Source organism: Nesoenas mayeri (genome assembly GCF_963082525.1).
Source record: "Nesoenas mayeri genome assembly, chromosome: 1".
Taxonomy (NCBI): domain Eukaryota; kingdom Metazoa; phylum Chordata; class Aves; order Columbiformes; family Columbidae; genus Nesoenas; species Nesoenas mayeri.
The window spans coordinates 132,122,761-132,194,849 of NC_137541.1; positions in this window are offsets into that span (position 1 = coordinate 132,122,761).

Consider the following 72,089-nt stretch of genomic DNA (forward strand, 5'->3'; position numbering starts at 1 on the left):
TCTAACAGAAACAGATTAAGTGCTGTGGAGACAGAACATAGGTCTGTTCCTCAAGGTCTCTGCAAAATGAAGGCATAAATTTTTGAGATAAAAGCGTGAACAGTATTTCTTCCTTGAGGTCTACCAAGGCCTCAGTCCTTGTTCCTGATTAATTGGGCTGGAACCAAGGCAGGGTCATTCAGTGCTCACTGAGAAAAAATTAATAACCAGCTACCCCTAGAGGACAAAACTACTCCATTCTAGGCACTTTTGAGACCACTGACCTATTTTCCAAGACCACCAACCCATTTCTGGAACAATCTTCTTAATTAGCATGATGAACAAGCAGAGGGAGGAGACGAGCCATCCTTTCCTGTCTCACATGCAAATGGACTGAAGTATAAACATTCTCACTCAGAACACTTGTCTGTGCACATCATTATCAGAGTTTCTTCGCACCCACCAACAAGAGAAATTCAGGGATTGTTGCTGGACCAACAGAGTGGTGAAATCTTACCTTTCTTCTATCTTAATCTCTTTCTCTTTCTCTCCTTCTAACTTTATTCTGGGCACTTAAAGGTAATATTGTTTTGAGGCTTTGTTGTTGAAGTCTTGTTAGCTTTAATGGTATAGTTATGAACTTTTTATGAAGCCACTATTCACTATAATTGCACTGAGTTTTTAGTAAATTTGTAATTTAATTGTACCTCTTAATTGTCATTACTCCAGATTACTACACATTTGTATACAAACTTATTAATGCTTGTATAGCCACTGAATTGTGTATGTCAGCAAACATTTTGAAGATAGAGATGAAAATAAAGACATATTGTAAAGTTCTCAGCACTTGTTGTTATCATGACAATAAACATGTACACCATGACCAATAGTCATATAGCAATTTGCAAATAGGAATTACTGAAATTATTTAATGGTTAAGAGTTGTACACTAAGGAATGCAAACAGGAGGAGCAAATGAGTTGGATGTGAAGCCAGTCATATTTAAGAACTAAGGACAATTAAAAATGTCTTAAACTGTCTAATAACAATACAGAAATGAAGAGCAAAACTCACAAAACAAGAAAAATTATAGCGCTGAGAACTTTCATGGCTATGAATGGAAAGAAACAGAAGTTTGCAATGTAATCTTATTAAACATTCTTTTTCAGATCACTGCAATAATGTTTCTGGTTTTGGAATCAAGTTTAATACCTGGGTGAAATGGACAGCAGTTGGACAAAACCTTCAATTTTGTGTGATTGCCATGTGTTTGATATCTTCTCTACAATAATTGTCAGCAGATTAAGATACAAGATTATTACTTAAATCACTGTGATGACTTGTTTTAAATTGAACTGCATCCAGAGCAAAAAGAATGCTAAGGAATGGCTAATCAGTCTCAGGTACTCTTTAAACAGAGTGCTATAGCATCCTATAACCCAGTGAGAGAGCTCCTCTGGTCTGCCATAGGAGCTTTGAATCATAGAACCATAGAATCATTTCCATTGGAAGAAACCCTGAGGATCACTGAGTCCAATGAGAAGATAACCTAACTTTAGCACTAAACCATGTCCATAAGAACCTCATCTAAATGTGTTTTAACACCTACAGGGTGTTTAAAACACCTTCCAATGCCTGACAACCCTTTCTATAAAGAATTTTTTCCTAATATCCAATCTAAACCTCCCTTGGCGCAACTTGAGGCCATTTCCTGTTGTCATATCACTTGCTACTTGGGAAAAGAGACCAACATCCCCATGCTACAACCTCCTTTCAGGTAGCTGTAGATAGTGATAAGGTCTCCCCTCAGCCTCCTTTTCTCCAGGCTAAACAACCCCAGTTCCCCCAACTGCTTCTCGTCAGACTTGTGCTCCAGGCCCCTCACCAGCTTCGTCTCCCTCCTCTGCACTTTCTCTAGTACCTCAATGTCCTTCCTATGATGAGGGGCCCAAAACTGAACACAGGATTCAAGGTGCAGCCTCACCAGTGCCAAGTACAGTGGCACAATAGCTTGTCTAGTCCTGCTGGCCACACTATTCCTGATACAAGCCAGGATGCTGTTGGCCCTTTTTGGTCACCTGGGCACACTGCTGGCTGATATTCAGATGGCTGTCAATCAATACCTCTACACCCCTTTCTGCCAGGCAGTTTTCCAGCTACTCTTCCACAAGCCTGTAGCATTGTGTTACTCCTTATGTTACTCAAAGTTAACAGTTCAGGACCCGTACATCACACTACATTGAAAGTTCTTCCAGCTACTCATGTCCCCTTTTAAGGTATTTTGACCCTTGAGTAGGAATGTGGCTGGTTATGGTTCCTCTCTAACCTGTTTGTTAACCTTTCTTCCATATGATTGCCATAAGAATAAATATAATGCAATAAATAATGCAATCAAATATTTGTATGCATACAAATACTGTTTTCAATTTCAGAGCAGAATTTTTTTTATACGTATATGAAGGTAATCTGTATAAAAAGAGAGTGCTAAAAATATCTTTTTCATTTACATCATTTATCATTGTGGTAATAACCTGCTTTGTTTTGTATTGTTTGTTTGTTTTTTAATAGAAACCCTTCTTGTGATATTGCAGTATTGTCTGCAGTCAACATATTAAACAAATTGTGCTAATGATGTCTCATGGTTGGATTCTCTTCTGCCTGGAAAAATGAGAATTCCAACTCGTATTGTGTGTGTGTATGTGTGTGTGTGTGTGTGTGTGTGTGTGTGTGAGCAAAGGTATTCTTAATGTTTCACTCAGATGTTGGTTCTTTATACCAAGTCAGAAAAAAGTATATTCTCCCTCCTTATCAGGAGGCATAAGTTAAATATTTTTCCTTCACTATTTTAGTGAAAACAGCATATTTGGGAGATCTGTCCTGATGTCTCAAATTTGGTTAAAATTAACCAATAAGTGAGGGATCAAAGGACAAACAGACCCTTGTATATTCCAGAGGTGAAAGAAACAAATACAAACATCTTTATCAAACAAATCTTGTTTTCTTGGGAAATCAAACTAAGAAAATTGTTCATTCAATGGTGTAAGTTACTGTTAATCTCTGTAGAGATTTCCTCAATGTGAAGTAAATCACACCCAACAGTCCTTCAGTTTTATGAAGTGAGGGCAATTAACCATTGGGGAAATTGGTGTATCTTCTCGTTACCATGACTGGTGAGCCGCTGGTGGTAGATATCTGGGATTAGGGGAGAAATGAATAAACAATACCTTTAATTCAAAGAGACACTCCTTCCAGAAAATCAGGCAACCTCAGTTATACAAGAAACAGCTTCATGATCACAGTACTCTGTGCTGGCCATTATAGGGAAGAGCTGGCTGTAATCCATGTTGCTTATCATTTGGGTCTTTTCTTTGTCTTTTAAGGGTATGATCTGACACAAATAATGCACTAAATGCCATTTTTTTTCAGAATCCTTCAGTCAAAGTATATTCTGCCACATGTGTGAGTGATGTGGTAGAAAACAACAAGGGAAATTTTAGTCATTACAAAAGTGTTGAGTCTTAGAATATCAAATTGATGTATCCTGAATACATTTAATGGGAGAATTTTTCATTTTCTGTTTCCCATATTAACTTTGTATTCACTGCAGTGACGCAAGTGAGTGTGAAGATACATGGTCCACTTTATATGACCTTGGAGTGATATGGTCCATGGCTGTCTTCTGCCTTATATTATTAAGATTGTTCATATTAGCTACTAACTGGAATTTCAGGTGGATGCAACTGCTGCTCCCAGAAAACTACACAAGAAAAAGAGTTGTAATGAACGGGCATTTTGATAACTTTGGTGCAGTGTGAAGAGCTACTGAAAGTGCTTGATGGAAATGCAGAGATTTCTGGCAGAGTCCATAAAGTAAGAGAGTTAGAGAAATTGTTAGGTCAGGATTACTTTGTGCTCAAACAGGGTGGAGAGAAAGAACAGTCAGTCAAGATTATATGATTTATATGACTTGTATACTGCTTTTAAAGGTGAGCAGTGCAAATGTTTCAAACTAATGTCTAAAAATAGGTCTATGCAGTAAGCAGTAATGAGCTAGTTAGTACTGTGCTGAGAGAAGTAGAGAGCAATTGAAGTATTTAGGAGGGATAGGTTGATTTTCAACAAAGAAAAAAACCCCAGCTGTTGTGTCATATTTAAAATTCTGTTCACAACATGTTACTTTTGAATATACGTAAAATGTTGGTCAAAATTCTTCACAAGGTTAATGGGGAAAGTAGAAAATTTACTCATTTGTAAATTCATGTCGTATAAACCATTTTTGGTTGTTGTCTGGCCCATTGGTTTCTGTTGGTTTCTATTATTTCTCACAGGGTGCAAGTCTGCACATTTTAGGACACCCTCCATCACAGTTCTTCTTCAAATATATAGAAAAGCTGAAAACATGCAAAAGCAAATAAACTCACTAAAAATTAACTGTTTTGGAGCATGTAAAATCAGACATTGATACAGACATTTATAGAAGTGGATCTTTCTTTAGTGTCATATTTTTAAGCCACCTTTTGAAGACCGTTAGTGCACTGAAAACATTTTCAATTAATCATTTAGGATATTCATACATAGAAAACACTGCTAGAACTAGTGAGATTTTTTTTTTTTTTTTTATGAAGTGTTTGATGGTTTGCAAAACCATTAAATTAGAGCTGTTTTTTTCTGATTTTTTTTTTTTTAGCATATTACTTCTAGAACATCTTGAAATTAGTAATTGTACACAGCTTTTCTTCCTATACAATATGAAAGGCAAATGAGAATAAAGGAAATAGGATGTGAGCTGAATTTAAGGTAGCAAGTTTGTTTAAAAACCAAACCAAACCAAAACAAGACAACAAAAAAATGTCCTGATGTCTTTTCAAACTTTCCAAGGGCCTTTGCCCTTTTTCTGTTTTAGCAGATATGGAAACACCAAAATCTTGGAAATACATCTTCTATTGCTGAAAAAGATGCACTGGTTTGAGCTTTTGCATCTTCCGATGTCTTTTCTCTTTCAAAGTGTTTCAGAGTATCTCTTTGCTTTTCAGACTTTGAAATTGCAGAACCCAACGAACTGGGGGTGGCATTGCTGGAGCTAGCAAGGATGTGAATAGTGGTGTCTGACTCTTTTGCAGTCCCTTTTGGAGGAATAATTCAATAATGAGAGCTTTCGTGTAGATCTGCCTACCTTTCTCCTTACAGCAAGAATCCCTAGAAAACCATGAAGGGCTTGAATCTGTAACACTTTTAGTAGAAAATAAACTGTGACATGGTAATGTTTTACACAGAGAGAATTCGGAGTGAGACATAACTAGCTGGAAGCCATTTTATTGTTATCTGTGTCTGCCCACTGTGTCCCTGTAGGACTGAGGCATATTACTCTCAGAACAGCAGTAATTTTTAGTAGCTTGCAGCTATGGCATCCCTCTTCAGACCCTTCAGAGGAGCTTTTTTCCTTCTCTCATCTCTGAGGTATGGCTCACAGGTCTATTCCCAGCTCCTCTCTGTAGACTCCCTGATCTTCATCTCTGCCACTATCTCTCTGCTTTGCAAACTTTCTTGGGCCCACCAGAGGCTTTTTCCCAGTCTTGCATGATTAGTTGCTCCCAGATAAGGGGAGAAAAATATTTCTTCCTCCAAGGGTTTTTTACTTTCATGCAACAATTTACCTCCTTACTTTCAGCCTCTCATTTTTGTCCAAACAACAAAGCAGTGCAGTATGCTGGGAGGAAGCAAAACTCTAGGGCTCACTTGTTGTGGGAACAAATAGCGATCAGCCCCTTAGCTCAGGAGAATGGCTGCTGCCTGGCCTCGCTGCTGGCCAACAAAGGTAAAGGGCTGTTTCTTCCTGTGTGAAGCCATGTAATGCTCAGACACTAGCCAGCTCCAAGCTAAAAGACTTTTCCTTTAAATGCCAAGCTCCAAAATAAGGAAAATAGGGAAACCTTGTAGTGCTAGAAACAATAAAAATACTGAGAGGTAATTGCTATAAGAAATCACTTTGCTTTATGCCTTGAACAATAACATTCAAGTTTAGTTTATATGTATGTAAGGAAAAAAAAAAGTTGAGCTCTTGACAACTGATTGGTATAAAATCACTTGTTATTTCCTTTCTCAAACTTTATTAAAACTTTATTAAAAATACATTTTCCTTGCCAAAGAATAGGACACAATCAAGGTATTGGCAACTGATTGCTGCGAACTGTTGCCATCTCAAAAATTAAAAACAATCACATGACTTTGTATCTTGTTTGCAGTTGTTTTAGATCATGTAAATGAATTAGAATAATTTCCTTTTAAAGGTAGAGCTTTACAGTGTCTTAGGAATTGTGGACCAGAATTGGAAGTTAATTTCACCAATCAAGAAGCCTCACTCCTTGCCTAGCAAATTAGTGTCAGACTAAATTAGTTTATACATAAGATTGGAACTGTATTAGATGAAATACCTTGCCTATGGAATTTTGTTTGTGTTTTTTGTTTTCCTTTTTTTTTTTTTTAATAAACATGTGTACAGTTGGAAGTAATACTAGAGAAGGGTGAGACTGAAAATATTCATAACAGAAATGTCGAGTTTGTCTAGGTTCTATTTTCAAAAACAACTTCCAAGTAATATTCATGCAACTTTATACATCTTAGTTATAGATACTGAGAAAAGCAGTTAAAATTTTTCCATCTTGGTGATCATCTCTAATTCAGCTGTGCTCTCCTCCTGTATTTTTGGGTTTTTTGGGTTTTTTTTTTTTACAATTTCTCATTCCAGTTGACAGGTTTTGGAACGGATTGATTAAAATGAAGTCCTTTTGCTTTTATGGATTACTTAGTATCTCAGTTCTGTCTGTTTTACATAATTATATAAAAATGATTTACAACTCCAGAAATATCACTAAATCACAGTAAGTAAACAATGCTGTATAAGAAACTGGAAAAATTTTAGGAATTTTCAACAGCTGTTTTCACAGAGAGAAAATGGGGAAAAAAAAGTTATGACATGATTCTTTACTGCAATGGCAAGGAATTGACATTGGGCATAAAAATGCTCTAGTACGAACACTTTCTTTTAAAGATTTTGGTCTGGAACACCTGGTCTTAAATGCTTAGTAAAACTAGAATTAAACAGGTGCCAAGGAATCAGGGAACATCATTACATCTAGATCAAAACAATTTCTAGATCAAAATATGAACTGAATCTTCAAAATCCTTCGAAATGAAATGTTGTCATCTATTCAGAGTTCTTTGCAACCCTTTAAAAGGCTGTAGTCTTTCAAAGAACTTGTATCCTTGGATACTTTCTACTTCCTTTTTATTTGCTATATGCTGTTCTTCAGAGCACCTCAAAGTACCTTATAAATAATGAATTAAGCTTTACAAAAAATTCAATCTTGTATAGTCAGTATTGCAACCAATTTGCTAGGGAGTGAAGTGAAACATAAAGAGAGCAAACACTGTAGCTACTTTTCAAAGAGGCAGAAAAATCAAAAGGAAAAATTAGGAATAGAAGCATGACCACATGACACTAGCTAACATTCTTTAGATATCTTTCAACAATCAAATAAGCAACATTAACTCTCACTCCCCTCCCCTCTGAAAAAAACCGTTGTGTTGGCTATGTACACATTCATATCCCAAACCATATTTTGATCTGTAAATTTACCTGCAAGAGTCAATTACTATTAGAACATGGATTTAAATTCTTAAATGCTTTGCTTGTCTATCATGCTCATGTTGCTTATTAGTTTCTGAAACCTGTATGTGAATGGATTGATCAGTGTGCAACAGGTATGTGTTCGGGAGCAAAGAAAGATTTTATAATTTTTATGTTTGTAATCTTACTTTTCTGAAGAGAGAGCTGAAGTTATTGCATATCATCTGAGTACAAATAGTTGATCTAATTGATTTTGAAATAATTAAATCTCAGCACTTTTCTTTCAAGTGTTTTATGGACTGGAATAAAACTTAGGTTTGCATGCTAAAGAGTTTTAAAATAACGATGATTTCTGTCCTTTTTTTTTCCAATAATACTGTGGGGCATCACTGACTGCTGTTTAATTATGAAAATATTTGAAATGCTTATAGATAGTTCTGTGATTTTAGTAAGCATATAATAATTGTTCATAGATAATGACAAATTTCTGTGGTTCTCATTTTTTTAGTGAATGACACTTCTTAGTGAGCTTTTAGCATTTATTTCCAAGCACCTGATATAAAACAGTTGGATTTTTTTTCACTGAATTTATGGCAAGAGTCCTCGAAAGAGGACTCTTGAAAACAAACCAGTAGGATGAACTCCACTTATTCAATGATTAATACATTAGGTCCTGGATTTTTCTGAAACTGAGGATTGTGTTAATTCAGGTACCATCTTTGTCACTTTGCTCTAAGACTTCTGTATTGCAAAAGCAGTGCTAAGCAGCCTTCTTGAAATGTTTTATTTGCATTTTAATCAAAACCTCTGGTTTTTATCGTGCATGTTAACTTTTGCTTCTAATGGAAAGTGGGAACAAGATAACACTGTTATTGTACTGTATGGCTCCTGGTCAAAGACTCAAGGTGTGAAGCTAGATGCAAACACAGGTCCACACCATGGATTACCTAATGTTCTGTGTTTCCAAGCTCTGCTTTTTCTCCTTTGCATGCATGCTTAGAAGTTAAGTTTTTCTGTACTATGTTCCACTTGGGATTTAGCTTTGTATTTGTCCACTTAGACACTAAGCAAAGAGCTAAATCCTCAGAGTGCTCAGCTAGAAGGGACTTATATGTGTCCTTACAAGTATGAGCCAACAAACCCTTTCCCATATCTTACTGTGTCACATTTATGAAAGGCAAACAAGTAAATCAGTCCACAGTTGCTGCAGAAGCACTGTAGGGTCTGATTCAGCACAGTGAGTGGAGTTTTTGCCATTAAGTTTAAAAAGTGCAGGCCTGGGTCCCAAGAATCTTTTAAGATATTCCAGGTTTTATATTTTAATCGCTTTGGGGTTTTTTTGTAGGCATGTTCTGAATTGTGACATACAAGCCATGGAGAAGTTTACTAATAGTATCCCAAAATACTTTAAAATTGCAAAATCCTGTATTCATACTATTATAGTACCATTAAACTACTGTATTGAACAGATAAAACTTAGTCTATTTCTATTAGAAAGCTTGTGATTTTCCTTTTCTGTCCTACATCCCAATCCTGACAGGTCAAAAGATATCAGTCTTAGACTTGTCAGAGATACTGGATTGCATATTGCCATTTCTGGGCTTCAGGCCAGTGTAAATTTCAAAGTAGAGGGAAAAGTGAATGTTTTTCAGGCAGCTTGGACTTTATGGTTCTTCTTTGTTTGTTCTCTAATTTTATTAATTCTTGGTTGTTTGAGTTAATGGCATGCCTGTGGTTTGTGGAGAAAATGGAAAACTTAAGGTAAAGTAAGAAAGTCTACATAACAAAATTCAGTTTATCACTTGGCAGTGGTTTATAAATCATTGATCCCAGGAACATACAGTTCAAGAATTAGTATCTGTATGTGCTGAAAGGATTAAAATTTAAGAAATATTTTGTTGTTCAGTTTAATTTATTTTCTACATTGTCTGGCCGCTTCCAATAATCCTTAAAATTCTGAGTTACCCAAATGAAGACAGAGGATACTAATGTTTTACCTTCTTCTTCTTTCACTCGTATTACTCAAATGCACTCCGTCTTCCATTTGTATTTAGCTTTTTACTAGGCAATGATATTTTTTTTTGCCAAATTTGACATCTTCAAATCAATTAAATTATTAAATCCAGATTTGCAAGAAATAATTTTTCATTTTGTGTGTGCATCAGAGTATGTGAGCTTTTGTTGTGTTTTACTACATAGATGAGGGACATCCAGGTCAGTTTATCACTCTCATCCTCTTGTTGTGCATAATGTTTGAAACATAGTTAGGTGACATTTTATTTTGTTTCTGTCTTGATTACTTATATAAAATTATCTGACTTTCAACCTTAATGTCTTACAACTGAAAAAAAAAAAAATCAAACCATACTTTGCACACATATTTACAGAGATTTCAAGGCTGAAGCAGAGGGTTGTGCCAATTAGTAGAAGAGTAGACATTTGAAAGCTGGAATCCCTCATCAGCATAGCCCCCATAGCTCTTGCTTTGGAGGAAGCTTGTGTTGACTAGACAATTAACACTGTTTAAAAATTATATCTATATAATGAAATGAGTACAATTTTTCTGTAAAATACTCACTGATTTATCTGAATATCTTATCTTTAGGTTCCATTTGTGTTTAGATAGCTACAATCTATAACCGATTTTCCGTCTTTCTCTTATATGAGATTAATGAGTTACTGAACCAAGGGCAATGTAGTAAAAGCTGTTGTCTGCTTTGCACTTTGGATCAATCCCATAGCAAACTCTACAACTAATTTTTTGCAAATGTGCCAAGATTACTCTTGTCGTGTTTTAGTAAATAGATCACTGTTTTCAGGACCTTACATTCATGTTGAAATAACATAGTAGGAGAAGGAAAATTTGCCTACTCTGCCCCCCTCCCCCCAAAAAAAACCCCAAAATAAACTAAAATTACTTAAAACATAGAGTTGCATTTGTGTTGTCTCCCTGTATTTCCATTATTTGGCCATGTAGCCTGAATTTAGCTTGCTTAATATTTTTATCACCATTTACATTTAATTCTGTGTACATGTTGCCAAAGTATAAAGGAGATACCTCTCTGATTCACCTGTGAGCTGAAAATTTAGTCAAATCTTTAAAACTAACATCTTCTAGTTACATTAGAGAATTCCACTTTCTCCCTTGGGGTCATCTAAAGGAAAAACTCAGTCAGTGCAGAGGATGCTCAGCATTCAACTTGGATTTCTAACTTACATTTCCAATAATAACCTGAGGCTTTAGCCACTCCTATGAAGGCTCCTTCTCTTAGAATATTTTATTTTAGAGACATGGCTGGTATTCTTCTGAACACCTTAGATACTGGGGCTTGGGTCTTCTGCTGCTTCAAAGGCAGCCAAAATACTTATCCTAACTCTCCAGCTGAGATATCCACTGATGTGAGGGAAACCCCTGAGTGACATGAAAACCACTGAAGCTTTTCTCAGCTTATTTAAGATAGGTGAAAAAGTGTGTGACAGGAGCACCGTGGCTTGCTGGTGGCTCCTAATTAGCACACTTGCACTGAGATTGTAGTGCGTTAACTAGACAGGTTTGGTGAGTGGCTAAAAGCTCACTGTAGCTTAATTTTTCCTCCTTACCCTCCCAGAACTGCACACTCACTTCTGAGTTTCCCCTTTTTTTGCTTGGACTTATTAATGAAAGACCTGTTTAAAGTTTTGAAGTCCTAGAACCCTGAGACATAATTTCTCTTGATGTCGCTGGCTGTTAGAGCCTGTCATTGGACATTTTACCTGGACTATATACCAGGATTAACTGTCTGGGAAAGAGCACGTCTCAAACAGTAGGATCAATGCTTGTTTTGTCTCTTATCCATCTGAAAGCTTTAAAGACAGAAATAAAAGAAAAGCAATCAGACAGAAATAGCATGGTTGATGTGTAATTTTGATTTTATATAATTCCACATTCTATTTTTTATGTGTGTTTGCACATGTGTGTGCACAGGTGTGCACAAGCATGCATTGGTATTTTTGTGTCCTCATGCAAAAGGAAACATACTAGCTTAGGCTCACAAACCCATTCAGCCATTATCCTCAGTTTTAATGGGAGAACCTGATGACCCATTGCGCCTCTGAGCACACGCTTGCACATCTGTCTGTGCGTTTGTAGTGCTGGCTGGGGTCCGGCAAGGAGAAGGTGTGCTGCCAGCAACAACTTGCTGTGAGGGGCAATTCCCTGGCTGACCACCTGTTTCCACCTCCTGGCAGCTGTCATTCAGCAGTATATTTGACTTCCTTGTTGAGAAGGGTGCATTGTCTTACCATTCATACTTCTTTGGCTAGGATGGTCATCTTGTACAAAATCCGTTTCTCAGAGACTAGTCATTCCACGCTGAGTCATTCTTTACCTCAGTAAACTATGTTTCACCATTAATATTTTTTCCTTTTTCTTTTTGAAACAAGAAACGGTTCTAGAGAGAACACCTAAACTAGAGGCATCGTAGTAAATGCTTATCAACTGCAAACCTCCTGGCTATGTCAAGGATTCGCCTCTTAGTCCTTGTCTCAGAAGGAACCTCGAATTCTTTTATGCCTCAAATTACCTCCTTAAATTACCATAATTGTGTGTCATGCTAATGTTTCATGTAATGCTGTAATTTTCTCTTTTCTTTTTTTTTGGTTGGTTTGCTGAATTTATTTCAAGGCCCTTTGAAGTGTCTGCTGTTAAATATGTTGGGATTTTTTGTTTGTTGGTTGATTGTGGGGTTTTTTGTTCTGTTGGTTTGGTTTGATTTGGGTTGGTTTTTTTTTTGTGTGTGTGTTTTGTTTCACTTTATTTTGGTTTTCTCCAGGTGCTAGGTTCAGGTGACAGCTGAACTAGTTTTTGTGATAAATCTTTGTAATGGTGTCACACCCAATGGGATATTCATGGAAACCTGGTGTTTGAATGACCATTAAGTGATAATAATCTAAAGGAAAGACTTTCTAGTTTAGGAAATTTGAGATAAGCCTGTTTCTCCTTAAAAACCACAATTAACGCCAGTGTACTTTTCAACCTTATTAACTTTTTTGAGACCTGAGTGAATTTATTTAGAGGATTTGATTGAAAACTAATAAGATTTAGCCTCTTGCATGAATACTTGCCTAGTAAAAAGTAGGTAAAATAATGACCTTGAACTAATCCGTGTGGAAAAATACTGTGATGTGTTCAGACTTGGCTGAGGTACAGCAGAAATATTTTCATTTAGTGTCCAACTGCTTACAGGGATTATTTAACTCAAATTCGGCAGTGCTGAAATCTCTCATAGAGTAACAGGATTACTTTAAAAGAGAGCTAGATGGCACAGTCATTCAATACACTAGGATACATTTTCAGAGGTCTAGGCTTAAATCTGACCCTGGGACACAAACGCATGGTGTTTGCTGGTCTAAATATAAGACCAAGTAGATGTTTGTTTATATCTCATACAATCTGGCAATGCTTCATGCATCTGGCAGCCTGTTTAGTAAAGACTCAAGACTCAACTAGCAGTTTTGGAGAGAAGAACACTGTCACAGCTGTTTGGAGAACCTGATTTAACACGTTTGAACTGTTCTTGGCGTTAGCCAATGGGGGTAGTTTTTCACTTCCCTGACTGCTAAAATTTATCAAATTCACACAATAAATCAGTAAAAAAACAAAGAAGAATAGTGACACTGGAATTCATCTGAGCTACTGTGTCTAGTTGTTATTCTTAACTATAATTGGGATAGAAAAACTGGCTTAAATAGAATTTAGTAATAAAACCCTGCATTGCAATATTCAGGTAGCTTAGATATCTCTCAAAATTAGGATATATGAAAGAAGAAAGTCCTAGTAACATCATTAACCTTGCAATGCATTTTATCTTGTGTCTGCAGCTCTGCAGAGTAGTGGGAAATGCTCTGAATGAAGATGGCAGCATTTTATACAGGGGTAAAGAAATGGGTAAGATGTAAGAAAATCACACTTTTGCTACTCTGTATTATGTGAGAACTGCAATATACTAACTTAAGCATTTAATGAACAGAAGGAGAAAGGCTTCTCTTTGTCTGGATAGCAGAATAAAGGACAGACTTTTGTTAGGTAGCATGTTACTCAGGGTGGCAGAAAGCCTGTTGTCATCTGGTACTGTTCATACCATTGTGTCTTCCTGCTTCACGCTATCTGAGCTGGCTTCTCTTTCTGGAGTGTAATTGATGTTGTATAGCTATGTGGACTTGCGTCTTTTTATTATTTATTTGTAGCATTTACAAAATTTGTGTTGTTTTAGAGTCCCATTTGAACACAAGGAATGGCTGTGTGCATTGATTTCAGTAGAATCAGTTCTGAGTTTTTAGGACATAATCTATAGTTATGGTAACCAGTTGGGAAAATCTGTGTAATTTCATGCTAGATAGAGTCTAATAATATTTTACTTACCAGTTACTTCATTTAATAATTTTTAGTGAATTAAGTCATGAGTATATTAACATAACATACATCATATAGAATAAAACAGCCATATAAGTACAGAGAATAGTTGTGAGAAATAATAATAATATCAGTGCTTTTTTTTTCTGCTGAAAGGCAATATGTTTTCACTTTTCCCTGTTGCCATACAAATGAAAATTTCTGTGTGGCAACAGAATTCATATAACCAAATTTCAATGCTTTGTTATGACATTGTGCTACAACTTCTATTGTCTGGTGTGGGAGCACTGTTTTTAGTAGATGCAGATTTAATATCAAACTGACCAAAAAAATTTGTTTCTTTGTGTTATATGAATTAAAATTTCTTAGTCTTAATTTCTAAAGCCATTTGCATTATCATTTTCTACAAAAAGAGATTTTAGTTTGTATGTCCTTCCCAAAAGCAGAGCCAACATACAAAAGCAAAGAAAACTCAGGCTACAGAGAAAGCTCAAATTCTCAGTGCTTTAGGAAGTAAATTACTAGAACAGTTTGCCTCCTAACACATCAGAACTGTCATCACTTGGCAGTTTTCAAAATAAACAGGTAAAGGGAATGGAGAAGAGAAAATGACCAAAATATCATATCTGGGTTCTGAGTATCTAAATGCAAAAAAAAAAAAAAAAGAAGCTTGAAGCCTCTCTTAGCCTGGAATAATAAATAAATATTATGCTAGAGGAATAGCAACTGATTGTTAACCTATGGTAAGAACATTTATCCAAGAGTGTGAGAAACAGTCCTCCATGCTCTCATATCAGAAGGTGGAACTCTTCTGTGGCCTGGACAGCCTTCAGCCCTGCTTCGACTTCAGAAATGGCTCACACTCTCCATGACCTATGGAAGGAACCATGAATCCTGGCTGATACTTCCCAGTCACCAAGAAAGGAAAAGCACCCAAGTTCTTTTGACCTGGTTGCAGTACTTTCTACGGTCTGGTTGAGGAGGTTTTCTTTTTATCTGCTGACTTATGTGACCCCTCTTCTTCACACATTTTTAAGTCTGTGGATATGTAACTTATGTACTGTGAATAAGTCATTAATCCATATAAAAGTAAACATTAAGTGCTTTTAATATTTCCACCATAAATATCTTTCTAAAATATTTGTGTGATTTCAGGCAGGAGGTCTGTGTTTTCATGAAGTTTTCTACATAAGATTATCCGGCCTGTAATTTATGGGTGAAATGATAGAGCCTTCTATCCTAAAAAAAATATATATAAATCTACAAATGCATAATGATGGGTATGCCACATATATGGCATATGTATTGGAAAAATCTAAGATAGCCGCCTTATAAAAATTTGAAAATGTAAGTAATAAGCTCTAGAGTATCATTAACTTTCACATATTCCACAGCTTCAGCTACCGTTAAATAGAAAACTTGGTGCATTGCACAAATCAGATACTACTAGATATAAAATGTGGGACCGAGTCTCTGTTGTTGAGGAAGCCTTGGGTATTAATATTTCAGGTTGGTTTATGTACAAAATTTGGGCTACATCTGACAGCTCTTGTAGTGTTACTTCTGATGTTTGCTATAAAGAAAGTGAAAAAAATGTGTGTCTATATTTGTATGTATGTTTACGTATAAATAAAAATCCAGAATGTCATATATTATATCTGATCTTACCTTTACTCTATAACCTAATGCAGTACATCCTATAGTAACCTTAGCTGCTATGAATACACAACTCATTAGCCATTCCTAGGTGTCATTCAAACTTATTGATGCTCCAGGAAATCTTTAAGTTCTCTGAGATCTGTGAGAGTAAATTTGAAAACCCTACATGTAGTCTAAGAAGGACAAAGACCAAATAATTCAAAAGTTATCAACAGTAAGAAAGGAAACAATCCAAAACTGAGCAGATTGAATTGTTTCTTATTCAAAGTGAACTGAATTTTCTAATGATTTCCGAACCTGATTTGAATGGAGTCAGGCATATTCGTGCCGTTAGGTTTTCAGAACTAGACCAAATAACAGTTTTTAGAATGAGACCAAGTAGAAGTTTTCAAAGTGGACCAAATATTTCAGGAAATATTTTTTACCTGACAATGCTGTCCTCTTTACCAGCTTATAAGAGAAAAAAATCCTGTAGATAAATGGGACATTCACTATTATGACTACAAAAGAGCACACATTACAAATCTCTGTGTAAAATTAAATTCCCATTACCAGTTAAAGATTTACTAGTTAATTTATCAGAAGTTAAAGTATACTTTGAAAGTTCCCTTAAATCTAGATGACAAGAAATACAAATTAAAAATGAAAATGTTCCTGAAACATCATAAATAAAAGGTATTATACAAGTGGTATTAGTTCAGGTAATAGAAAAGCACTATTCCTCGATAATATTTCCTGTAATATATTAGATGTCTTTCTTATTAGGGCTTGGTTGTACCATTTAAGAAAAACATGGGTGGACATAATCACCCATTCAGAGCTATTTTTAGTCTAAAACAGGCTGCAAACATGCACCTGTATAATTTTCTGTTAACATTGTCCCTACATTCAGTAGAGACATGGATGTTTCTGATTTTGTTTTTTACTGACTCTTTGAGAGCTTTTTCTTCTTCTTTATCTCTTTACAGAATCGGTTGTATGGGAATTCCTGGCCTGATGGATGCTCCTGACCACTGATGAATCAAAAACACAAAAGAGAAATCTCTAGGGTGGATGTCCTGGAAAATGCTACATGAGAGGTACAAAGCTTCAAATCATAAAAGCACTATTGATGTTCTAAATTTAAATCAACATGAATCTCAAAACATGAAAAGGTGTGCAAAATAACTTGCTTGTTACTCTAGGTTGTACCACAAAGTAATGAAGCATAACCAGATTTGTATTCTGATTTCTTTACCAGAATGCCTCATGTTATAGGCAATAGCACAGCTTTTGGTAGCCACAGAAATCCTATGATCTTCTGCAATGTGGAAATTTTCCTAGAGTGCCTGGAAAACTAGAAACACATGCAAAAAAAGTAATCCTCAAAACTTCATGCATTTTATTTCAGATGAAAGCTATAGAAATAGAAAAAAATGCAACTTCTCCCCCCACACACACTTTGTATTACTGTATGAAAATCTGTGTACATATGGGGTTTGATTTATAGGCATCATACTTTTCTATACTGCTATCTTTGAGCTTTTGCTGGAATACATATTTATTTATTATTTCCCACATGTTTGTCTTTCACGTGTATCAATGAACCACGTACCACCCTATATGGAACACAGGAAAAGTGACTATGAATTATATGTTAGAAAATCAGAGGATTTAGTAAGCCATTGGGGCTGTGCTTTTTTTTTTTAATATTTTTTATTTTTTATTTTTTTTAATAATTCACTAAAGAAATAACAAAATAACATTTAATGATTTAGCTGGCATATGATTTCATCTAGGAGATCCAGCCATGAATCAAGTTATCACTATGTCCTATTGACCCTATACAATTCATAATGTATAAGCATTGTAAAACAGCCATGATTAAAAATAGTTTAAATATGAGGCAGCTTTCAGTAACAGCAGTTGTGCAGATTTTTAGAAAATGTAGTCCTTAATTATTGCAAATTTACTTTTACTCATTCTGAATTTTCTGAATTTTGAAGACTTGTGGGTTTTTTGTTTTGTTTTTGTTTTTATTTATGTTTTTGATTCTGTTTGGTGGTTTTGTTTGTTTGGTTTTTTGTTTTTTCAAAATAACCCATAAATATTAACTGATCAGTGCCTTACATAGAAAGTGGTTCTTTTGAGAACATGGGTAAATAAGGATATGGCGTTGATCAGAGCCTGCATATCCGTGAGGCCTCTTTGTGTGTCAGAGAGCATGTATTGCATTAGAAAATGCTAATAGACAGACTGACATTCCCCCATCCCATTAAGCCTGAAGGAGTGTCAGGATTTGCCATCTGGCTCTCCATGTGCACCACTTTTGTCAAATTCACTCTTTTCCCCTCAGTTTTTCGTCCTCCTTTTTTTTTTTTTTTCTTGATTTTGTTGCTACCACCACCATTCCTTTCATCCTTCCTCCCTTTGGAATAGAAACCTTCATTTTAGCTGGAGATGCTTTTCTCCCTCTGCTTCTGACTGCCCACAGATGCTAATAAGAGCTCCTTCTTAGGCTGATGTCTAGTCTCTATAGCAATCAGGCAGCAGAAGCACTCAGCCCTAAAAAACAAGTAGATCCTGGTAGCAGCCTCCCATTTTTGTCTCTTCCCTTTCTCTGCAGCAGTTACCACCTGCCTTCACCTCTGCAGAAATCTGTAAATGTACTGATATTTGTTTCATGAAATGGTCTGAGTAGAAGGAAGCAGCAGCAGCATATGGATTAGTTTCCTACAGTACTAAACTGAATTTAAAGTTTGTTGATGTTACTACATTTTGGAAAACTAATGAAATGTCTGAAATGTAGATAAATATTCTGATGCTGTTCAGTGTAGCTAAAATGCCTAATGAAAGTGGTACACATAAGAAGATTGACTGCTGTCATGTTAAACAGAATACTGGAATAGTGAATAAAATTCAACACTATATATTTTGGGTGAAAATGCAATAAAATGTTCTAATTCATAAGGGAACATATTCTCAGACTGAGTGAAGGTGAAATTCTTTAATTTTTTATGCAAGAAAGTCTATGTAATATTACAGAGAAAAGGTGAATAAGTAGAGTTTGTTTTTATTGCAAAGGCAAGATTTAGATACTGTATGCTGTGCAGGAAAATCAAATAAGATGTTCTGTCATGAAGATAAAAAATAAATAGCATTAGCTCTCTTGGCTGATTTTGAGCTATCAAAAATATGTCCAGTCTAACATAGATGGCATTTAGTTATAGAACAGATGAATATTTAGTAATATTCTACAGAGACTGAAAGGATAACTCCTGTCTTACTAGACACTTGAAGACGTGATACTCAAAATGATTCCTTTGTTTGGTGTCAAAATGTATTATGATCATTTTGCCAAATAGTGTACGAACAAAACTATCAGGGGATGTACTATACTGACAGGCTTTGAGTTATAAGATTAGTTTTGAATGAATAAAACTTCAAGTAATTTGCTAGGTCTTCCAGTCAAATGTAGGACAGATGTTTTATAAATAGTGTAATACATAACATAACAAGTGGCTTTAAAGATTTTCAGTAAGGTCAGAGCAAAACCTATTTTGGGAACAATTGGCATGTGGCAACAAGTGAAGTATAAATTAAATCCCAAAGCTGTTTTTCGAGACAAAAATAAAGTGTGATTTAGATTTGGTAATGAATGGACAGTCTCAATGATGCAGTTGAATGAAAAAGTAGCCACAAGTATGCCTTCTCATAAGCAAGAGAGAGTGCAATTTTGATTGTTCCTTCACAGTGCCTTTGTCAGACTTGCCATGGGATGCCAGAATAGGAAATATTTTCCATTGAGTCGATACTCATTATAGTGGCATGACCCACTTGTAGGAACATGGGGGAACCTCTGTATGAAGAAATCAGAATAATTTACTCCTCATCTTTTGTAGGAATAAATTTGTCCATATAAAGATTATTCTGTTTGCATCTACACTGAGAGAGTTATTTGCTGTACAGAAGCTCATGTTTTTTATGCTGGTCTCCAGGTAAAACAGAGATACTGAGTGAAGCAGACTTCTAGCAGACTCCTAGGTATGAGAGATTAACAAACAATGCAGGTTATGCTATATTGACTGTACCAACCTAGTTCAAGTGAGGTGACTTTCCAGCACAGACAAGACCTCCAAGTACACTGACTTTGCTGTTGATAGTGCAATGGTATCTCCCTTCTGACTACTTTGTCGCACTGTGTGTTCTGAGCACTGACTCTGGGTCAGCAAAGAATCTGAGCACACGATAAACAGACTATCTGTATTCTCCATTTTAAAAGTATATGGTTGCTGTCTCTGTTGAATCAGGGCTTAAATGACAGAACTGATACCAGTATGGAAAATTACCTGGCTTTGCAAACAAATGCAGAACAGTAGTGTTATATAAGCAATATTAAAAATAACCTTGACAGAACAGTGGAAGAAAGGGTTCTTGAAAAGTGCTAACAGGGTATGAACGGGAAGGAGTATGCAGTAGGAAGCAAAGAATTTTTTCTTTATGTCAGGCAATTTGTGCACCGGAATCTCAGCATTCATTTAATTGGAAAGTAACCTTTCAGTTGATAAGAATGCAGGGAATATCTTGCAAGCATGAACTGGATGGTGAATGATATACTTCGTTAGGCTTCAGCAGTAAAGCCTGAAAACCTCAACCTTTGTTTAATAACCCATTCATTTCCATGCAGCATTCATCTAGCTACCAAACGATGACACCTAAAAATGTACACGACTGGCTCTAACTCGGCAACAGCTAGAAGCAAAAAGATGTCTAATTATTACACAATACAAAAGGAGTATATCTGCAGGGATTTAGTTCTTTGTTTTCATACAGGAAATGGCAGAAAATTTGCAATTAGAAAAGAAAGACCACTGATTTTCTCCTCTATTTAAGGAGAAACAAGGCCCAAGATTCTCAGGAGGATGAAGATGGCCATTCTGTTCCAATAAATGCATGGAAACCTGCAAGCAAAAAAAAGATAATATCCCAGTATATTAAGTCAAGTCTGTCAGAACATACTAATGATATTACTTCCAATGGACATACATGTTAAGGTCTAGTGATTAGAGCTACAGTTTGACATTCAAAGTCAACAGAGTTGGAAGAGCATCCTTGGTGCTTTCTTCATTCTGAGCCTCATGACTAATATTCAGTAGTATTTCTTAGAGAAACTACATTCCTCTTGTCCCCCTTTATAAAATCTGTTGTTTACAAGCTATTAAAAGAGCTATTGAGAGCTACTCTTGTGTGTCCATGATCCAAAGCTACAGCTGTCTGTGTGTATAGATTGTTTGTCTAGCTGTGCACTTGCAGAGCCCATACAAACTATGGAGACAGCTAGGTTGTTGAATGATTAACCTCTTAACTTATTGCAAAGTCATACTTGTTTATACCTTCATCTATCTGGTATATGAATCTGTCTCTGGATGTAACTATCTCTAGAAGCTTCAGAGAATAACCAGGAAGTTTATAATATGGAGCACTTATTTTCCCATGATCATCTTTATCTAACTTGAATTATTATTGAATTGAATAATGTTTGCTTTAGACTGTGGCTTCCAAGCCTGGTTGTTGTGGTCCTTCTATTGTATTTCTACTTGGAACTAGAAATATGAATCAGCAAATAAGTAGCAAAATTTGAGTTCTAATATTTTAAGCTCTGTATTTGAATTTGTAAGACTTCTAGAATGATTTGTGGTCATTAATTGTTGCTGTTCAACATACAGTGTTTCCGAATGTGCAAAATTCTCCTTTTTTTTCAATAATATCCTTCAGTGACCCAGGCTATCTGGGGAAAAAAAGAAAAAAAAGGCAGCTCAGATTACAACTTTTAAATCAGTGTTCATTTTATCAGTAAACATTCCTGAATTGTGAGAACAGAAACTTCCAGTCTTATCACTTTTTTCTAGTTGATATTAGTTTGTTTTTATGATGCATTTTTGTGTTTTTCTTTTCTTGAAAGGAGTGTAGTGCATCTCAGCATATTTTAAGGAAATGTTCTCATGTGTTTTGGTATTCCTCTCACCTCTCTTTGACCTCTTTGTGCTTCAAGTTTTCTTCTCACCTCCTTGTTCGTTCTCTTACAGCTTTTGACTGCTGAGTTGTGAAACTTGATACTTCTGTCTTAGGAACTAACACATGGGTTTACATTAGGGGTATAATAACTTTTCTCCGTTCAGAAGCCCACCTGAAGACAAATTTATTTAGGTCAGTCTGAGGCCAATACTTTTCCAGATTTTTGAAGAAATCTACATATTTATTCTGGGCATTTTAATAGATTTAGATTAATAAGGGGAGGTAGATGACTCTCACAAAGTCCACCAGTTCTAAGACTGATTGTTGTCATTGACCATATAATTACATGGTTACATACCTGTGCCTTCCAGTTTTTACTCTAGTATATTTTTAAGCATTTTTTACAGAAGTGAATTTCTTCAGGGGAAGACCTACTATCTCAAAAGTTTACAGTCTTCAGACAAATAAAAGATTATCTTCTATACCATGATTATAAATAAGCTCAAAGAAGAGCAAGACAAGAACTCATGTGAGTGTCCTACCCACAGGACTCATGAAAAGTGAGAAGTAGAAAAGGGAACAGGAAGGACTTGCAAGTTAGAAAAGGCTGTTAGCTGAATATTGTCTCAGTACTTGCTAAAATAAATGATTATTTTTTTTAAATTAAATCAATTATTATAACCCTTCCCATAGTGTGTTTTTGGCTGAAAATTGTGTTTTGGCATAATTGTGAACTGATTTTTCAGTAAAAGTTATTAATCGAAGCATATTTTATCAGTTGATTCTATATGTAAAGTGCTTAATTTTTATATATGTGTGTATTCCTACATAAATATGCTTAAAAACAGGCTGGTAACTTATGTGAAGTTTAACACAACTTGCATATTTAATCATTATTTTATGAAAAATAAGTCAAATGTCCATGGGGGAGATAACTATATATTCTCTTGCTATGTCACACTCATACAGCAAACATTGTATGCCATAAAAATTGTTCAGTTATGTTTGCAGTGTTTTCTTTATAACAAGAAAACAAATGAATGGTTTTGAGTACAGTCCAAAGAACAGGTGTGGTGTTGTGTTGCTTTATGATCTGTGCTCTATGTAATACACTCTTGACCTTTTAGGGAACAGCTTTCTTCTTTCAAGTGTAGTTTCTTTCTTTATGAATCTAGATACCTATGGATCAAGGAAGAGAGCAATGGAGTATTGTAGTAAATTGACCTGCATACAACAATGCCACTGTCCCACTGTCCCATCAGAGTTGTGCAACATATATCTTTTACTAAAATAGCTGGACTGTGTTTTGTTTCAGGTGGTAGGAAGTTGAATTTCCACAGGCAGAAGGTTAAGTTCTAACTGTTCTTTTTCCAAGTGTACATCGTTATAACAGTGAATATTAAAACATGCAAATGACAATTTTATTACATAACTTTTCCTGTTGTTTGTTAAGCAGACTCCCAATAAAAACAGTTTCTATATGGATGAAAAAAAAAATCAAAATACATGATCATTTTGGTAAAGTTTGTGAGAGTTTTCTTCACTTGTTTTTCTAGAAAATTGAAATAGTTTTGCATATAGAAATAGACAATGATGGAGATGATGATAATGGCTATTAATGAAATAACTGACAGTCTTCAGAGAGAAGGAGGAGAGTGTCACTACTTTTGTATCTACTACTGCTGCTTTGGCATCTATTGGCTTATTAGCATGTGGGAATTAATGGTCAACTGGAAAAAAAAATTCAAATTAGCTTTTCCTTGCATGTATGAATAAAGACTTTGAGGGACCTTCTGAATAAAAACTGGAGGAAATAGTTATTCTAGTCAGGAAAATACAACACTTGAAGTTGCAAACTTCCTTTTCTTTTTCCTCATTCAGCAGGACTGGAAGATAGTTCTTGTTTCTGATGTTGAACTACTCTAACTGACAGAGGTGAGTTTCCTTTAGGTAAACATTAGAAAAGTTGGTCAAAAAGCACTTTTAGCACTTTTTTTTTTTTTCCTTCAGTGCTAAGTATGATTTATACAGAGAAGGTATTAAAAAAAAAAAAAAAAAAAAAAGTGATGCCTTGTTCCCCTTAAGTACCCATAAAGTTACAAATAAGAATATTGATTGTGATATCGATCAGATCAGTGATGGTGCTGAGATAACACTATACTAATTAGAAGGTATTAAAGTTAGTTAATATCTCATTCCTCTCTCTCTCCTTTTACTACTTTCTCATAACTATGTGATACACATGACTAAAAGTGTGTTGTATTTAGTGGTGTTCTTGTCCAGGTTTAAGCATAGCAATAAGGACAAGAGAAAGAATGTGAATCCTCACCCAGCAGGCATTTCAGTGAGGAATTGTTTTGGTTTTCCCTTCCCCCCTAGTTCCCATCAATTTCAATGCAATTTACTTCATAGTTGATGCAAGGCAAGGAAACAGGGAGCAAGAACAAGAGAAAGTCATGCTACCCTGATTCCCTTTAATTTTTTCAAATAAATGTTTTTATATGTATTACGTTAAAAATAATTAGTCCTTAATATGTCTGTAGTGCCTAGGCTGCATTAGGAAAAACAGCTACTATTTAGCTGGTAAGTCTAATAACAAGAGGGAAGAAAAAAAAAAAAAAAAGAAGAAAAAAAGGGAAAAGTTACATCAATATTACTTGCACCAATCCAGAAAACAACTTTCTCTTGTTAATATAGTCATTTAATATAGTTGTTACTGCTATAGCATCCGGTAAAATGAAACTATTATCAGTACAGAAACATCACCCTAACAGGCAGTTGTGCTACCAAAAATGTTTTTCGTGGCCCTAATCTAAGGCTTTCTCAACCCACAAACATTACCACTTTACCCATAACTGGGATAATTTGAGGAGTCTGCACATCTATGTCCTGCCAAATTGGGATATACGTACACAGTAATTTAACAAATTAACACTGCTATGTCCCACAGAGGAAGATGTATAAGCTGTATTGTTACAGGCTACCTTTGCAAAGCTTAACTAAAGTCACATTAGCAGTTGTGCTAGCATATAATCATAGAATGGTTTGGGTTGGAAGTTCCAAGCTCCCTGTCTTGGGCAGGGACACCTTCTTCTAGGCAAGGCTGCTCAAGGCCCCATCCAACTTGGCCTTGAACCCTTCCAGGGATGGGGCATTCACAACTTCTCTGGGAAACCTGTTCCAGTGCCTCACCACCCTCACAGTGAAGAAACGTAGTTATTTTAAAGAATAGTTACGTTCTGTGTACCATATTAAATGGCAAAAATTACATAGGATTGTACAGGTCAGTGCAGTTATTGGAATACAGCAATATTTTCCTGCTGTAAGCTGAGTTCTGGGTCTTCCTCTCTATCTTCCTGAGAAGTTTTGCCCCACTCAGCGAGCCAGCCCACATCCCCCCACATGCCATGGATTAGTTTAATAGCCTGACATACAGAAGAAAGAGGAACAAATCTTCCATCATATCTCATGAAAATGGACTAAGTGACTGAATTAAAAATAGGAGCTGTCAGAAGGGAAGGAAGATATCTTCTGAAACATTTAAAAATCACACCTAGAAATACACTACGCTGTGGTTCTTTCATTTTGCCTATTTCAATGACTCCTATATGTGGAAAAAAAAAATCAGAATTCCTGTCATGGCAGAAGACTGATTTTTGCTGTTTTCTTGTAGGTTCACTTGTCCCAGTGTGTCCAGCTGAATCATTCAAATTTGTGTTGAAGCTTATCTGACAGCTGACAGGAAGTTTATGAGCCTAGGGGAGATTTGTACTAGCAATTCATAGGCAGTATGAGCAGCTCACTGTACCTGCAGGTCACATTATTTATTGATTTTATTTAAAATGTTGTTCCATAGAAATAACCTTACAAAGTGCACAACAGATTTTCTTAGGGCTTGAATAGACCTCAGTATGATACAAGTAAAAATGATACAACAGCAGTGTGTCACCACATTGCAAACTTATCAATATCAGCAAACTTTTTTAGAGAAACTTAGGTGTTGTATTCCTTGAAAACCAAACAGTAGATGAATTACTGCTTTTATTCCTATGTCGGAAAAAGACAGAGTACCACTGAACAGACTGCAAAGCAGATGAGGTGAAGGAAAGCTGAAGTGAGTTTAGTTTGTTACTGTTAGAACAAGTGCTGTCCCTTTTATAAACTTTTCTCACTTTTTTCAGTTGTAAGTGCTCTGTAAAAAATACGGAGATACAGAACATAAACATTAACTTCCAGAGGCACTGAGGTCTCTGATGGATAGATGTTGGTGAATCTTGTTCCAGACTCCTAGGAGATGCAATTTCCAACCTTTCATCCTTCGTCCTTTATGAAAGTTAACTTCTGTATAGAAAAGCTGACAGAAGTGGGCGTTTGGCTCTACTTTTGCTGCTCTTTCATGTAGCTTAGTGAAGATATTAGGCTTTGAATTGGAATGGCTGAGGCACAGAAACAGACGTTCAAACAAAGGACTGAGAATTAAGATGGAGAAATGCTAGTTTTTGAATCCTCAGGGTTACGTGTGCCAGGGACAAAAGTCAATGCCTCTGAGTTTCATAAACTAAAAAATTAATAAATTCTGTTTTAGAGTTAGCATCTTCACTGGGTCATCTCTTGACATGATGTGAAGTAGGCTAGAGGGTTTTGGCATGTTGCCCAGTCATGGCTTCAGGTTGATGGGAAAATAATAACTACTGGCAGAAAACCAGTAACTAAAACTAAGCTTCTTGAGCTGCATTCTTGATATTCAGCGCGAGGAATACATATAGTGGAGTTGTACCATCTTATATTTGGAATGGTGATGGATTAATGTAGAGATTAAATTCCTCCTTATGCCAGAAGTAATCTGAATCAGGTCTTTTGACTTTCACACACAGATTTTCTGCACCAACTCACAAATGAGTACCATAACAGTAGGTATAAATGTTGATATAACACTGGTATAAATCTTACTATAAATTATTTAGTTTTGTGTGGCTATCCAGTTTTCTCTCACTATGAATTTTGTAATAACTAGTTTTGGGCCTGGTGAGAAATGGGATTTACTTGGTTTGGTTTGTTGTTTTTTTAAATTTTATTGTATTGGGAAAGGAAAAAAAAAATGAACACCAAATAAATACTTCCTTTTAACCAGCCCCAAAAAGCATGGAACATAGATGCACCATATTGTGGTCCAAACTGTGATCAGGCATTGACAATTCTAGTGGTAGTATTAGAACTGAGGAAAATTTTCACTTGAATCTGTTCTTAGTAAGCTGAATATATTATGCATTAAAATATATGTATATACATGAACATATAATTGATATGGATGTACAGGTGGTATACTTCCAGAAAGAGTCAGAAAAAGAGATTAAAGTTAAATGTGTATTTAAAAGTGGGGTTTTAGAAATGCTTGCTTTTATCACATTCAAATTCAAATGTTTTGAGAAGTTAAATAGGATTCAGTTGTTTGAGGATTACTTTGTGTACGACTTGGATTTAAATCACAGGACATTTCAGATCAGCCACTATGTTCAAAGCGGCTGCTGTTAAAGGATTTATACATGATATTGCTTCCAGGGTATTAGTATAGCAAACCTTCTTCTAGCTGAATTTGAAGTGGAATGTAGATTTTATATTGTCTTTGTCTATTGCATGTGTGTTTTTAAGCAACTTTAACCTGCTGTTTAAAGGTATTAACTGGTTAAAAATTAGTGGCATTGTTTAGAGAATTTTAAATAGAAGAGCATAGAGTTAAACTATGTGAAACTACTATTTTCATTTAGTTGTAAAAGAGGAAAACTAAAGTCTCTGGAGAGGAAGAAGTACTTAGAATCATCCATTCAGTGCTTCAGATCCTAAAGAGACCCACAGATAATTCACTGAGGGTAACATCAGTGACTTGGAATATCATTATGTAGCATTTTTCCAACAGGATGAAAAGAACATAAAGTATTTATAAGAAAAAGAAAAAAAAAAAAAAAGAGAGAGAGAGAGAAGATTTTGGTAAGCATTTTAAGCAAAGTCAAAATAAAATGAAATATGCCTACAGTATTTCACCCACAAACAGATGGTCAAACATAACAAATCAGTAGTATGTAAATAACAATGTTAAGAAGATCTGTTGCAATGCATGAAAAATGACTGGTTTCTTGGCTGCTACCTTCATACAGGCTAAACCTTCACAGAAAAGAGTAGAATATATGTGGTGTGTTTGTTTTTATTTTTTTTTTTTTTTCACAGAGACAGATGTAGCGGTTTAAAGTTACCATCTTCATTTTTTTTTTTTTTAAGTCCGATGCAGAATCAACAGATGCCCTTTAGAACTTATAAAGGTAGTACCTAAGAAATATATGCAGTCCTGGAAGGCCGGAAAGACAACGGCAGCAGAAGAAAATGCTGTTCTGTTTCATGATGGCTGTGAGTTCCCTGCACCTACGTAAGTCTATGGCAGAACTTGTTCTGTGAAGTTTTGAAAATTCAAGCAGAATTGTTACAGAAGGCAGACTGTGAAACAGCGAACTGCTTGTTCTGTAGCATATAATCATTAGAACATTGTTATAAATGTGTCTCTTACTATTTAAATCCACAAGAAAAGTATTGGTCCAGATTGTATCTAAGTGTGACAATCCTGGAAGCACAATTTATTCAGGGCTTTCAAGACCTACAGTCATTTTTCAAGTGTGTTGGAAATAATGTTTCTAGTATTTTAAGACATATTTTTCCCCGAAAGTATAAGCATGTTTGCTCATTCAAATGACAATAATGGGGGGTTTGGTTGTATTTTTTAAAAAGAATTGTGCAAGTGCTTTATGACCTCATACTATTGATTTTAAATCTCTTTCTGGCAGTCTCTTCCCTCCTGTGGAATGTGAATGATGACGTTTTACTTCCCTACTTTAGTAACACATTCTGAGTTCCTTGGATTAGTAACTTTCGTCTGGCCTCCGTTCTGCACAGCATTGTACAAAGTAGAAGTCAAATATTACAAAATATGAAGTGGGCATAGAAACTCCAATTTTAAATTGAGATTCTGTGGCTTTTATTTTAGAGGAATCAGAAAAACATATCATAGTCTTCTGAAAATAATAAGATATGATAGAGTACTGATAATTTATAAGCTTACTGATTAGTCAGGAATTAAAACCAGTGAAATTATTATTTGAGAAATATACTAGTTTAAAAATAATATTTTTTTTTTTGTGCAACTGAGCTGAAAAAGTTCTTCAATATTCTGTAAAGTCAAACTTACTAAAATAGTATGCATTTCTGATGTAAAGAATGTTTTGGTTTTTTTTCCTTATTGTTCTTTGGTACTAATACAATGGGATTTTCTGAAGTTCTTGATTATTATTCCTGCTTTTTTATCAGGATCAGATAAAGACTTCTCTGATTTGAGATTTGCATAAAGTACTTGTAATTTGTCCTTTCAAAAGCAAAGTTTAAAATAGCCCAATCATGCATCTCACCATTTTTTTAGTATATTTTCCTGATATTAAACATCTTCAAATCATGAGAAATAATGTGTGGCAATATGCTTTTGGGAATTTTTTGTTGAATCTTCTCTTGTCTTTTTAAAGGTCAATTTTCTTTCTTTGCACTTACAAGTTTATGTCGATGATGTAAATCATTTCAGGAATATTGGAACCAAGCCAAACCCAAACACTTCTGTACTTGAATATTCAGAAAACACATCTGAAAGTGATCTTTTCAGATGTTTAAACATTTAAACATGTTTAAACTTACTCTGTAGTTATGTGGTGTGTGTTAGGAAAGATGGAAAAAAAATTAAATTGTTTTAGAAACAAACCAAGAGAAAATAATCATTTTCATATATTTCCATGTCTGTTATACAAACTTCTTATTGTATAGATGTTGTCTAAGGGAAAGTTAAGGTTGATTTGGAGTTATAATTTTTTTTAGGCAGGAACAGTATTTAAAGAAGTCACTGGGAAGGAGAACAGGTACTTCTGGACAGATCACAGAAAGAAGGTTTATCTCTAAGCTTGCAAAAGTGGCCATTTTCCAAGGAGAATGGTGGTTCCTGAAACAGCAACAAAATGTTTTTCCTGTTTCCCTCCTCCTCCTCTCCCTTTAGAATCACATTTTCTTTTAGAGGATGTAATCCCTCCTGAAATTGCTATTCTGTCAGTGTTCCCTCTCTTAATCCTAAAAGATTTCATCTAGTGTGCAAGTACGGGGGTCAGTAGCCATTTAAAGATGTAATGGAGTTTCAGATGTAAACACAACACTAATACAATGAATGAGAATATTGTCACACTGAAGTACTCTCAAATTTGTCAGCATTAGTATTTCAGAGTAGAGCATGCAGCCATAACAAACACATTTATACTCCTGTCTCAGTTTGGTACCACATAGCTTTCATCACTAAATTTCATTTCTTTCTCTAGTTCCTTCAGCTCTGTTCCTGGCTTTGGGTGAGGCTTTCCCTTGTCTCCATTCTTGTTTCATACTTTGCTAGCCTTCCTTGTAGAGAGTCAAAAATGTGTTACAGATCATTACTATGACTAACTCAAGGTACTTGTACAACAAACTGCTAGCTCTAGCAAGATAGACCATTTTCCCCTCTATGTTCTGAAATTGTAGTAGTAAACTCTGAATTTTGTTTGCAATCTAATGCTCTTCTATTGGCTCTCCCTCTGATTTTCCTGTGTGAAACTTGTACTAACTTATATTAGCTCCAACATGTCCACAGTTTGCTAGCAGAAATTGTTTTGACCAGTAGAGTGTAATCATCTGGGTTCATGAAGAGAGTGTTGTATGAAAAAGAACAAAGCTAATGGTAGGAAAATTGAATTAGCAACATAAAAATCAGTACAATAATTTCATAATGAAAATAACTGATAATATTTACATTTAAAGTGCAAAGTATAGCAATACAATGCCAATCTGGATACATTAATTTTTATATGAAGAGAAACAGAGAAACATTATTATAATAGTAATTTATTACTTGAGCAATTTAATAAGGAGCATTTTCTGGTGACAAGCTGGTTAATAAGAGCAGGCAGTCAGAACTGAATATGCTTGGAGAGCAAATTGCAGTTTTTACTCCCATGGGTTCAGTTTCAAATTCTTTTTCTCTGCAAATGGGAAAATGAGAAAATATCCAGTGGAAATTGTGGAACATTTCCCCCTCCTGCCTTTTTTAACCACTTGATCAATATCATATTGCAGGATCAATTTACACCTTCCTCAGTTTTGAATTAGATGAGCAATTATTTAGATTTTCTTAACAGATTTGGGCTTCTGGATTACCTTCTTGCAGTGCTGACTTTTTGTATTCGTATTTTTTCTTTTATTTTTTTCTCTTTTCTTCCTTTTTTTTTTTTTTTAACTTTGTGAAGGTCGAAATCTATCCTTGTTACATTGTATCTGCTGCTAATAAAGTTCCCCTTGTTGTACTTCTGGTACACCTGCTTCCCTTTTTGGTGGCCCAATGCATGGTTCATCATGAGTATCTTCTGTCATATTAAATATTATCTTATTTATGGAAATATTATACTTACACTAAGAGATAGCCAAACTCAGAAACCATGGCTTAATATCGAGCTCTACATGTTAATGAAAAAGGATATATGCTGTTCTATTACCAATTAAGATGGTTACGGAGTGAAAAAATGTCATAGGAAAATCTCAGTGCTGAACTTGCTAGAAATTATTGTTGTAATAGTCTATAAGATGTGTGTTTTTCCTGATGACTCTTCTTTACTTAGAAGCTGGTTTCATGTTTTCCTGGAAAGACTCAGTTTTCATCTATTAGCAGTATTTATCCAGCTGAATTACAATAACCCCCACAACGTGAGTAGCGCATTCCAAGCATAAAATGATACATCTTTTGCTCAGAGGTTTTATGATCCATATTACTGAATCAATGGAGCTATGCCAGGTTATGCCATCTGAAGATTTGGCCCTCAGTAGTACACAATATTCTGTTTTCAAGGACCATTACTCAAATAGAATATCCTAATCACACACAAGACCAAATGTGCTGTGCCAGACTTTGGTACAGGAATTTATTTCCTCTAATTGTTGTGGTAGAAAACAAAAGCACAGGTGGATGAGTATCATAATACATTATTTATATGGTATTTATTTTTCTCACTTCTATAAGGTATTCCTTAAGGTCCTCTGGAAGTGAGATGTAGTACTTTCAAAATGGAGAATGATTTTTTTTCTTGGAATGCCCATGTTAATATAGCTAATTTTAATTATGATTGTTTAGGTGCTGTTTCAAATTCACTGCTGGGTAAATTTTAATTGGTAAAAACTTGAACACTGACATGTAAGCAGCCAGGAACCTCTGGCTCCCTATGTTTCCCCATTGCCTGTGCTGTGATAGCTGCATAGGTATGATTGTGTGGGAGATATTCTGTTAAGATTGCATAATTTCTGTTACTAATACTACCAGAAAACAGTCCTTAAGTGAGGGAATCAAGAATTACTTACAGTAAAGTTAAAAGAGAGGCTTTATGGACTACATCTAGCATTGCTAAATCAAAACAAAGCAGAAAGGTTTCTTCAGTTTCTATTTATATTCTATTAATATACACAACAGCAATAAAAGTGGTAACAAAGTATGTTTTTGATGACTTAGCACTCACATAGATGCCATTGAGCAAAGATTTTGGGATAAAGAAGATTTTCTGGGGCTTTACAATGAATGAAACGTTACACTTGATTGTGATGTAGGTTAGCTGAAAATATAATGTGAATAAATTCTACTCCATTGTATCTATGGGTAAAAATAGATTGGAATATAAAGGGTCATCACTTATATAGCAATTACTATTACCAATATACATTCAGAAAGTTACAGACGACCTAAAATCCCAGTTTTAGAGATGACCTAAAAATCCTGCTGTTTCTGAAACAGGGGTTAGTGGTGGCAAACCTTTTAAGTCACATGGAGAGGCTCAGGTGTCCAGTTGTACTCAAAGCCTTCCTTTTCCATCTACTCTGAAAATATTAATGGCTTGCTCAAGAAACTCCTTCTTGCAGGTGTTCAGCCTGTGCACCCAAGTAATTTAATTGTCTCATGCCAGGCCACAATACCACAAATTTGAAAGTTAATTAAAGCTAATCCGCAGTGTTACAATCCGATGTGCTTTCAGTGCTACCAAAACACTTGTGCCAGCGATTACAGACAGGCAGCCAAATATGTTGAGCCCCAGAGAATAGACCTTTCAGACTCTGCATGTGAGGGAACATGTTTTTTCTGTTAAGCACTGTATTGGGAGAGAGATGTTCTTTCAGATCCTTAGAGTAATAGTAAATTGATCAGATGTCAGCAAATACTTTTGCTTTGTATATTTAGGATGAATTAATAGACAGTATCTAAGATTAATTTTATTTTAATGTAGCTTTCATTTTACTCAATAAAGTGTGTACTGGATGTTTACTAGCTGTATTACCTAAATGAGTGGTTCAGAACGTACTCAATATTGTAAACTCATTTTAAGTGCATCTGACACTCTGATAACTTAGAAAGCTTAGGATGGCTTAGGTTGATAAGATGTAAGAAAATAAAATGGGCATTTTTAGGGGAATTTTACCAAACTGGTAATATACTGGGATGGAATAAGTTGTCCATCTGTACCTCCTATCACACTTACTCTGTTGCTGAGCTGTCAGCTGGTTAAAGCACAAAACAAAGATAGAGTTTCCTGATACCAAAATGACAGTTTAAGTAGTTTCTTTCCCTGACCGTATCTTCTTTTACCAAGTCCCTGAAAATTGCTTGTGAGGGTGTGAAGTGCATCAAATCGGATCAGGAAACTGGTTTAGATTAAAAATGAAGCCTCTTCCTCCTCACCTTTATTTTTTTATCCTGTTTTATTCTCTGGTGTGGGCTGACAGCTGTGCTGATGGCTGTGTTAGCACAGGGTGGTGCAGAGCAGGGGCAGGAAGGAGTCAGCAGTGTTGACGGGCAGGAGGTGAGCGCTCTTAGTCAGAACTGGTGTTGAACACCTCTTCTTGTTGAACTGTGGGCTGTGTACTGGCACACTGAATAGCTGAGGTCAGGATTGCCATCAGAAGACGGAGGACATTTTCAGGAGACTTTAATAGGTCTGCAGGTGCAATTAGAAAGACCATTACGGAATAGTGACTGGTCATGGCAAATAATTTGGCAAAGTATCTGAAACCTATTATAGGAAACTAATTTTAAACTAATCCTCCTAGGAAATTTAAAGATTCTTTCAAGTAGATGCAGGAAGTAGCACTGAATTATTACTGAATTTTTCCAATCTTGTGTTTCCCAACTAATTAGGAGTTATAAAGTACTTTCTCTTGTTGTAAGAGCCCCTCAAGCATACACAAAGTAGATCTCCAGGGAGCTAAAGCTTCCGCTGTTGTTCAAATGAACCTTTTCCTGCAGCAGGGTGCAACTTTCTTTGATTTGATAGAGTTGACCCCATTGTTTACAATTTTGTGTAAGTACTTACAGGTTTTCACAAGATCTTGTATTCTATTATAATTTATTTCTAATAAATATGTGGACTTCTCAACTTGTGAATCATTCATTAACCCATTATTGACTACTTCAGAAGTACTAAAAGCTATCTGATAGTTCAAGTAAGATATTTCAAGATCAAGGCAGAAAATGTGCTATTCCTGTGGTTTTGGCATGCTACTTCTTGTAAGTTCTAAAAGGCTGTTGCTAATATGAATGAATGAGGATTTTTCTTACCCCAGTATTTCACTACTATTTCAGTCTGTGGTCCAAATTACTTTTATGAAATCATCAATATGTAAATTGAGATACTCATGTCTGTATATGTATTTACATATATGTATGTTATGTATATACATATATTTATATATTTTTTTTCTATCATTATACTTTTATTTGTAAGTGCAAAGAGGCTTTGGAATATATATTTCAGATCAATGCTTATCTGTATATGTCTGAAAAAGTTTGAGCCAAATTAAGTGCAGCATATTTGTTAGCTTGTATCCATTGCACTTCATTGCTAGTATTCAATTAAATGCTTAACTTGCCTACTCATTGATCCCATGTATTTATACAGAGCTGTGTTCACTTTTAAATTTGATTTCCTCAGGGAGACTACAAATATTTTTAATTTTGTTTTGTGAGCCATATGTTCAAGAGTTGCTACTACTTTACTGTTTCAACTTTCTGCCTTTTCATGCCTTTACAGTGTTCCGGAAATTCACTAGTACAGTCTAAATAGAGCACTGTAAATACATCACTAAAAGAAGTTTCACATGCAATGCAATTTTATCCTGAACTCACATTTATTTAGGTTTATCCTAATACCTCCTGTTGCTCAGTTCTTCTCTAAAAATGCATCCCTCTTTAGGTATGTTTTATGAGTCAACTTTTAAAAATGTATTACTTTTCATTTATTTTATCTTAGCTCCAACATTGTAGGTTTGTTATAAGACTACTTTATGGTGGTTGGTTTCTTTGTTTAAGTGTATCTGTTCTTCAAAACATAATAAAAGCATCTTCATTAAATGCTCGCTAAATTTCTTTATGTAACATTCAGTTTGGCTCTGTCTTTTGGTCATGTACACACTTTTCATGACTGATCCCTATTGCTCTGTTTGATCATGACAAGGAAGCAGAGCCTCCAGGGATCATGATAAGAGCAAGTGAAGCCCCAAGAGCAAATGGACAGGAGAGACCAGTAGTAGTTAAAATGATGCAGTTAGACTAGATGGCAGTTTAAGCCTGATAGCAGTAGGGGAAGGTTGCAATGTTTCCTTCAGGAAAATCACAGCAGAGAGGTGAAAGTGGCCTCATTTCATAAAAGAGAGGAAAAACAGAACTAAACCTGTGGGAGAAGAGACAGAATCTGTCTTTGTCTTGGCTTTACCTTGAATATATTTCTCCTGAGATCTGTGTGTGTTAACTCTCAGTAAATTTAGCTTGGGAAATAACCAAAATTGCATAATTGCAACTTCAAATTTTGCCATCTGTGGACTTTAATTGATGCTTAAGTATCAGAGTGAGATGTCTAGTGAACATTTTGAATAGTAAGAAATATAAATTCATTTTCCTCAGGAACTCACAAGATTTATGTCCCAGCTGGCATTCATGCAGTAATTCAGCAAAACACTTAAGCACTTGTCATTCCTGAAGTACAGTTGCAATTCCAGAGATATGTATCCTTTGCAGGATGAAGTTACAATATGTTTGGATACCTGTTTGTAGACCCAACATTTCAGTGTTCTCTCTCATTTACTATCTAAATTATGTTTCTGCAACCACAGAATTTCCTATATGAGATATTGATGATTCTAGTCTGAAACACTTGTGCAGATCACATTTCCTTTCTGTTGAAGTGTTTTCCTGGCCTATAAACTTGAGATACAGGATGGATGGTCTCCATTTCTTATTCCACTGGAACACAGTGCCCTAAAACCCAAAGACTTGGTTATCATCATGTGGAAAATTTATCAGGTGCTAGCTATGGCAACATATTTATAGTTCCAAACAATATTTTACTCTGCCATGTCATTATTTTTGGCATCTTGTTCACTGTAATCTCTCTCTCTCTCCCACACCCCCACCCCCTGTTGCTTGATATTTAAATCTTGTAAATGTTTTACATCTGTTGTTACTCTCAGGGTTCATCTCAAACTTCCATGATATATTGCATGTCTTTAAATGTCGATACTGACTTGACATACTTTGGCAAACATTTGTCGCGGCATGAGGCAGAGGAAAGCAATATCAAAGTTCTCAGTCTTGGTATTACAGAGGCCCCGTGGAACAGCTGCATCAAATTTCTCACATTATTTATGACTTAAGCAAAAGTAACTTTTTATTTGTTCTCATTTTTGTGGTTTGTCCCCTACTCAATGCCATGCCAGCTTCCCTCTAGACAAACCATTTTAGAATCATTAATCAGATAGAAGATCACATACCTTTTATAATTAATTGAGATAGTTAGATACCTTTTGGTGAAACTGTATTTCACTGAACATGTGGTCTTGAAGTCAAAATGCTTCATAATTCTAGTTAAATAATCATGGAAATACTAGGATTTGTTTTTATTCCAAGTAAATTTTAAATTTTTATCTTCAAAATTCTTTTTTTTTTTTTTTTCATTAGAGTCTTGTGCTTGAAAAAGCAGTTGCATGATTCACAGCAAGTATTTTTTTTTTTCCTGACTTTTATTCATCAATACCTCTGTGCTCTTTGGGTAGGACAATTATTCTTCATTTTCACAACTAGATGAAAGTCCATGATTTTGATTAAAAAAAAAAAAAAGAGACTTCTCTGGAAAATGCATACATTTTAGAGAGGTAAAAAACCATAAAAATGCAAGTATGTTTTTGACACATATATATACATAGTTGTTTTTGTTTGTTTGTTTGGTTTGGTTTGGTTTTTGTTTTGTTTTGGTTTTTTTTGTTGGTTTTTTTTCTGAATAACAGCTTAAAATTACCTTGTCTTCTTCATAAGCAATTCAGTTGTATACATTGAGCTGACTGAATACAATATGCCTTAAAAATCATCACCTGCTGCACCAAAAAATCACCACCTACATTTTAGCTGCTGCTATTGTCAACTGCTGGGATCATTTTGTTGAAATTGCCAAATTCTTTGTACTCTTTCTACTGTAGAGTCTTTTTCTTATTTGATTGTGATTGTTTCTCTTCCTGAAACGAGGTTGTAGCATGACGTGTGTTGGTCTCTTTTCCCAAGTGACAAGTGATAGGACGAGAGGAAATGACCCCAAGTTGCACCAGAGGAAGTTTAGAGCGAATATTAGGAAAAAAAAATCTTCACTGAAAGGGTTTTTAAGCATCAGAATGGGCTTCCCAGGGAAGTGGAGCTGTGGGGGTGGTGAAGTCACTATCCATGGACGTATTTCAAAGATATCTAGGAACATAGTTTAGACTTGGCAGTGTTGGGTTTGTGGAACTTGATGATCTTAAAGGTTTTTTCTAACTTAGATGATTCTGTGTTTCTATAAACAACTTTCATTGCAGTCTAGGAGAACAACAGACTTCATGGCTGCTCTTCAATAAGTGGTAAATTCCATGCCTGAATAATATTGAAGCAGCCAGGGAATATGCCACTTTCCCTAGAAAAAATATTTCATTCCAGAGCAGTGTGCAAGCCCTATGACCAACAGTCTTTTCTGTTCTACTTAATATTGGCAAAAACAATACTTAACACTCCCCTCCACAAAGCAAACAAAGAAAACAAACAAACAAACAAACAAACAAACAAAAAACTTACAACAATAACAACAAAAAACCCTAACAAAGTAAAACTTTTTTTTTTTTTTTCCTGTGTTATTTATATATTGTGTGGAATCTTTGACTTTTCTCTCTTGAAGGCCGAACAGAGATACAAGGCATTGGGACATGGCATCTTCTGTCACCCTGGAGAACGCAGGAATACAACTAAAAATGTAAGTTATCACATCTCCATGACAAAGAATCAATGTTAATGCAATTTATTTTTCCCTTTAAATTGATCCTGTTTCCTGAAATGCATGGTTTACTATAAGTTTTGGTTTTTTTCTGTCAGGTCAGGGGTTTGATTTTTTTCTTCCTATAGTTATAGTTATTTTAAGTATCCTTCTACTTGTATGACTTGAAAGATAAGGAATCTTTGTTAAATTCTACTCTTTAAGCTGAACCATTATTACTTTCCTAAGTCACGATTTATTATCAATTTTTCCAAGCACTTACCAGCTCTGCACTAAGCACTTTGGAGGTTTAGTAAACACAGAAACAATAATTATGTTAAATCTGGAATTACAGGTGAAACCATGAAAAGCAAATCCATGCTCAATAGTGTTCTCATCCTTGTTTAAAGAAAATGAGTTTTGGGGAACTGGTTATTAACATAATATTTTAGCATGAAAGTATGTTATTTGGTGAAATGTTTTTAGGTAATGGTCAAGCCCACTTAAAACACACTGAAAACACAAGATTAGTAGTATCTTAAACAAACAGGGCTTTGAGATATAAGTCATCTGAAACTGTTGAAGAAGTCCGAAAGCTGAGTATCAAATTTTTTCTAAAACAAGACAAAGGAGAGAGTGAGGCTAACTGCAACACAGAAAATGATTTGTTTTAAATCAAATAGTCAAATAATTGCATAATGGAATTGAATAAAATAAGATTCATTAGATTAATTAGACATATAATGGTGACATTAAAAAATATTCAATATGGTCCAAATATGGATAACACAACCCAGAGACTGATCAATGTTGTCACTGCTCAAATGAAATAGTACTCAGTTCTGGTCTATGGCAGTGCAACAGTCTTGTACTTCCTGCTTTTCTGTAGGCAAATAATGTGGGTTGATAGTCTCTTGTTCTCATTTTGACTATTTCTTTGCATGCTTATTGATTTTTTTTTTCACTGTTTTGATGGCCTCACATTTACCTGATGTTTTCACCTTCATATAGACAAACTCCATGGCTGCAGGACTGCCTATGTGTGGGATAAAGTTTTGGGACCTGATTTTAGTTTTTCAAAGATGCAGAGGAGGTCACAGAGTCATTTGAAGGCAACAGGCCTTGTAGACTCTTGGCCCCTCAGTATATCAAAATCTTAATGATCCTCAACTCTCTTGTGAACTTAACTGTGTTTAAAAATGAAGCTAGAGTGCTAATACCAATAGAAAAAAATGCAGGCTGTATAAACATAAAATGCCAATTTTAACAATGGACAGTTCCCGGCTTTTAATATACATTTATATAGTATTTGTTTATTTTTAAAATGAGAATATATGCCTCTTTACTTTTTATTAATTTAAGTAGACTGGATTTTGTCTAAGTGAAGATTTTGCACCTGAAACACGGCAACCCTGGCTGTACATACAGACTGGGGGACAAGATGCTGGAAAGCAGCTCCATGGAGAGGGATCTGAGGGTTCTCGTTGACAGCAAGTTGAACATGAGCCAACAGTGTCCCTGGCAGCCAAGAGGGCCACTCATGTCCTGGGTGCATCCAGCACAGCATTGCCAGTTGGGCGAGGGAGGTGATTGTCCCGCTCTGCTCTGCACTGATGCGGCCTCACATGGAGCACTGTGTGCGGGTCTGGGTGCCACAGGATAGAAAGGATATAAAGTTACTGGAGAGTGTCCAGAAGAGGGCTATGAAGTTGGTGAAGGGTTTGGAGAGGAAACTATATGAGGAATGGTTGAAGTCACTTGGTTTGTTCAGCCTGGACAAGAGGAGACTAAGAAGAGACCTCATCATGGCTACAACTTCCTCACAAGGGGAGAAGGAGGAGCTGGCGCTGATCTCTGACAACCAATGAGGGGGCTTGAGGGAATGGCAAGATGTGCCAGGGGAGATTTAGATTGGACATCAGGAAAAGGTTCTTCCCCCAGTGGGTGGCAGAGCACTGGAACAGGCTCCCCAGGGAGGTGTCACAGCCCCAAGTCTGACAGTATTTGAGAAGAGACTAGGCGATGCCCTCAGACACATGGTGTGAACTGTGGGGTTGTCATATCCAGGGACAGAAGTTGGACTCGATGATCCTTGTGGGTCCCTTCCAACTCAGGACGTTCTATGATTCTACAATTTTATTTGGGTTTTTGTTGTTCAAGTAATTATTATTGATAACTACATTACAATGCTTTGATAATACTTTATAAAATAAAATTTTAAACATTAAACTGAGAAATTCCCTCTGTAAAAAATGGGAAAGAGACCGTCAAAGGTTTCCATAATTTTATTCCTGAAAATAGGTATTCAAGAAGCTATAGTATATATCATTTATGTTCCAGCAGTATTGTTGTTTTAAAACACTATATTTATTTTAATTTATGATTAAATTATTATATACTCTTTTAGACACCTTCTCAGCTACTGTGTTCCTGAAGTATCAAGGGAGTGTTTAATTTGCTGAATATGTAGGATGTATGATGTAATGACTTGAAATGTCTCTCTTGTGTGCAAAGGTAATGCAAGATAATTGCATTTATGCTCATGAACCTAATTTTCTTGAAAGAAAATTATTTATATTAATTCAATAAAGACTAATGGGCCTGTTAAAATTGGTTGCTTTCAAAACAACATATTTATTGCTATAAACATCCCTGCTTTCTCCAAAAGCAGAGAAGAGCTCAGGGTCTTAGTTTTCTCCTCCCAAAAAGTCCTGGCTGCAAAATTGTTCATATTACACACACAACTCCCTAGACACATTTTGTGGAACTGTATAAAATCATTCACATTATTTCAATTTATGGTGTAACTAGGTGCTAAAGCCTTTGAGCTTTGGTTCAATGTAAGCACCATACAGGTTATGAAAGGGCAGTATAAATGAAAAATACTTGACCATTACACAAAGGATACAGACAGTGTTGTTCTGTATCCAGTTGTTTACTCTGCCGTAGCATGGAAAGTCTATTATACTAGTTTTATAGTTACAGATGCTGTTTCAGGATCTTCATCACATGGTCTTGAACAAACATGGGCAAATAGCCAGTTGCTTATTATGCACTAGATTCTCAAGACAACATTTCTTTTCCTATCTAGGGAAATGCATTTGCAAAGGAGTAATGATGTAAAAATGAGCATTCTTCTCTGCTCTCTCCTTAAGAAGCCAGATTTAGAATTATCTTTCCTCCTTAAAATTGTTTGTCTTTTATGACATGAAAATGTTCAGGCTCCTCCTTTTTTTTTTTTTTTTTTTTTTTTATAAAAAAACAAACAAACAAACAAACAAAACCCAAACAAACCACAAACAAATCAACTACAACAAATAAAAAAAGCCAACAACAACAACAAAAAGCAAAGACCCTACCAAACTAGCAAAGACCCTACCAAACTTGTATTCATTGAAGTTATGTCTACATGATATGCTGGCCTATGAACACAGAAAGACAGCATTTTTGTGGGTCAGCCCCCTGCAGGACACATGAATTTTTGGCTTCTGCTGTCAGACAACTACAGGTATCTGTAAAAAGAGGTGATTTGTTTCAAATGCTACTCAAAAGCTGTTTATCAGGTAAAAGCCTTCCAAATAAAATGTTCTCTCCAATGGGTCCTTGGTTTGAATTGTTGTCACTGATCTGCCTCAGACAGATCTCAGGAAAAAATAAACTAAAATGACTGCCAGAATTGCAAGGCTAATTAGTAGTGTTATTTACAACTTTAAAACAAGAGACCTGGGTCTTTAAAGATTCTCTGTGCTTTGATGTGTACACACGTGGATGGATTCCCCATGCACAATGTAAAAACAAACCTAAATATTCAAGAGGAGCTTACAACCTGCCCTCAGCTGCCTTCTGTGCAAAGAGATCTTTGACCAAAGTGTTGAAGCTCAGTCCCCTTGAAAATATTTTAATATAACTATGGACTTTGCCGGGTAAAAGTTTTTTAAACAGTATTGCTGTAAATTTGTTTCATGATGAGAGCAAACACTGATTTCTGAGCAACCTATTTGGCAGGCAGTGATTCATCCGAGGCTTGCCATTTAGGTATTTGTAACTTTTTCCTTTATCCCACTCTCGTTCATGTCCTTCTTGCTTTAAATTCAGAAGAGGTCATGTCTAAATATTCCCAATGTGAAAAGTCTTATTTTTCCTCAAAGTGAATTCACTTAAATATCACTTTTTCTTGAGAACATTCTGTGTAAATGAAGGCAATTTTGTGTGAAAATAGGATGGAGAAAACGTTACACCTAGGTCCTAGTCTGTTTCCTTCAGGTTTTGTTATTTTTATGGTTGTCATTACTCCTATATTTATCTATGAGTTAAAATTGTACCTTCCAAATGTGTTTCTGAAATAGATGTATGGGAACTTAATGGCTTTTCTTATTTTTAGATACTAGTTTCACGATAATGTGTTTTGAAAAAGCATTCTGACTCCCGTATCAAATGCATAAGTAAAAAGAACTGTTCTAGGAACTTCATATAGATATTCATAAGACAACCTTTAATTTACAACTTATGTTTGATCACGGCCTTTATAATTAGAAACATATTGCATCTGTTTAACATTGCTACTGTTTTGTTGCAAAAGATTTTCTGTATCAATTAATCTAGTAATATCCCTAAGCAAGCTGAAATTGTTGAAGAAGATGGAAATTGGCTGATGAATGTATTGGTCACTTCAGAGGCATGTTCAAATCTATCTTCTTGCTGTCCTAATGAATATGGAAGCCTGCCCAGTGTGTGATTGGATTTTAATGACTACAAGGTCAGGGACTTTGCAAGGTGTGGATCTGCTTGCAAGGTCACTCATGGCAAACAGTGCATGGATCTGAAAATAAACAAGGAGCTGTCAGGGATATTAGCTTTTTGTAGAAAAACCCTTGGGATGAAAAGGTTAACAGGTGATTGCATAGTAACTTGTTTTGAAACTCAAAATGAGCTCTAAAGGTACATGCATTATCCTTCATTATACATTGCATAAGAAATAGTAGTAATTTAAAATGCAGGCAATGTTTGATTATAATAGTACCTTAGCTTATCAAAAGCTTGCATTTACCATTATGTAAACTGGTCTGCAAAATCAACATATGCTCCAAATGCAGACCTTTTGGAGAAACAGCCCATGGATGTATAAGTATATTTGCTCCCATAGATAACCCAGACTATTAATTGCCAATATAAATTCAGGTCACATGTACAGCAGTTATTCCCTATATTAATTTGCTATTCTGTAGAGATTGTTCAGGCTGTAGAAAAAATAATAGGGAATGAGTTTGAAAGTATTAAGAAAGTTTATAAATGACTTGTCATAAGGTGCTTGGCTTGTGATAGAACAGCACGGAAATAACTCCTGCATGAGGAAAATAAAAAGAAAATCTGCGGTGGGGGAGATGTTCAGAGAGGTGATGACACTTCTTTGCTAGGATAAAAAGTTAATTTACTAAGAACAAAAATCGAAGCTGTTGAAAATCTTTCCCTGACTGTTTGGGGCACTGTGTAGTTTCAGGCATGGCTGCCAAGGTTGCAGTTTCTCTCAAGCTGTTTATACCAGTGGAAGGCTTAATCTGGTGGGTATGGCCAAACAACAGTTCTCACAATAAGGTAGAATGGAGTTAAATATCAGCTGTTCCCTGTCATTAGGAAGCCTATAGGCTTAGTGATTGAAGATCCAGGAATATTGTCCTGGTTTTGTTAAAAACAAGACCAGTTCTCTTTTAGTGATTTTTCTTTCAGCTAAGTTCTTCTAGGTGGCTGTACTTTTTTGAGTTTTAGCCTGCATATTTTTCCTAGGATGCTGTACTCGGTGCTGATAAGAAGACCAACGAAATGCTGAAGAAGCTCATGTTTAGATTTATTACTATGGTAGCCAAGAAAGACTGATAAGATTTCCCATGTTATGTCATGAGAGGGGCGTGTTTGAGGAGGGGTGGATGGAACAGGTGACTAGAACTGACCAACTGAAGTATTTTATCCCATAATAATCATACCCCCTATATAAGAGGGTGATCACGAGGGTCACTCTCTCTTCGACCATGGCCGGCATCTAGAGAGGACCCTGTCTGTCTGCCTGTGATCTACAGGTCTCAGGCCCTGCATCCCTGCAACCAGGTTCCGGTTTGCTGTGAAGTCCCACCCATGACTTCCGGGGGCCTGAGCACACCCAGCTCTGCCACTGCTGGAGTGACATTAAGTCCACATCAAGCATTCGAGATTGGTTTTGTATATTTTGTATATATTGTCTATTTATTAGTAGCATTAGTAAAACCCTTTAAAACTCTCCAACATGAAGTCTAAGTCTCTCTTCCTTTCTCCTTATCTTTCCAATCATCTTTCTGGTCTAAAGGAAAGGGATGGTGGGAAGTGAGGGGATAACAGGGAGCATCTGCTGCGGTTTATTGCTGCCTTGCCTTAAACCTTGACAAATATATACCACAACTACCCCACAGTTTTGGGGCAAAAATCAGCTATACTGCAATCCAAAAGGATTCTGTCATTTCCTTTGCTTTTTTTGTTTGTTTGTTTGGTTTGGTTTGGTTTTTTTGTGTTTTTGTTGTTGTTGTTTTGTTTTGGTTTTTGTTCTGTTCTGTTCTGTTTTTTTCCAGAAACTATGTGTAAGTATGCATGCGTATATATATATTTGGATACAGTTCTTCAAATGTCTTCTATTCCCCCTCTGTGAATGTGATGCCTCTGCAGTAACTGTTAACAGTGCTACCTTGTATGGGTCAGTCATGATTCCATGATTAAAGTGTATATCAGTTATACTAGTTCTTAGTATTGTTCAGGACAAGCAGGACAAGATCTTTGAAAACAAGTATGTACTTGAGCCAATGCTCCATCAGTAGTAAATAACCCAAATCTAGCTGTGTATGCAATTGTTACTTAAGTTCTGTGTTTAAAGCAAGGACTTAGATGCTTTGTTTTAAATGAAAAATATGTCCTTCCTGGAATAATACTTAGTCTTTGCATGCTTCATGACATAACATTGACAATCTCAGTGTCATAGAAAAAAATATATCAAAATAATTTTGCCAATATGGAAGATTTATCAGGTTCTGAACTCACTGTAGATGTGTTGACTGTTGTCTCTTATGGTATTTTACTGCTTCGTTGATGTCACTCTCCTGAATGCATCAGCTCATGTTTGTATTTCTGTCTGTTTCTGGCATATAAGGGACAAAAAGAAAGGTAGTTTTCACTTGTTTAAGCATAGGGTACCAAGAATCCCTTTTTCTTCCTCTATCCTACCTGGCTACAGGTAGGCTGATCATGGTCGGAAAGCAAACAGAATTTCAGTCTCTCTCTCTTTTTTTTTTTTTTTTTTAAGACAAATTTAAAATGTTTACAGTTGTCTATTCTCTTAAAATGTCTAGATTACAGGATTTTGAAGAAGAATAAACTTGAAAGTAATGGTCTGCACTTTTATAGTAAAAACTGTAAACTTTCTAACAGGACAAGTGTTACCTTTAGAAGCTGATTTGTTTAATGCATAATTCTGATGATTACAGTAGCTGAATGTTTATTCCCAGACTAAATGTTGTCTTGTGGTTTCTTCTTTGTTTTCTGTTTTGTTTTGGTTTTTATAATCTGTAGGAATATGCTTTTGTAGGAATATGAACTGAACCTACATTCTTGTATCCACTTGATGCAGAGCTGCTGCAGGCATATCTATATGTTTCTGAAAAGCATTTATTAAGGAAAAACATCCATATGCTAATGTCTGATTCTCAGTCATTGTTCTATAATGTTGATTTTCAAACCATATGTCACATGTTAATACCATTGTATATATGAACTCATTAGAATACAGTTGGTTTTATTTTACTGCTGTTTTAATTTTTGAGATTTTAAACTATATGCAAGTTTGACAGTCTCTTCCATACTGGCAGATTCTGCTTCTGATGTCTGTATAGTCTCTTACACAAATACATTGACAGTAAATTGGGTGTCCAAGTCCCATTTTATTTTCTACCTTTCTTGTATTCTTACTAAATTTTCTCATATTCTAAAAAGGTTTCATTGTGGTTTTAAATTTCATTTGTTTTGACAATGTATCAGTGTAATTTAGTCTCTATTGATTATCTATGCTCTTGGACTGAGAAAGAGTAAAATATCTGAAATTCCAAATGTTTAGTCAGGTTTGGTAAAGCAAAATCTTGAGACTTGAAAAAAATTCAAACTGTTATCCTTTGGATAATTATTGTTTTAATTTGTCTGACATTGAATTATATACCTGTTCTTATTTCAGTTCTTTGTTTTAGGGACACACATCCATGTTCAGTGAATGGTGTAATTGTAATGCTGAGTTATATTTTAGAGTTCTATACTACCAAATCTGTAGTATGTGAAATGGCAATCCTAGATACAAATGACTTTTCTCATTAAAAATATCTGCTAATTTTCTGCAAATTGCACCTAATTTCTCATTCAACAGTAATGCACATAGCTTCAGTTATGAGGAAGATCTTCTCTTCAGCGGAGTTCTGCTCTCTGTACAAACTCCAGTCACACACTGCAGACTGCAGAGCTAGAAACAGTGCCAATGAATCAAAGAAACCACTGGCCTCTTTTATTCTATTTTTAGTATCCTCCCTATTGCTAGTAGAGCCTTTGCTGTGAAAACATACTGTTTGATTTTTCTGAAAATATGATGAGTAATTATTTTTTAAAGCATAGCCTGTAAGGAGAATAATCTAAGGGCATCAGATCCAGAGTCTGTTACAGCAGATAATTAGTAAGCCATCATGAGATGGTTCTGCTTGCATGAGTATTAAACATTTATGCCAATGACAAGAGAGTAAGCTCTCTCCACCCCAGTGTGAGAACAAGAGGCCACCAGCTTCCTCCATCAAGAGAAGGCCCATAATTTTACTGTTCCCCTGAGGAAACAGAGTGGGAAGGAAAGATGAAGAGCAACTCAGTTGTACAAAGAACTCCTGCTCCTTTTTTAATTTTCCCTTGAAAAATAGCTGAGCCTCCTTAAAAGCAATGATTGGTGAAGATGTGAGAAAGACTGGGGGAGTGGGAAGAAGGGAGGTTATTCACAGAAATTAAATTAGGGTGCAGATGCAGGGAAGAGTGACACATTAAGCACTGTGGAAAGCAGAATGTACTGCTGCTAAATTGTATGACAGCAAAGACTATAAAATGTAAAATCAGCTGTGAGAAAAATAGGGGAATGGGATCAGTTCTGACTGAGGACATGGCTGAAGCATTCAGAGCCCTCCCCAAAATCCTTTAGTCTCCTTGCAGCTACCAAGCCCTTCTCACCTCACACCTCTGATATGGCCTTGCCTGGTGTTATACTGTGTGGGATGAGGCTTCTGTCAATCCCTGCTATCTTGCAGAAAAGGGAGCTTTATTTCTCATTATGGCTGGACTGAGAGATTGGTACTTACTAGTCATTGGCTTTATAATGATCTAAAAATCAAAGAATCAAGAAGCTGCTTTGTGTAAACAAGTGGCAAAACAGGAATAATGGCAAAGTACTGAAAATACCTGCCTAAAAAAGTCTGTTCATGTCGCATATTCCACTGGTTTGTTTGACTTGCTTGTTTAGGTTTGTAAGCTCTGGAGGAAAAATACTGTGTTATCTATGTATATGGATCTGTATGTCCTAGAGTTTCAAACATTTTTTGTGTGCTTGAGAACATTTGGAACACTAACTCAAAAACAAATTAGCCATAGGACAGCAAATCCTGCAAGCAGAATACTTTGGATGAAAAGACAGGCTTTCTCGGGTAATGCTTCTTGGGGTAGAGGACCTCTCCCTGTACCACTGGTCATTCGATAGCTGAATTAGAACTGCCATATGGGAGGTCTGGGCTTCATTTGCAGCCAATGCAACAATCATCTTCCTGGCTTGTAAAATTCCCAGTGGCAGGTGTATGTTGCTGGAGATTTTTATGGAACATTACTTTTCTACTTTGTAACCAGAAAAGGCTTTTATTTTCCTTTACTTCTCCCACTCCATCCCAACAAGGTTTTCACTGGAAATAAATTGCAGTCCAGAGGGGTGTTCTGTTTGTCATCTAACAGATTGGCAGCCAGTGTCAGCAGGATTTCATCTTCAGTAAGGCAAAAAGACATTTCAGAGCTTTTAGGAGATGTAAGAGCAAGCTTTCTCTCATTGAACTGGCTTTCCCAACAGTTGCAGCATGAAGACAAGAGGACTAGGCATCTCACTGGGCAAATTCATGATTTTGGAGAAGTGTTTAACTTTTCTTCTATTTCACACTGACAAAGAGAAATGTAAGTTGCTGAATGACGAGGGACATAAGTATAATTTTTAAATTTACCAGTCCTTTCTAAGGGCTGTTGTCACTCAGAACAAAGATTTGTGAGAATAACTCCCTGTGTCAGGTATGTTTGACTATTTAATAGAAATTCTCAGATGCCTGATGTCAAGGGTCAAAAGCCTGAAAAATTCTGAGCTGGGTTTTGTTCCACCTGATTCTGGATGTTTACATGTGAGTTTGATATTTTGACTCCCTTTGTTGTCAATGAAAAGAAATAAGTACTTTTCAGGCATGAGTTATGTCTATCTTAGTTCTTCACTTTTAGGTGAGATATTTGACTTCTGAGTGCTTATTTCCTTTACATGATTTCCTGTCTAGCTCAGATGTATTTAAGTGGAATGAAACCCATCCTGAATCCTAATTCTTAAAAATGCTGACAACTTAGAATTTTTTTCAAACATGAGAGCTTCTCTGGTATGAAAAATATATACTTGACATCAAGCTAACACCCAAAAATAGATTTCCTAAATGCTATATTTATATATGACTCAGTTTCCCATCTGTGAAATATTCACAGAGAGCTTCCTCACTTCAAAGACATGATGAAGAGTTTTAGAAAATAATAAGAGAAGCCCTTTAAGGTGACGAAACATTATACATAGAGATACAAAATACTGTCGAAGCCATTCTTCAACAATATGGGGTATATAAGGAATTAGGCCACACCGTAGATAACAGTGAAATAAAATCAAAAAAAAAGAAAAAAAAAAGAAAAAAAAAAGAAAGGAGAAATTAAAGAAATAGAAGAAAACAAACCAAACTACAATACCAAATATCATTAATTTTCTGTATTGAATGATTGAATGTGACGAAAGTTCTGTAGATGTCAGAATATCACCGAAACACAGAATGGTTGGGGCTAAAAGGGACCTTTGGACATCATCTAGTCCAACCCACCTGCTAAAGTGGGTACACCTAGAGTAGATTGCACAGGAACATGTCCAAGCGGGTTGTGAATGTCTTCAGAGAAGGAGACTCCACAACCTCTCTGGGCAACCTGTTCCAGTGCTCTGGCACCCTCAAAGTAAAGGAAGTTTTCCTCAGACTTAGATGGAACCTCCTATGCTTCAGTCTGTGCCTGTTGCCTCTCACCCTATTGTTGGGCACCACTGAAAGGAGTCTGGTCCCATCCTCTTGACACCTACTCTTGAGATATTTGATGAGATCCCCTTTCGGCATTCTCTTCTCCAGCCTGAACAGACCCAGCTCTCTCAGTCTTCTCATAAGAAAGATGCTCCAGACCCCTCATCATCTTCATAGCCTGCCACTGGAGTCCTTCCAGCAATTTCTTGTCCTTCTTAAAGTGGAGAGCCCAGAACTGGATGCAGTAGTCCAGATGTGGCCTCACCAGGGCAGAGTAGAGGCAGAGGAAAACCATCCTCAACCTATTGGTCACACTCATCCTAATGCACCACAGGATACCTTTGACCTTCTTGGCCACAAGGGCACATTGCCTACTTGTGGTATACTATCACATTGCCAAACTTTACTATATACAAGGGATTAGAAATGAGATTGCATAAGCAACCTAAGTCTGGTGATTTTGTCATATTTTAGTCCTTGAATTTGCTGTCTTAATGCTCTTTTTAATGAAGCACTGTATTTAGTGTGCAGCCTGTTTGAATAATTGGCAAACACTTGTGAACACAATTTCAAAATTTAATTACTCATTAGAATTATGCATAATTATGTCTTTTAAGTTTTTTTCTATGAGCATATGAACAATCTTTTTATTAATTTTAAGGAATACTAGTGCTCATACAAATATTCATTTTCTTGGGCAAACAAGAGTATTCATCTGCCAAAAAAGAATGCTCATTGTTTGCTACCCAATTAATTAATATTTGCTATACATTTGACTAATTTTGTCTTCTTAATAATACTGCGTCCCCCTAGCATACAAAAATAGCTATTGTGATAACAGTCTTATGTTTTTACACTTTAAATGATAAATTATTTTCACACTCACTCTGTCTAGATATTCCAATTCCTGATCCTCTTAAAACTATGAGTTAGGGAAATTTTATCATCCTTATTTTACAGACTGGGGACTGAGGGTTGCACACATAAAGCTGAGCATGTTCAGAGGGAAGGAGGTCAGAAGACAGCAGAGTCAACAGCTGAAACTTGATTAGCTAAGTCTCTGACCAGGACTTTATCGGCAAGCATGTCTTCCATCAGATCAGATGTGTCATTAAAATGTTGAGATTTGTAGTGTATTGGTATCCCCAAATATACCATCACAGCACATTGTTCAGCACTTTTCAAAGCTAGGACTTGCTTTTAGATGTCTATCCCCATGCTTATTCATTTAAGAACATAGGCAGATATTTCTATGCACCTTCTATTTACACATAAATCGAATGTGATCAAGGCCTTTTCCCCTTTTCTAGGCTTTCATAGTTGTCACCTGTCTCTTAGAGGATTTTAACCTCCTGTCAGATTCAGAAGACTAGTGAGGTATGTGCCATAGTGATGTACCAACTCAGTGCAAACACAGCTTTAGACAGTCTTGAGCCAGGTAAACTGAGGTGATGGAGTTTAAGATGAAGCAGTGGATGCTGCAAATGAAATGGAAGAGGAATGGTCCCATAGTCTGTTCTGTCAGCAGCACTGTGGATCTGGCACAGAACAGTTTGAGAATTTCCTCCATTTAGTTTTGCACTGCATCAGTCTGTTAATCCTTTAGAGGATGGGTGCCTGCATACACACAACCTTTCTGGACTCAGTTTGCAATGATCTAAATCTCTGGTTTGTGCAAACAAATGTTTTCATTTACTCTGAAATAAAAAATAAACAGTAGAAATTTCTAATGGCTTGCAGATAATATTTTTCTATGGGGTAAACATCTGTAGAATCATGAACCAAGCATTGCTCAGACTTAAAGGGGACATTTGTAATTTTCTGCCCAAGGTAGAACTGATTTCAGTTGGAAAGTAGGAGTGATTAATACTATTCTTTTTTTTTTTCCTCATAGGACTAGAGGATATAAGATAGCTGACAGTCTCTTGGGTAGTCAGTCCCAGATCTGTCATGTCATATTTTAATCATGTTTGCCTGATCTTGAAAATGATATTTTTTTTCCTTTGTTTCTACTGTTTCTAATAGAAAGTAGTTTTACAGTCTTGCTTCCTCAATACTTTAAAGCCTTCTTTCAATTTCCAGCCTGAATTTATTCTTAGCCAGTTCACATGTATTTTTTCCGATGCTAGTGTTGCTAATACAGTTGCTGGGCTGAAATAGCTCATTTTCCTCATTTATATTTAGGGATAACAAGTGTATGCATTCTGGTTCTTAATTTTGTTTAGGTAAATACTTCAAGCTCTTTTACACTCCTTTTCTAAAACAATTTTTTCACTTTTCAACTTGTACAAGGCTAGTGCAAAAAGGACTTGCTTCATAACTTGAGGCATAACTGGTATGTCAATAAAGTACATTTATGTATGCAGAAACGTCTGTAGCTATTATATCAGGTTGGAGAACATGCCATGAGGTAGATGTATTTGGGGTCAAAGGGAATATCACTACTTAAGTCTCTGAAATACTACATCTTCATCTCTGAGTTTTGGAATTGCTGTGAGCAGCTTCTTTAGAGTGGATAGCCATTTCACTGAGTCAATACAAGTTCACCAGTTTAGAGAAGCTGAAGACCAATTTGATACATTTATTTTCTTAAGTTTATCTGTGTTTACCCTTGCACCTCTTGTATATCAAATAAACATCATAACTACTGCTCGTTGTAACAGAAAATAGAAGAAAAACTATGGGTAGAGTATATTTTGAATTATTTTTAAATAATGTATACTGCATAGCTGAATACAGTAAAAGTATATTTTAAAACCCAAATCAGACATCTTCAGAGAAAACTAAACTGTTGTGTCATTTCCTACATGTTGTTATCAGTGATTAAATATTGAAGTATTTTAATATGCAGGATTATTATGCATTATGACTAAAACTTCACACTGTACCTGTGTTACTTCTAGCTGGATTGCTTCCTATCTTCTGTCTTGTGCTACTGAATTTTGAAATCTGAGTTCCACAAAAATATTTCCATTTCCAGGATGAAGTGGGTTTGGTAGTTTTTTGGTCTTTTTTTTTTTTTTTTTCTCTTTTTTTTTCTTTTTGTGTTTTGGTTTTGTTGGCTTTGTTTTGTTTTATTTGTTTGTTTGTTTGCTTTGTTTTGTGTGGTTTTTTGGGTTTTTTGGTGTGTGTGTTTTGTTGGGTTTTTTTCATAATAAATGTACAGTCATCTAATTCTTGTTAACTAATATCTTATTTGAGCTTTTTTTTGGCAATGCACAGCAGCTTCAGGCCTCTTAGAGGTTAAAACAATGTAAAACATTTCCTTAAACCATGTTTTCTGAGTGCACAGGCAAAAGCCACATAAGAGGGCAATTCAAACTGTGGATCCTTTGTCTTACACTCACAAGTTTATAAATTTAAATTTGGAGATTGTGCTTTAAATCACAGCCTTTTAAAGTTCTTTACTTTTCTTGAGAAGATACATGTTTACAATTTTAATGTATAATATTTGAATTGTTCATTTTAATTAAAATTTATTATGAGAATTAATTAAAAGACATTCTACTGGTTACTGTCAATGTAGTTGAACTAAATCACAGAAATACCATTTGTTGTTCATCCTTAGAGTCATGGTCCTTTTAGAAAGTATATTCTATAAATTATAAGGGAGATATAAATTCTGTATCGGAATATGGAAATCTATTATTTCTTACAAAAAAAAAAAATGAACTGCATTTTCTGTTTTTGGAAGAGTATGGATTCTCTTTTTATGTAAAGCTCGCTGCACTAGTAAAAAATGTAATCTAAAAAAGGTTTACAGTGACCTCTTATTATTTTTTTTTTCCAAATCTTGTAAAATGAGATTCAACTCCCTTCCTCCCCTCTCATCATCTTTTCCAGGATATTCTGGCAACATACACAGAATCATAATAAATAAATCAGCTTTTAGAAGATAAGCATCATGAGCAATCTTCTGGATCACTGAATCCAGGAAGTGAATTCTTGCTATTACAGCCAATCTGATCACAAAAGTCATCAAGTTTCACCTCTGCAATAGGTAGATTTTTTGCCTTCATTATTATTACTCAGGAGATTGCTTCAGATTCTCCCTATTCTTATAACTGGCAATGCTTAGATTTCCAGTCTAAATCTATTAATTGCCAGTTCATGCTCATTTTCTTTGAAAAGCTCTTTATTTGATCTCAAATTGTGACTTGATGACTAATTTTGAAAGCTATGATGGGAATCCATTATCAACTGTTCAGAGAAATGCTCTCAATGCATTGCCTAATTTCCACTATGTGAAATACAGTGTAACTATTTCTATTCTCTGTCTGGTGACGTTGTTGAAAGGAAAAGAGCCAAAAGAAATATTTAAAGAATAAGTTTTTAGATGCTTTAGTCTAAGACTTGAGTGGTGATTTCAACAGGATGAATAGATGCTAGGGAATGTAAGAGCTCAATTTAACAGCTGAAGGTGACCTAAGGTGCATTTCTATTTATGGTAAAGATACCACACTTAAGGAAAACAGATTGTGCAGAGAAGAACAAATGAGACGTTGTCTAGAAAACTGGCCATCCTGTGTCTTAACTTAGTTGAATATTTTCCATTGAGTCTATTTTTCAGAGGAAATTTAGATTTTTTAATTTTTAATGTTTTTTAATTTATTTACCTGAAGTGTCAAGTGCATTCTGGAACTCTTACATAGCTGTGGCATAAGACTGAAGTTGAATTATTTTCTACATCCACACTGAGAATCAATTTCTCAAAATAAAAACCTTTCCAAACACAGGAAGGCTTTAAGGTAGTGTTGGACATATTTGTGTTACACAGGCAGACTGAAAATGCTCAATGAACACTTGAAGGGTCTCATTTATTGTTACTAGGGAAGTATTACTTGGGATCTTGGGGTCTTCACACAAAGAGGAATTTAAGAGCCTTTGACATTAATCTTGATGTTCACCTCCATTATTTTTCAAAGACTAGATTTACTCTCAGTCGAATATCTTGCACAGTCTGTAGAATTTTCTTGTCACTCGTATCTCTCATGTACATTTTTTCCCTTCATACTGAATTAACTAAGTTGGAAACATTTCCTAAGGAATGAAGAACTCTGACCCACATTTTCATGACATCAAAAAATACTTTCTCAGACAGCATGGCAAGGTGCTGTCCTCCAAAAGATGAGTGAGATACTAAACACTTGCCCCAGAACACTTCCTGCTAAGGTCCAGGGAGTGCTGGTCTGGCAGTGTCAAAACATCAAGCATATTTGGAGAGGGAAGAAACTATAATTTAATATCAGCTGCATTCTCCCCAGCCAGGAGAAGAAAGGGCAGAAGGTAAGAAATAAGGTTTTAGCTGTAGGCAGTTCTGGGTGGAAGAGCTAAGAGATGAATAGATGTGGCTCATCTTTTTATTAAGAGAGGAAAGATTTTGTTAGCAACTGTGGTACTGCCAAAGAACATTGTGTTGAACTGTGAAGATAAAAAAAAAAACAAACAGACAGACCCCAAAACACTTGTCATTTTTTTATTGTTGGGTAAAAGTTACAATGATCCACGAATCTCCAAGTCAATACGCTTCTCCACTCTGGAGAGGCTGGGCCTGAAGGATGTTTGGCTTGTATGCTTCTACTGTATGGCAATAAGAATAGTGAATGGTTTTACGTTTCCTTCGGCAGTTGTAAATGTATTTGAAGCAGCAACATTTCCTCTAAACAGACTCTAACAAAAAAAGAAACCCAGAAGCCTTTATATTAAAAAGAAGGGTAAATTTCCATGTACCCAAGAGTCTTTAAACTGTCTTCGTGACTTAAGTTTCTTATATCCGGAGATTGTCTCTATTAGTAACTGTTGCATTGCCAGTAATCATCTGCTTCTATAAAATTAGAAAAGAATTTGAATTATTTATTCAGCAAGTCTAACCAAGACAAAGTACATTCATGGAATAGCATGCTGTGACAGTAGGGATAATACCCTAATTAAAGAATGGTTTGCTTTCCAACCTTAATTCAATATGACTGGGGGAGAACTGATTAGAAAGGAGAGGTTCTGCCAGTTAGAAAAGGCAATTTTATTTTTTTTTTCAGGAAAGGTATCATACATATCCTTAATAAATTAACCCATCTTTGGAGAGAAAACTGCAAATGCATTTTATTCAAAGGTGCACTGCTAGTTTGAAGCTTAAATTCGTTAATCTCTGCCAGTTTTTACACTTGTCTGGTACAGTTTGAAATGCTTGCCCTGATACATCATCTGAGGATAAGAATCTATTTGAATTTATGGGGAACACTATCACTGTGACGTGGGAATTTGCATGTATAAGTCCAGAATAATAGGAAGAGTTAAACATGTAAATTCCTATGTATTGTGATATGTGAGTGAAAACATTATTTTAAAATAAATAATTGCAGTTTTATAATTAAAGATTGATTGATTAAATTCCAGTATGTGGCTCATCTCATGGTTTCTGCACAGGTGTTTTTTGAACCTTTGAACCTTTAGCTAATCCATTCTCATTGTGTGTCCTCAGAAGGTCCAGAAATTTCTCAAAACCAAAATCATTTCACTCGCCAATTCCTGGACCTGGCTGTGTTTCAAATAAGTGATTTTTACATTTCCCCTACATTGTCCATTTTCTAGTAAGAGGTACGTATGAGAGGGATGGCTTTAGGACACTTTTTTTATCTCTGGTAGTCCCTGGACAAAGGTTCCTGTAAAAGTTAGAACAGCTCAATCACGTCTCTAAATTGTGCTTAACTGTGGTGGAACCAGAGGGATGCTCCACAGCCAAGAATAATTGGAGAGTGGTGTGCTCTGATTAGGCCCTGTTTGTCCCTTGGCAAAGCTTGTGTGTTGGTATTATATCTGTGTATGGCATTTCTGTCAGCTGGTGCTGGGCTTTCCATGCCAGAAATATTTCTGTTAAGCATCCAGGTCTTCCTGCTGTTGGAGTGGCATAGAGGGAGTAGATTGTGACAGGTTAATTTTCTGTTATCTTTAGATAACTATTAGAAAACTTTATGAGACAGTATTCTGGCAGCTACTTTATTCCAAAAAGCACTTTACTGTATTGCAATTTTATTTATTTTTTTTTTTTAAAGACTGATCTCTCTGCAAATGCTATGACACATCTAGAACACAAGTCAAATTCACATTACCTGAGCAAAGTTGTGTAGTTCAGGAGTGTGGCTTTTCCTCTTGGGTCAGGTTGGTGGGGATTGAGGCAAGGCAAGGTGGTCCTCTTTGGTAACAGGTCTTCTGGAAATTTTATGTAAAAAATGCCCAATTAGTGAAGGGGGCATGTTCTCTGGCAGTGCGGTTGACTTTTGCTGCCCTTCTGTGTCAAATTATAGTTGTGGACTTGTGACCTTTATTAAAATTTTAAAGCACACGTCAAGGTAGTTATTCATTCTGAATTCATGATGGTGGTACTGATGCTCTGTAGAGTCTTTAAAACAGATATCCCATTGCAAAGTTGTCCACAGTCATGAGAGACTGAGATCAGTGAGTTTTTCTGATAATTTTTACTTATCTACTGTTAATTCTGTGTTGAGTGGAGAGAGAAACAGACACATTCAACCACTTAAGTACTGAATTACCTTCTGGAGTTTCCTTCACTGACTGCACAGGAGTGAGGAATGGAAATGTATGTGTTAAGAGCCTAAAATCAGGTGGGCCTGGGAGCCTAAATCTCATTTTATAACCTAAGCATTGGCCGTTTGGCTAAAATGAAGCTACTGAAAGCCTAGTTTCTTGGTTTCAAACATCTGAAGTCTGAACAGCAATCTGAGGCCTCGCACAGCTACCATTAGCCTCTTAAGTCCATCTCTCTCTGTTCCCTGAGCCTGTGATGGTAGTCTGCCTGAAGTGTCTCATTATACATGTAATTAAAATTGTTATTGAGAAGAATCATATACCACTCTCTCTCTGAAGTATCATGATAATATCTTTTGACAACCTCACTTTGTTTCTTTGGACAAAATGCATTTACTGTGGGATTTTGTGAAATTTCATTGAAAATTCTAAGAGGTAATTGCTTTATGCTACTTGTGTATTGTTTGTAATGCAGAATTTTAAAGCAGGTATCACAAGCAGTGATGTATATTCAAAAGTATATAGTGATGTAATCACAAGTAGTGATGAAGTTTACAGTGACCATTCTCTCAAGTAAACCTGCTTTTTTTCTCTTTCAGAAAGCTGGATTGTTATGTTCTTTCTTCAGATAGCTGTTTGAAAAAGAACCTACAGTAGAATGAAGGCATCTGTTCAATTTCCATTTTACTTCACACTAGATAACATTGAAAACAAAGATGTTATTTTTTTTTTCCCCCTTGTTTGTCACCAGATAGGAAAAAAATACACAAACCCACAACATTATTTTTTTAATTTCACCATTGTTTCTCTGTAATCAAAAGAGAAACAACGTTTAAATTAAAAGCTTCTACCTTCCCATCCTGATTCATAAAGCTCCACAAAGCTGGTATTTTGCTGAGTAGTTATTTTGAAACAAGGAGTCATTAGATGTCCCCCCACGCACACTGCTTAGGAAACAAGGTCTCCTATTATGTAAGCTCAAGTGAAAGTAATTATTGTCTTGCAGAATTTTTTTGATTTTGTGACATTTTTGTACAGATGCCCAGGCAACTTTGAGCAACTAAATGTTTGTATATGCTTATATTAATTTAGAATCACAGAACCATAGAACGGTTTGAGTTGGAAGGATCATCTAGTCCAATCTCCTGCCATGGACAGGGACATCTTTCACTAGAGGAAGTTGCTCAAAGCCCTGTCCAATCTGGCCTTAAATGCTTCCAGGGATGGGGCATGCCCAGCTTCTCTGGGCCACCTGCTCCAGTGTCTTATCGCACTTATTGTAAAAAAAAAATATTCTTCCTTACATCCAATCTATACCTAACCTCCTTCATTTTAAAATTATTGCCCTTTGCCTTGTCACTAAAGGCCTTGGTAAACGAACAAACAAACAAAACTCCCTCTGTTTTTCTAATAAACCTCCTCTGTCTATTGAAAGGCTACAATAAGGTCTCCCTGGAGACTTTTCCAAATTGAACAACCTCAACTCTCTCAGCCTCTCACAGGACAGGTGTTCCAGTTTAATGCCTTTACCTTTGTGATTTTAAGCAAGACAAATATTCTGAACCATTTCACATCTCATAATGCCATACCAAATAGCATCTACCCAACCGCCTTTCCACCACAACACCATTAAAATTCCTTTGATTGAAATCCCTTGTAATGTAAATCACTCACAAGATCAAAGTTCTACAAGAGCTGTTAAAGACAAAATGTTACAGAGTGCTTTTTTGCCTGCATTTCACCTTTATGGTAAAATGGACCAAAAGACCATTTCTCCAGGAATTCTCTACTTCCTTGATTGAAGGTGTCCACAGTCCTGGGCTTCAGACTGATTGAAATGTGTTACAGATTTTTCAAGACTGGACAGGGAAGGATGGACTTCAATAGGAAATCTCAGATTACTTTTCATTTCACAAAGTTGCCATGTGAATTGAGTAAATATTAGGGAAAAAAAACCCCCACAACCGTATCAGCATTGTCACATCTGGTTCACAAGAATGATGGGCACAATTTGCTGTGAAATTTCTGACTACCTTATAAATTACTTTGAAAAGAAAACAGACTTACAGTTTATCTTTTTTTTCTTTTTTCTTTTTTTTTCTTTTTTCTTTATTCTTCTTTTTCTCTTTTTTCTTTTTTCCTTTTTCTTTTTTCTTTCTTCTTATGTCTTTTATCTTTTTTCTTTCTTATTTTTCTTTCTTTTTTTCTTTTTTCTTTTTTTCTCTTTTCTCTTTTTCCTCTCTTCTCTTTTTCCTCTTTTTTCTTTTCTCTCTTTTTTTTTTTTCTCTTTTTTTCTTTTTTTCTTATTTTTCCCCATATGTAATTTATACTCATCTAACATTGTATTTTCTTCCTTACAGTGATCAATCCTGGATGCTTAGGAATGAAGGTAAGTTACACATGAATATAAGAAACTATAGAAGAATAGAGTGATCATTCTTTGGTATGCAAGTTGTCTCTATTTTAACTCTGCCTTATTTCTGTCTGTTGTCTCCTTTAAGAGTTTATATTTATTGTCATTATTAAGAAGCCATTAAGCACCTCTGATAACCTTTTTAGAGATATACTTGTTTAATTATCTATTTATTTTATTTTACCATATTCTTTCAGAGATAGGCTCACTAGACTAGTGTATGGTACTCAAAATGGTGCGTGCACACTGTGTTTATAAAATGTTACAGTTTCATCTACTGGTTTTGTCTGTTCCTAGTAATTCCTAACATCCTGCCTGACAACAGGTGGATGTCGAGGTGGTGGTGTCAGAGAAGTATCCACAGTGACCCCAAGGTACCTCTTCAAAACACTAGGAGGAAGCAAGACTCTCTACTGATATCTCTTTCTCTCTTTGCTAGAACTATTCTCAACTGTAGGTTTTGCTAATTTGGTTGTTAAAGCAATTTGACCAACTGGTCTTCTAGTATCAGGCTCATGGATCATTAGAGGTTGAAGAATTATTCTGTGGAAATGCTATTACATTCTTGTCTACATTTTACTGTGTTTTTCCCTTATGTTCTATTGTATTCTTCCTGAGGCATCCATCATTAGACACCTGGGGGTATGGTGGGGGCCTAGATGTACTGGGTTTGGTTCAAGGTCCAGCACTTCAGACTAGTGTGCTTGAAATGCCACATTGGCAGGTAACATTTTTGGGAAATATACTTACTACTGCAGAGAGTCGTTTTACAAATGATTACAAGGATTTCTAGTATTTCATTTCTGATGCATTGTATATGAGTAGAAGTCTTCACTCTACTTCTTTTGGATCCAGTTCCATTATTCTCTGCCCATGCAGAGGGACCTTCATGCACCTCAGCAACTCAATTACAGAGTGATATTTTCTTCTACTTAGCTAAATCATTATTCAAGGTGGATGGCTTCTAAATGTATTCTAATTTATGTATTGGGAAATAAATTGTTTACACCCAGATTAACAAGAAACTTGGGCATTGTTAGACTAAACATAGCAATGCAAGGACCCAGACGTACAAATTTACCAAGTCAGACTAGGAAGCTCATATGCATAACCAGTGAATAAGGAAAGTTAGATACCTTTGGCTGAGAGTCACAATAGCCATCACACTCTTGATCACACCAGTCAAGAAGCAATGCTGAAGTAAGGAGAGTGAAATCCTACCTGTCTCCTGGCCTAGAACAGCCAGAACACTGGTCAATACACTGAACTTGAATGTTTTTAGGTGTATGGTCTATATATAGGCAGACCAGTTTATATCTGTGGCTAGGCTACTTTATAGTGTTGTGTTATATGAACTTAATTTTGTAAAAAAATGCCAGTTTCCTTATGTCACCAAAAATATGACCTTACATAAAAAGAAGAAACTTTAAAATTATACCTACCTGTGACCTGACAATAGTTTGAATAGACAGATCTGCTGTAATATTCAGGAGATATCTGTCAAGTTTGGACACCACAAGATTATTTCTGTACTCTGTACTCCTGTGTGACGTGTAGGACTGGATAGCAGTGGTTTAGAGGAATTATTTTGCAAGTGCAAAAGCATCTTTTGTAAGCAGTAAAGGCAAATAGTGGTTATAGGTCAAAGCCTTAGAAATCCAGGTGATAACCTTCAAAAGGAGCTACTTCAGCAACAAGTCAACCGAGTCTTCATGCTCTATCTAATTAATTGGAAGCTTGTAATGTTCTTTCAGACCTGATGTTGGAGAGAGATGACCATTAGGCATACAAATCAGCAATAAGGTGATCAAGGTTACAAGTCAGGTGACCCACTTGCACTGCAATGGAAAACTTATTTTCTTCCAGTCCTCTTGCCAAGCACTAGAAATTCCTAAAATTTCCAAATGGATCCAGTTGGGGGCCAACTTATTAATGGGAGATCTCATGACTTTTTGCACCTCATTATAGATGCCACAATGTCCTCAACAGAAGTGGAGTATTTTAGTAGTAGTATTGTTATACTTATTTAAAATTAGTATCCTTTTTCTTCCTCATCCCAATGGCAAAATCCTCATTTAACTATTATTAGTAAGACAGGAGCAGACTCAGTTCCATTAGATTTACAGAAAGAGAAAACTGTGCCTGTTTCAAGTTCCATAGGCATTTTGAGACACAAGAGTTTTATCTACTGTTTTGTATGACAAGATAATTTCACTTAGTACTTGTTATAGTTTCTTAACTTTGCTGTGTTTCTGATACATATTAAATACAGGAGAAGCTCACTGTTGCATGGGTTATAAGATTCTGGTGAAAGTGCAAAGTTGCAAAATATAGCTCCAAAATGCTGTATTTTCTAAAGTAGTAAGGTCAAAATTATTTTAATCTTTATTTTACATCTCTGGTTAACCTTACTGTTTTCTAAATATTACTGACAGTTTAGTATTACCAGAAAAAATATATTTCATATACACAATTCACTTGGGTTAAACTTGTTTTAACCTTTGCCAGTGCGTATATACATGTATATATATTAAGAAAATTTGGCTGGTTTTTAATTATTTAGTTCTTTGTCAACATCATCTTCATTGACTACATAAGTTCAGGAAGTGGTGTTATTACAATTTACTTTTCAATTATAACGTTCCTTGTTATGTTTTAATAAGAAATGTCCTCACTGTCTCACCAAGTTGGCAACTACTCAAAAAAATGAGACAAATTCACCTTCCTGCCTTCCAAACAGTCAAGGTTTGAGGAGCAAAAGCCTATGGAGCTTCAAGTAATTCAAAGAACAGATACCGAAGAAGTTATTTTTTACCTTTTGCTCTGTTTTTAGCTTAAAAGGTAGGATGAATACTATTGCCTACCTGAAAATATCTAGCAAACAAAAGGAAAAGCAAATACAACCAGGAAAATGTTGGTGGAGTCCTACTGGGAGAATTTAGTCCTGTATTCTGTATGATTTAAGAACAAAGGATAATGAGGAAATCATTGGGCATCATTAGCTGTTACAGACATTGCTGTTTTATTCTCTAGTAGCGGGCTACAATTAATTTGTGAACCTGAACTGTTAAGAAGAATTAACATAAAAAATTATTAGCTATGAAAATAACTGACATATAGAGGTACCTATATAATGCTCATTTAAATTCTGTGTAAGCAGGCAAAAATTTTGAAATGAATATCAAAACTATTTGATTTTATGATCCAGAAGTACAACTGCTAATTAAGGCTGAAGTGTGAACTAGGAGGTTAGGAAAACTTAAAATACTACTTTGTCTTTTCATCTGTTTATCTCTCTCTTTATCATCCTTCCTCTTCACTCCGAATACAGTAATAAATGATTTATGGATGGATGTAAGCAATGACTTACTCTGCCAGGCTTAAACCTGTTACTGGTAATTTGCTTGTGTACTTCTGGATAACAAGGCCTTTCACCTTCTTTCATGCCTTTGTGTGTGTGTGTGCGTGTGTGTGTTCTACATCATATAATATATCTAGTCTAGGAAAAATGCAGAGAAAGAAGAGAAGGTAGATGGCTGGTGTGAACATTTTAGATAAATCATTCTTCGAACAAGTGGATCAAGAAAAGCTAACAGCATACAATTATCCCATTTGTAAGTGCCACTGATTTTGGTGTTTGAGAGCCATTTAGGTTGTTGAGTTGGATTTACATTTGCTACAACAACAAGAGTATTACCTTTTATTTTGACATTAGGAGATTTTAGTCAAATGGGATAATATTATTTGTGTGCTTTCTCCAAAATCCTGTTCCTCTCACTTGGACTGTTAGCCATTTACGGTCGTTGTTATTATTATATCATCTTGTCGCTAGAGTTGGTGATTTTCCTTTTCTTATAAATGTTATTTCAATGCTGTCATCCCCAGGTATTCATCATGCTTTTATTAGATATCACATGCACAGCAGATTGTGGGAAACACTAAGCATGCATTTGCTCCAGTAGTGTAAGTGAGGAAGAGACAAAACCCAAGTGTCACTGTCACCAGGTATTCAAAATCTGGGGATGGAGAGCAAGACATACAGAGGCCAGATTTTAGCTGTATCCTGAATATTGGCTCTTTCTACTATAGATGTCTTGGCAATATGTCCTCTGAGAGAAATTCTCAGCAGGATCTTCTCTTTAAGAGTAGCTTTCCCTTAACTGGGCTCTTAGTTCCATGTTGTCTTGTTGATACTGTCCAGAGATTCTTGTTTTTTCTTTAGCTATATTGATAAATATTTAATATTTGGATAAATTTGGAACAATAACTTCTACAAAAAGGGGAAAGATGCCAATATCTGCCAGGTTTCAGTTTTCTAACAACATCATCCCAACAACAGGCTGTGGTCTTTTCCCAATGTATTCTTTGATGGTGAACAGTATATAAGGGAAAACTATTTCTGGATGCTCTTTAATTAGAATGACTGATGTTTTCACTGAGGCTTGCAGACAGTGCTGACACTTCAGTGTTCTTTTCTGAGGCAATAGCTCAGTGACAACTGACAGAGAAACAACATCTGCAATACTGAGGAGTAATATATTTCTTCTGATATTTCTAGGAGCCTTACAGCTCGATCTCAAGGTCATGAAGTCCAAGCTGTGTTGCAGCAAATACAGAACAGACTTCCAGAGCTCAGAGCCCTGCATAACACTCAAGCTAACTCTAGCTACCGTCCCATTTCAACAAGGCTTTCCAAACTCAGTTGGCGTGGCTGCTGCTGTTGATAGTAGTCTCCTGGTCTGCACCAGGCCTTTCACACAGAGGAGGTGGTACGCTTCAGTCCCTTCCTCTCCCTTCTCCAAGCAAAATCTCTTGTTCATGGAACCTTGAACTGCTGCACCCCTCATCCCCACAGGCTACAGCCACTTACCCCAGTTGGGGTCTGCTGCCTTCCCAATGCTGCTCCAGTATCTCCACAAATACAGTCTTTTTACCTATTATATCACACAAGGCCTCTTATCTACAGCACAATCACAACTTGGGATCATAAAGCATTTATTTTCACTGCTTTCCTTTCACACATAACTACTCCTGGAAATTTGGTCTACAGCACTGTTCCCTCCAACACAGGCTTCACCTCCCCATGTCCACGATTTCTATTTCACAACTCATGGAGATTGTTCCTGCACCAGAACAGGAGCTCAGAGACTAGACTGGTACGTTCAGGGACCACTTGGGTTATGGGGGAAATTGTGAAACCTGCAGGTTTAGCCTCCTGTAGTGGCAGAATGGCAGCCTCCACTTGCACTGTTTTACCCTGGCTTTGTGGCTGGCATGTGGTTTGGAATAAACTATGTCTGAGCAAACTCATGTGTCTTCAACTTTTCTTTTTGATACTCTTCACCAACCTAGGTGGAGTGACTAACAGTGTCTGTGATGCTTATGGCTAAAATTACACAGGATTTGGGGATAAATAATTGCTAAACATAGGTTAAGGAAAATAATTTGTCCTGAATCTGTTCAAGCTGAAATATTTTTATTTATTTTTCCCTAGGAAGTAGAACATTTTGTTTCATCATTCTCAGATGAAATATTTTGATGTTTAATTTTGAAACAACAAAGATGTATACCTTCTGATTCATGTTTTTAATTGGCATCAATGATTTCTTTCTGAAAGAACACTGAGATGTTGACTGTTGTATTTTCTCCGAGGATAAGTATTCATTCATTGCTAAGTCTGTTAAGAATCTCCTTAAGTTGCATGGGTCTACTGTGATACAGAGATGAAGCCTCTGTTATTCTGATCTACCAAATACTTATTCTGCAATAAATCTGTTATTAACTTAATACTCAAAGCCATCCTTTGTCTTGATGTTAATTCACTTCTTGGCTATTTAACTGGGACAGTGAAGGTCAGTTGTAATGGATTTTATGTAGACTGGAAACCAGACTGAAACCTACATTTCATTTTGCATAAACCACTATAAGGGAGGTGGAGGTCTAGTGGTAAATATATTTCTGGGGGAGTGAATGTTTTTCTCACTTAAAAGTATTTCTATTCAAGAAAAGTGAAACTTTGACCCCTGAATAATGGCTGCACATAAAAGCATGAAGAAATCAGTTAGAAATACTTTTCATAACTTGCTATCAGTAGTTACTACTTCCATTCTTTTGTGAGACACATGCATGACTTTCATGGTGTTCTCACATTGCTCTCAAAAATGCTTTCTATTTGATATCTTTCATATCAGTTCTGTCAGAGTTAAATCTAATCTCATTTTATGATGAACAGAGTATTTAGCTCTTTTTGACCGAGAAAGCTACAGAGTTAGGGCTAGAGCTAATAATGTATGTAAAAGGAACTTTCAGTAGCTGTGTTTTTTCACTTGCTAGTGTGCTGAAGCACCTCTTGTTTTGAAGATGTAATTTTATATCCTCCATATATTCCACAGATATAGAAGGCAAGCCAAGAACCTGTTTGTCTTGTCTGAAGTTTGATTTCAGTAAATTGTTTATTTTAATAGAAAATTGATCCTAAATAGGACATCATTTCTCAGGAAGCAAGAAATTGAGTGTTTCTTTCTCTGTTTAAACAACTGGCACATACCACCTTCTAAGCAAAACTTATTCCCAGCCCATTCTCAATAAATCTAACACATACAGTAGCTAGCGATCTGTTTTCCTCATAAGTACTGCATTTGTTCATGTAGTGAAAGGTCTTGTTAAGAAGTATACATGTAGGGGAATAGAATTAAAGCCTCTGTGGGAACTGTAAATTTAAACATCTTGACTTTGTAATATTTAAGAAGCTAAGGTACCATTTCTTCACAGACATATATCATAAAAAGTAATAAATATCAGACATATTGAGGATAGATTTAAATTAATTTCAATATAACAACTTCGTATTTTTCAAGATTTTGCAAAAGCTAAAATTATTCAGCACAGACTAAAAGATTGTTCCACTTAATTTTAAATATAAAAACTACTTTTAAAATAATGCAGATCAAGTTTGGGATGTGATGTCAAGGAACAAGAACTACACCAAAAGCATGACTGAATAAAGGTGAGTTTAAGGTAACTTCATATTCCTCTATTCAGATGGCTGTCTGGGCACTGACTCTGCTCCTGTCATTACCAAGAGAAGTCTAAGTGCTGCTGGAGGAGGATGGAGGACGTGGCTGAGGGTGAAATACAAAAATTCAAGAAAGATTTAGTCCTAAATTAGTATAAGTACTAGGAAGCAGGAAAGCTCATCTATTTAAAACTCTTCCAGCTCCAGAGTCTTTTAAACCACAATCCTAAGAACATGCTTTATAAGCAGCAGTAATAAACCAGCTCCCAGTGCTACTTCAACAGAAATGGGCAAGAACTGTGTCAGTCTCCTCAGGTCTCAAAATTTCCAATACAATTGTGTTTAAATTTGGATGCTTCTGGGAGAAACTGTCATTAACAAAATGTAGACTACATTATGCATGGCAGGGAGCAGTGGATCTCTTTATACAGACTTGATTATACTCTTGTTACGCAGTTCTTCATGCTGAAGCTTTTTAATGCAGAAATGACTACTATCATAGCAGAATGTTTAAACTGATATGGCTCTGAATCTTGCAATAGGAAAAAGCAACTCAGTAGTGTGAGTAGACTTTGAAGTTTTGTAAGGTCTCTTGTGCATTTATAACCACCTACGTAGATATATTTATACAGAAGTAGCACTAAATTATATTCTTATGCTGCATCTACTTATTAATTTTAAACCCAAGATATTGCAAAGTTATCTAGTCACTAGTGTAATCCTGCATCTAGGGAGAAAAAAAATGGACAAGGGTGATATGCCAAAATCCCAGAGGACACATGACAAATGCATAAAAATATTTTATGATGGAATTTGTATCTTCCCCTGCGTACTTTATATGACTGGAACTGGTTTGGTTCTTGTTGTTGTTGTTTTTAGAAACAAGAAAAGGAGGTGAGGCTATGTTGTGAAAATGTGAGATGCTGTATGAGCTGTAGGCTAATTACCTCTTGAGTGATTTATGCTATTGTCTTAAATCTGTAAGACAGAAGTAATGCAGTTCTTTTCAAATGAATTTCACCAATTCATGGAAAATTTGAACTAGTAGAGAATATACATTATTGTCCAATTACATTTCCCAGACATGTTGCTGGTCCTAGTTCATGATACACCGTGATTCTGCAAGGCAGCTCTGACCTACTCCTTGTGCAGTTGCAGTTGGAGAGACGGAACATTGGAGTCATCTACTGTATTAATCAGGAAAGATGATGTCTCTGAGTATGAGATAACCTCTCCTTCCCACCCATAATAGAAGGTTACAAATAAAAAACTTTTATTACATATTTAATCCCTCTTCATTTCTATCACTGTCCCTCTGCTGCTCATATACACTTTCTTGGTCTTTTTCAGTATCTTCCCTGCTCTCAACTTCTTTGAACTAGAACAAATTGTCTTTGGTTCCACCCATGGAATATGAAATACAGAGTTTATTAAAACTTTGAACTGCAACTCCTGGATTTATCTGGTATCATGCTGTCTAAATCCATTGTTGTGCCTGGCTCCATTATTTTTTCTGTAGGATGTATAGCATGATCACTTCTCTATAGCCAGAATATACAGATGTCAAATGGTCTACAAGGGGCTTGTTCACTAATATATTGAGCCACCTGCAGCTGTGCATGCCCTCCTTTGGCTATGACCAGAGAACAGTATTAACTTCTCTGATAATATTTTTTGCTAGTGGTAGGTGTCCTTTGAATGCATCTAGGGCAAACATTCCTCCTTTTTGATAATAGCACACCTGGTCGCCTATTCCAAACAACGTTCAGCCAATCCTTCATTAAGTCTTTAGGCATCCATCCTGGTTTTGACACCTAACAATTATTCCAGTAGGCAGCTGTTCCTTCAGCATTGTTTTACGCTTCAGAATCACATATGGTGGCAATTTCATACCATCTGCTAACACTGCCAACATGACTGTAATGTGCATTTTTTTCATTCCCCAAAGTTTTTTATGATGACAAATTTGGTGCCTATTTCTTCAATGGTGTAATTGGGTGGTATGTCAAAATAAACTGGAGTCTCGTTGGCATTACCCATTTGGCTCAGCAAGTAATTGTGTTCCCTGAATAACCCAGTCGCATGCTGCTGAAATGAAGTGATTTTTCTAGTGAAGTTAGAAAGTAGGTGTGGGTATAACAATGCTCCTTGTTGTAGGCAAAATCCATTGTGCCACATCATTTGCACACATTGACTATTAGTCGCCTCAAATTCTCTCTATGGAGTGTTTTGTGCTTGTGCTGTTTCTTGATCTTTCAGGTTAATTATTTCCCATTTAATAAGGTTTCTGTCTTTTCTTGGAGTATGCAGAAATTCTACAACTTGTTCTTCTACTTTATGAGACTTTTATTTTGGGTGCACTGACACATGTTATGAGTGTACATACTTATAAACACCTTATATGTCCATCCACCACACCCACCACCACAATTTCTTTTTTCTTTTTTTTTCCCCATAAGAGGCATCAGATGATCCAGATGATCTGCTGTTTCATGCATCACTTATAAGATTCAGAGAGACTCATAAAACTGTGAAAGATCACTGTGGAATTTTCTGAATTACAGTACACCACACAACTTCACAAGTTACCAAGAAAAATAGCTAACATGCTAACACTATGTTTTATTTAAACTTAGAGCTGCTTTGGGCATATTTGTGCTCCTTCTTCACTAGGAGGCCTCCCACAGTGCACACTCATCTTACCTTCATTAGTCCTAAAGTAAAATGAACCAATTTTTTTTAAATTTTTAAGTTTAACTCTTTGGGGAAAAAAAAAAAAAGTTCTAAATACAGTAACTTGGATTTAACTTTTCTATTTTAGGCATTTATTCTAGGCTCTCTTTATGAAGAAATGTGTTTTCCATTCTCTCCTGTGGTAGGTGACTAAAAAAAGCAGAAAATGTTTCCCTGTGTAGCTGCCTGACTGTCCCCACCATGGGAGTGTAAATGAATACCTACATTAACTGCTGAACTTTTAGAGTGCTGAACTTAGAATGGGGACAAACAGCTGAGAACAAGGGCGCTGAAGGTGTGAACAGAGTTTGAAAGGTATATGGCAAGGTTTGCAGAGGCAGCAGAAAGTTATGTTTTCTTGAGAGATAACTGCAGTGCCTTCTACCTTGTGACTGATCCTGGCTACATGCAAACTGACATCCAGATATATGGAAGTCCCATATTTTCAAGAATAGGGACTTATTGGACTGTTTTGTCTCCAAGGAGGCTAACAGAAGTGAGTTTTTTTTAATGTAGGCTGCTGTGCATTGGAGAATGGACAGGAGTGGGCAATTGATGTTGGAGGTCCAATTGAATTGGAACATGACACAGGGGGCGCAAAAGTATGGCTAGATCCCAAGCCTTTGAGAATCAGGAGCCATTGCTTGACACAAGAGAAAGCTCACTAAACCATTACTATGGTTTAATCATGCCTCTCCAGGAAAAGAATGTATCTGAGCTCATGTTGGGTTGAAAATCAACTAACAGTAGCAAGTTCCCTCTTTGAGAGGCTGAATGTTTTGTATCTCTGCCAGTATGCTGAAACTCTGATTTGGGAAAGAAATACACAAGCTGTCACACCACCCACCTTTGATTGGTTGCCAGCTCTTGGTGTAGGGCAATCTGTAACCTCCTTCAAATAATGGGGAGGAAGCAGCACCTGCCATTCTGATGTGCGTTGCAGTAATTGACAGGAGAATCTGGCTGCCATGAGGAACATGGTGTGCCAGAAACCCAGCTGTTCAGACTTATGGTAAGGCTGGACCCCAGGTCTGCAATCATTTCTGTGTAGAGACCACTCTGTCTCCCCACAAGTGAAAACTCTTTGACCTTCCAAGATTCGTTATTCTGTAGGTATTTATGAAATAGGTCTTGGAGTGATTGAAGTATTGAGAATATTGAGTCAGATAGCTGCCCAGCTTGTTGTTTTGTGGATATTTTATGTTTTGTGGGGGTTTTGTTGTTGTTTCTTTTTGTTTTGTGTTTTGTTGTTGGTTGTGTTTTGTTGGTGGTGGTAGTGGGTGTTTTGTTTTGTTTTGTTTTTGTTTTGTTTTTTGTTTTTTTTTTTGTTTTGTTTTTGTTTTTTTTTGGGGGGGTGTTGTTGTGGGTTGTTGGGTTCTTTTCTCTCTCCAGTTGATAAAATGTCCTTCAGCTACTTTCGTACTTAAAACCAACTGGCCTGAAAACAAGATTTTCAGAAAACAAAAGTAATGGGGAGAGTGCTGTTATTGCATATATTTATCAAAACAAAAAAAGGAATTCTTCCCCCACTTGTTTGCTTGATGCTTGCAGATATTTTGCTCTTTCATGTGTCCAGACCTGTTTAGGTCCAATAGATACTGTCAGAAGAACAGACTTTAATGAAGTTTTGGGAGATTTTTCAAAAGGGAGTCAATGCAGATCTCTACAGCTGTACCAAATTTAGAAGAAGGAGAGAAAGAAACAGATGTAAGAGATATACTACCCAAGTTAGTATGGCTGTCATCAGTCCCATCTCTTTTGCAGAAGCATACATAACTCAGTTTTACATGGCAGATATTTGGAAGGCATTTTGGTGGATGGAGTATCACAATCAAACTAATCTGCTTCAGCTTCTCGTGTAACAAAGTTATCATCATACACGTTAAAAAATAAACTTTAGAAATATCAGAAAAAAGTATTTAATTTAATTTTCCTTAAAACTTTGGATGTATACTGTTTCATGATAATTGAAAAGAGATTGATTTGCTTTAGATGAATTAAAGAAGAAAAGTCTTTAACAATTTTTAGAGAAAAAAAAAATTGAAAAGAAAATTCTTAAAAGGTAAATTCCTTCCATTTTTCAAATCCATGCAGGAATACATACATTCTCATTTCTCCATATCCTTAGTTTTCTTCCTTCTTTCAGTCATGCAAAAGTTTTTCTGTGTGGCATATGCAGATCTAAAAGTTATTTGTTCAGTGAGTCATGTTTTGAACTCCCTGGGTATAAATGTGAGCAAGTCCATACATTTCAAGACAGAGGTACTTCTCTTGATGCCCAGCAGCCTGAGAATCGGGATATCTGGTACATCACTTGCTCAAAGTGGCAGGGTTGCAAATTACCAAGAGAAGGAATCAAGTTTCCCATATCAGTAGGGTTGGCAAGTCTGAACACTTAGTCTGTTCAGAAGTTGATTAGAGAATAACAGATGAAATATGACCTTTCTTTAGTCTATGCATGGCTCAGAAAAGATGAAGATGCAGAATATATTAGGTTTTCTACAGAATCAAGCTCCAAAGCTAAGAGTCTCATTTAAGCAAGACATGTGTAGTACACTGTCCCATGAGTGAAGTTCTAATGGTGCTGAGGGGTGGGAAAAGGTCAGACCACCCTCTGGTACCAACAGCTGAGCCTCAGTACCACTGGGACAAACCTTCTGTGGATCTTTAGGAATCAACACAATCCAAGTATTAAAAGGAGTCCACGGCGGCGTGAGTTTTTATTCAGGAAAATTACCACAGCAATTCTTACAGACACCATTTGTCTGAAGTGAAGAGCTCAGTAACCTAATGATGCTGCTTTTATGGTCCATCACAACCCTACAACCACTACCCCAAGACCCCAAACCAAGCAAACAACAAGTAGCCAGGCTGTGTTCATTTTATTTGTGTAAAGCAGAATTCATCTATAGCCAGGCTGTTACTAATACATTTCTGCTTGTAAGGATTGGGAAAAGATGACAATCT